The sequence below is a fragment of the Balaenoptera physalus genome (genome assembly GCF_965194825.1).
Source record: "Balaenoptera physalus genome assembly, chromosome: 15".
NCBI classification, from domain to species: domain Eukaryota; kingdom Metazoa; phylum Chordata; class Mammalia; order Artiodactyla; family Balaenopteridae; genus Balaenoptera; species Balaenoptera physalus.
In genome coordinates, this window is record NC_138894.1 from 16746871 (window position 1) to 16817470 (window position 70600).

Consider the following 70600-nt stretch of genomic DNA (forward strand, 5'->3'; position numbering starts at 1 on the left):
GCAGGACAGGGTGCACCTGTGAGGCTGCCAAAAGGGGACTGGGGCCTCCCTCGGGCTTGGCTCTGGTCCAGTCCTGTCATCAAAGCCAAGGGAGGCCGCCCTGACAGATGTCACCAGCACGGAGCTGTCAGTCATCCCAGCAGGTCTGCTCACCACAGCCACCGTCCTGTGAGGGTTGGAGGACAGAGCTCTTCCTGGCTCTCCCCCAGCGCTGATCACTGATCACCCCTCCCGGGTCCTTCCCAGACAGCTTCACCTCTTGGGGCTTCAGCCTCTGCCTTCAGCTTCGAGACTGAGCTGATCAGAGCGCCTCTGGCAGTGCCTGGGGCCGCCATGTGGGTAACGAAATCCTCGCCCATCCAAAACCCCCATTAACCAGCAGTCCCCAAACTGTGTTCCGTGGACCTCCCCACATGGTGTCCAGCGAGAGATTGGGGCATGAAATAAAGAATAAATGCCTTGTATCAACAGATGAATGGGTAAACCAAATGTAGCACACACATACAACGGAACATTATTCAGCCATAAAAAAAGAATGAAGTTCTGATACACGCTTCAACATGGATAGACCTTGAAAATGCTTAGTGAAATAAGCCAGACACAGAAGGACAAATATTGTATGATTCCACTTATATGAGGTACTAAGAATAGGCAAATTCATAGAGACGGAAAGTGGAATTGAGTTTACCAGGGGTGTAGTGGTAGAGGCGGGAAAGGGGGAGTTATTGTTGAATGGGTACAGAGTTTTTGTTGGGGATGATGAAACAATTTGGGGTATAGATAGTGGTGATGGTTACACAACATTGTGACTATATTTAATGCCACAGAATTGTGTACTTAAAATGATTTAAATGATAAATATTATGTTATACATTTTAGTACGATAAAAAAATTTTTTTAAAGAGTAAGTGCTCAAACAACTTTGGGAGACACTGTGTCCTCAAATTTAAATGGAGGGGCAGTACAGGGGTAGGGGATTAAAATTTTTTTTAATAAAAAAATTTTTTAATTCAAAAATTTTTTAAATAAATAATTTTTAATTAAATATATTTTTAAAAAAGGATTGTTATGGGATTATATGAAATCATGTGTGTAAAACTTTTGAAAATTGTAAAGCACTATAGAATTTAAAGAATCTTTCACTCAATAAAAAATAAATTTAAAAAAATTTAAATGGGTTTTCCTTGTGCAGGACTTTTCAGAGCCTTTATGAAGGGGAAATATTAGCTATGGTTCCCAGTGGAGAGGATCACTGAACACTTTGTTCTTAGAAAGCCTATTCATCTTTTTTTTTTTTTAATTTATTTTTGGCCGCGTTGTGTCTTCGTTGCTGCGCGCGGGCTTTCTCTAGTTGCGGCGAGCCGGGGCTACTCTTTGTTGCAGTGCGCGGGCTTCTCATTGTGGTGCCTTCTCTTGTTGCGGAGCACGGGCTCTAGGCGCACGGGCTTCAGTAGTTGCAGCACGTGGGCTCAGTAGTTGTTGCGCACGGGCTTAGTTGCTCCGCAGCATGTGGGATCTTCCCGGACCAGGGATGGAACCCATGTCCCCTGCATTGGTAGATGGATTCTTAACCCCTGTCCCACTAGGGAATTCCCCCTATTAATCTTAGAGCTGTCCCCGAAGTTACAACATTTGACTTCCTAGGCTGCCTCTCACACCTGAAAGAGGCACTAAAATATTCGTCAAACCCTTTGTCCCGATTTTTATTTAGAAAATAAAGCATAGCATAGCTATCCCAAAGCGTACCCGAAGCTTGATTTTTTTGCTCTATTTTCTTCTCCAAAAATAGAAATTTATTTCCTGGGACTTGGAAGGGTTTTGAGTTCTTTATTAAAAAAAAAAAAAGTGTGTGAGTTGCATGCATATGTGTGCCTGCAAGAGGAAAATTCTGTAGAAACTTCTGGTTGTGGGGATGGAAATGAAATCCCGGAGGAGGAACGCATGTTGTCTGTGGGCCAGATGGCTTTGAATGTGGTTTGGGGTATGGGCTTGGCACGGGGCTAAGTTCAGGGCCCTGCTTGCCTCTTGGGGGAGGGGGCACGCTCTGTCCTGTCCCCTCCCCGCCAGGGTATTACCAGTCAGCTGCCCTTGGTTATAGGAGAGCCTGGGGAAAGGAATGTGCATCTCTCCAGGTCATGCATCTCTCCTCCCAGAGACAAGACCCTGGATGCCTGTTCAGCTGAGTGTGGGTGAGAGGCCTGGCCAGCTGTCATGTTTGCTTGTGACCTTTCCACTGGGCATCGTATTTTATAGTCTCCTGTTTTCAGGCTGGGATTTAGTGGTGACCTGGGGTTGGGTAGGGAGATGTTAAATTGAAGAAAAAAGACTGGATTCAAGCCCCAGCTGTGGGACAACTTCGGTGAGTCACAGCCCAGAAATGTAGTGTCAGAGAGTGAAGCCAGAGGGGAAAATATTTATAACTGCCGGAAACATGATGAACCTGTCAAAAATACATGAAATCAGCTAAATAAATTGGGAAGAAAAAGGCAAGGTCTTATTTGGTTTTCTGTGAGTGTAAACATTTTAAAAAATCATCAGGAAGGAGAAAAATAATTCCTCTATACACAACTGCCTTGTGTGAGTGATGTTTTGGGGAAATCAAGGGAAAGTGGCTGTGTTCCCTCTAAAGCGGAGTAAAGAGAAGGGATCAGCCACAGGAGGCGACTGAGAGAGAGATAATTAGATCAAAGCAGAGATAACCATGGGGATGTAAGCCCCTCAAGAATCCTCAGAGACCTGGGGCAATGCTGGCTTCTCAATGAAGATGGGGCGGCAAAGTGATGTTCTGATTAATATATATGAACAGGAAAGACGAGTCCTTAGGATAGGAGGACATGTTACCCAGGCCATTGCTGTTGGGTTAAGCAGGGCCTCTCCGCCTGTCCAGGTTCTGGGATTGAGAAACCTAGATGTCCCCTAGGGAACCAGGGGCCTGGGTGGATGCAATAAAGAGGAAAGTTAGATTAAACAGGAACTGTTTCCATTGCAGTAAACACGAGGGTCCAGAAAGAATCTTGTTTTGTGGGCAGCCGGAGGAAAGGGAACTGAGACATGATTAAGAAAGAGGGGCTATTAACACCTGGGGATGTGATTCAGCCAGCATCCTTAGATGCCCGAACTGGGGGTCACTGAGTCTGGGGAGGCACTGGAGTCACTGGAGGAGGGGATGTGACCCTCCACGACAAGTCCTATAGGTAGCTAAGGAGACTGGACTTTGCCTGGAGGCGATGGGCCCAGGGCAGGAACTTCAGGACACACCTCCATCAGCAGGAGGGAGGGGCAGCAGGGAACAGATCAGACAGCGGGAGGCCAGCCAGGAGGTGGCCGCATAGCCCTATGGGCATAAGGAAGGCGACCTCCTAACATATCCTCAGTCATATCATCCTGATGGTGCCCCAGGAGGCTGGTCTGAGGGTGTCCCCACCTACCACTTACTCCAGGATGGCCCTGAGACCAAGATGGCTGAGAGAGCACATCTCTTCAATGGATTAATAGCGACTGCCTGAAGCACTGCCCTGAACTCAGGCAGCTTCAGGGACCAGGGAGAAAAAGAGCCACCATTGATTAGAGATGTCTGAGGAGGGGCATGAGGATGGGGCAGCGTTCATTCATTCATCCACACACCTTCAATAAATGTTTATTCAGCACCTAGTGCATGCCAGGTGCAGGTGCTATGAAGCTCTCCTCTTTGCTGGAGCACAGTTCTCAAAGGCTCAGCCACAGAAAGAGCAAAAAGCCCCAAGCCTGGGCTCCACTCTGCTCTGGACCTTCTCCCTTTGAGCCTCTTTGAAGCCTTGGCAAAGGCCTGTGTCCGAGTCTCTCAGGGTCTTGAATAAATTAGCTGCTTGGTAGTTATTTGTGGAAGGAAGAAAATACATGCGTGACTTACCATATTTTTCATTTTTATCCATTCATTCAACAAAGAAACCAACATATACATTTTGCCAGGCCTTTTCAAGGATTTGGAGATGTATTTGACCTAATCTTTGCCCTCTAGGAATTCATAGCGCCATCTGGAGATTAGACACATGCCCGCATAGCCGTAAAACAAAGTCGTTATTTATAAATCCAAGTTCCTTGGAGTGCCTGGCTTCAGGGAGGCAGGCATAGCTTGTCTGGGGTCCAGGGGACCAGAGGGGACCCGTGGGAAGGTGAGGACCCTGGGGCAAAGGGCGAAGCCAGCCGCCCCCTCCTCTCCACCCCTCGCCTAGGCAGGGTCTCCTCCATGCCTCCCCGTCCTCCTGGAGCCTGGAAACATAAGGCAGCTGTGCAGGTGGCAGAGAGACAGAGGGAGAATGGCAACACAAATCCGCTGAAGGAAACACTTGGAGATGTCTGAGTCTTGCTTTGAGAAGGCCAGGCTATTTGTCAGCCGGGCTGCTGGCAACAGTCCCTTTTAGCCCAGGAAACAGCGTGGAAGGTGGGAGGCAAGTGCAACCCCTGCTCCAGCCCCCTAGCAAGCCTGCCCTGGCTGCCTTACAGTACGGCTCAGCCTAATTAGCGGTACCCAGGTCTCTGCCCTGTATCTCGGGCACAAAGGAGCCCTGTCTGCACCTCAGCTCCCTACACAGTCCCTGCTCACGGCTCTGCTACCCAGTTCCCAGCCTCTGAGACCTGCCGGCTCCTGCCTCTCACTGGCTTGGAAGGAAGGGGAGATGCGTGGGAGGGATCAGGAAAAGAAATAGGACAGCACAGGACAAGGTGAGGTGGAGGGGGGCGGGGGAAGGAAGAGGTCCAGGACAGCGCGGTGGGCGATGGGGATGGGAGGAAGCACAGTGTGGGGAGACAGAATCCACCGGGGCCCTGGCCACGCTGTGAGACCAAAAAGGGGCCCAGGGACGCGTGGAAGGCCCTGCCCAGAATTTACACCTCTCTTCTGGCATTGTCCGAGGCCAGAACCAGGAAGCAGCGGGCAGCCCGTGTGCATGGAGTTTTTGAAGAGTCTTGGAGGGCTCAGCCTTGAGCTGGGGAGATCTGCGACTCGCAGAGCCATTCTTTGTGGGTTTGTCCTTTGGAGAGCAGGAAGCAAGCATGCTGCAGGAACCAGGCATGCACCAGAGGTGCAGACACGTGTGTACACACGTGGCCTCCAACAGGGACACCCTCCCTCTGTGGCTGGTGGCTGATGAGCCATCCCCGGCATGTGGAGCCAGGACCCAGAGCAAACAACGGAGCAAGAGGGTGTGTGCGCAAACAAATCTGCGGGGCCCTGTGACCACACCCTCGGCTGGACCCGGACAGGCGCTGTCAAGGCCCCATGAGGGTGGCTCTTCATAACTTTTATTTTGGTGAGGGCCTTCTTGCACGGTTGTTTACACAAACTGTTGAGAAGGCTGCCGATGAAATCTGAATCCATGTGAAATGGATTTCCCTTCCCTGGGAATGTACGCAGTGGGTATCTGGGTGTGCATATGCACACAAGAAGGAGTGTGTGTGTGTACATGTGTGCACAAGAACCCAAGCTGCTGTATTAGGAGAGAAGCTGGAAAAGGAAAGAAAAGCATGGACTTTCAATCACTCATATACACACATACCTGTGTGCATACATTCAGCGGTCGTCTGACGGTATCACAATTATTAGCTTGTCTATTTGTATACACACACACACACACACACACACACACACACATATCCCTGTACATTTTTGGCACAGCCTGTATCCCGTATCAGTGATTCTAAATCACTTTTTTGTCAGAGATCTCAGCCCACTTCAACCAGTAGCTCTCAACCTTGCCTGCACATTGGAATCACTTGGGGAGCTTTTAAAAATCCCAAATGCCCAGACCACACTCCAGACCAATATATAAGAATTTCTAGAGATGGAACTTTGGTATTAATACTTTTTGTCAGTATTTTAAAATCTCCTCAGGTGATTCCAATGTCTTTCGAGGGCTGAATACTTCTCTGCGTAGAAAGTCCTTCTTCCTTTCCTCTGCTCAGAAAACTTCTATTCATCCTTCATGACCCAACTCACATAGCTCCTTTCTAGGAAGGCCCTTCATGATACCTCCCCAGGGAGAGTTACCTTTTTCTTTCCCGAAACTCCCAACAACACCTTAGTCATTCAACTGTATCACAGTTATTTGCTTGTCTATCTGTCCGTCCCATCTTCTGTTCAGAACTCTGAGCTCCGTGTAGACACTGCGTGGGATCCATCTCTCTATTCCTGATACCCAGCTTAGAGTCTGCTATGCGGCTGGTGATCAATAGATGCTTCATAATGGAAGGGAAGTACGTAATGAAGGCCATGAGTAGGAGAGGGGTGGGGAGTAGAGACCATTATTGTTTCTGGGTAGAAAGGCCACGGGTCTGCTCCCTTGTCAGCAGGATGGTGGTATCTCCCCCAAACCGTTAGTAACAGGGTCCTTTTATGTCAACAAGTTTGCTGCAGGTTGGTCCACATTTCCTGCTTCCCTAGGAAATGCCACCAGTGTTACTCAGAGGCTCAGAGGGACACCAGAGTGAGTCTGTCATCTGTGCCTAGAAGCCTGGGGTGACAGACCACCTCCCCCTGCCCCACTCCAAGCCCACTCTGCCTGGCCTGTTTCCAGGTCACTGTTGCTCTGAGGAGCTCCATGAGCAGCCTGTGGCCCCTGCTTCTGCCCCAGATCCAGGACCAGCCCGCATAGCTCGGTCCTTGGGCAGAGCCATGTCTGGGAAACACTGGTGCAAGAGGAGGTGCAGACACTGCAGCCCCAGCCCAGGAGCCCGGGAGTAGACAAGAGAGGGCGACTCTGGGCGGAACCATGGGACAGGTGTGTATTCTGCAAGGGCACAGCCTCCTTCCCTCATCACCCCCCCTCTCCTTGGGCAGCCCTGCCCCTCCTACACAGCCCTCTGCCCTGACAGTCCTTTCCTAGTTCTTCTCTTATTAACCCTCCCCCATCCCCACTGAGCCATTATTGCCCCATCTTAGGCCAAGGCCACACAAAGACTTCGGGCAGGAGCTGGCCTATGGGGCTGGAGAGGTGCTAAGCGCACAGGCAGTGGAGTGAGGCCGCCCTGATGTGAGAACTGTTTCTGTCACTGACTGGCCCAGTCTCCTCCCCGCCTCAGGTTCCTCATCTGTACAATGGGATTAAAAATTCAGTCCCCACCTTATAAACTCACAGTATGGAGTAAATGAGGCACGAAGCCGAGAACGCTCCTCACATGTTCCTGACCTGGCCTCCTGGTCACTAGTCCAGGCCGAGGCCATGGCGAGGGCCCCACCCCCTTACACACACACACACACACACACACTGCTCACTTCCTGAAGGGTTCTCAACCTCTCCCTCCCCCCACAACCCTCTCCAGCTGACCGGCCAAAGGCCTGGTCACCCACAGAGTCCATCAACACAAGCAAGTGTTTTCTTTACATGTTGGGGCTTTTACTTCAATTTGAAGCAGATGGTTGAGCACAGATGTGAACAGCTTTGGCCCTGTGAGCACAATGAAGGAACAGGCCTTGACTTTGAACATGCCCGCCTCCCCACATACTGGCCCATTCCCCTGGTCCCTTCCTCCCCTCTGCCCCCCTGCACAACCGTCACAGACCGCCGGCCCCCAGCCAGAGCGCCATCTTGTGTGCCCAGTCAGGAGGGCAGACCCCCGGCAAGGAGTGGCTGGCTGGACCGGCTGGGGGTCACCTTGGGGCAGGTCCCTGGGGTGAGGCATGGGTGGTCAGTATTTGCCCCCACCCTGCCACTCACTTCTCATGATGCTTAGGGCCCAAGAAGGAGCCTGGGCCCAGGGAACATGGGAAAATCAGGGTCAGAGGCCTGGGCAGCCAGCGGGAAGGAGAGGGGGGCCGGGATCTCAGATCTCACTCCCCCACAGGCGCCCCCAGCCTCCCTATCACAGCCCCCAGAAGGCTTATCTGCGTCCAGCCAGCTCGGGGCCCAGCTGTAGAAAGGGAGTTCCGGGTCAGAGGGTCAAGCGCTTCCAACAGTCACCAAACGTCCATCCTTTCCACGAGTTCCTAGTGGAACTGCTGACTCGTTCTTTGGCGTGAGATGGGACCCGGGCAACAGGAGGAGCAAACATCACAGAGCAACAGTGTGGCTTTTCACTATGGGGTCTTCTCACCCCATTTTGTTCAGTGTCTCTGTCGAATCTTTGGCAATGAATTTCTGCAGCCAGACGGTGGGCCTCAGGCCCGGGCAAGGGGAAGGCTTTGCTCTCCCCGTCCCACCAGGCAGAGAGCAAAGTGCAAAGTCACTATGGAGTGGTTGGCGGGGGGAGGGCGAGAGGGGGGCAGGCAAGCTCCTGTCCTGAGAGGTGGTGGTCTGAGCATCCGGTGGCAACTTAGAGAGGATGACAAGGCTGGACTTGGCGAGCTCACCTTCTCCTCAAGCTTGACTGGAAAGAGGGCCCACAGCAGCGTCCTTGGACGAGCCCATGGCCGGTCACTCCTGAAGGAAACAACCAATGGGAGGAGAGGGATAAATTAGGAGGTTGGGATTAACATATACACACTACTATATCTAAAATAGATAATGAACAAGGACCTACTGTAGAGCACCGGGAACTCTACTCAATACTCTGTCATAACCTATATGGGAAAAGAATCTGAAAAAGAATAGATATCTCTATATATCTCTATATAAAACTGAATCACGTTGCTGTACACCTGAAACTAACACAACATTGTAAATCAAATATACTCCAATATAAAAAAATAAACTAAAAAAATAAAGAAACAGCAGCTAAGGCCCGGCACAGCCAAATAAATAAATAAATAAATGTTTTTTAAAAATAAAAATAAAGAAACAAACAAAAAATAAAAAAAAATAGATAAGCTAAAAGGATATATTGTATAGCACAGGGATTATAGCCAATATTTTATAATAACTTTAAATGGAATATAATCTATAAAAATTTTGAATCCCTATATTATATACCTGAAACTAACATAATATTGTAAATCAACGATACCTCAATAAACTAGCAAACAAGCAAAAAGAAGGGCTTCCCCGGTGGCGCACTGGTTACGGATCCGCCTGCCAATGCAGAGGACACGGGTTCGAGCCCTGGTCCCGGAAGATCCCACATGCTGCGGAGCAGCTAAGCCCTTGCGCCACAACTACTGAAGCCCACGAGCCTAGAGCCCACGTGCCACAACTACTGAAGCCCATGTGCCTAGAGCCCGTGCTCCGCAACAAGAGAAGCCACCGCAATGAGAATCCACAACAAGAGAAGCCACCGCAATGAGAAGCCCGCGCACTGCAGCGAAGAGTAGCCCCTGCTCGCCACAACTAGAGAAAGCCCGTGCGCAGCAACAAAGTCCCAACGCAGCCAAAAATAAAAATTAAACAAATAAAAATTTTTAAAAAGCCAAAAAACAAACAAACGAAAAACAGCCAATGGTCAGAAGTAGCCCCTACTGGTCCTGACTCCAGAAGGCCGACCTGTACCAGGTGCCGGCACCCATGGCACCTCCGCTTACTCAATCCTCGCAGCTGCCCGGGGAGGGACTCGGGAGGGACTTGTATGGCCCAGGCAGGGACTGAATCTTGAAAGGTTCAGTAAGGGATGGAGCCAGCATCTGGATCCAGGACTGGCTGCTGCCAGAGCCCACACTGTCCCCTTACTCCCCACCCCTACCTTGCTGCATTTCAGAGCCACTGCTGATTTTGTTGGTTTGTGGGATGGGCGGGGTTGTAGAGGAAGCTCAGGGACCCCTGGTCCTGATACCACAATCCCCCAGGTCACACCTCTGTGGGATATCAGAGTCAGCCCTGTCCCCCACGGGAACGGCATCCTTACCTCCTTCTCCCTACACCAGGGGTCCCCAACCCCCAGGACCCCTGTACCGGTCTGCAGCCTGTTACGAACCGGGCTGCACAGCAGGAGGTGAGCGGCAAGCGAGGGAAGCTTCATCTGCCTCTCCCCATCGCTCACAACACCTCCTGAACCATCCCCTTCCCCATGGTCCGTGGAAAAACTGTCTTCCACGAAACCGGGCCCTGGTGCCAAAAAGGTTGGGGACCGCTGCCCTACACCCTTCAGACAAGACACTACACCAGCAGCCAAGAGGCTGACCCTAGGTGCAGCCCATCCCCCCGCCAGCTGGGCCTCAGTGTTCCCATCTATAAAATGACAGTGTCTTCATCTATAAGAGGTCAGTGTCCTCAGCTGTAGTAGAAATGAAGCCTGACCTGGGAATTCTAACACAGAAAACAGATGACCATGGTTCTAGTCTATTTGGATCGGGAGAGTACAGGGGACACAGAGAGAGGGGAGCCCAGAGTCTACAGTATTCCTTCCAACGTGGAGCCTGGGATGGCTGTGAGAACCCAGGTGCTATGGGGCAAACTGGAAAACCCCTAGGTTAGACCGTCTTTCAGTTCCTTGCAGTCCTGACCTTCGGAAACTTCACTCTGGCAGCCGAACTTGGTGTTGCTCGTGAGCAAACTGACCAGAGGGCGTGATTTGCTACAGGAAGGGACAGGAGATGCGTAAAGGTCCTGGGGCTGCCGGGGCTTTAGCTTTGGGGGAGGTCAGAGCTGGTGGGGAGGCTCTTCAGGGGTTCCCAGTGCACCCAGAACACGCGGGAGAAAAACAGCCATCCGTTACCTGGGCACAGCACACCCCTAATAACGCAGTTCCAAATCCCTCTCTCCTGTTTCCTGCAGCAACCCTGAACAAACAGCTAAGCACTTATTTTTGAAGCAAAACATCTGTCAGGCACCTCTGACATGCCAGGGAGCTCCTCACATCCCCAGCTCAGAGGTAAGTGCTACGAGCTGGCAGCAGCACGACTTGAATTCAGATCGGCAGTGTTTATTCTACCACACAGAGCCCGCTCCTGCTGAAAGGGAGGCTCGGGGAGCCGGCTGGAGCCAAACCACGAGGCTGGAGGGGCTGCGAACCACAGGCCCTGGTGAGCCTCAGGCCTGGGCGGTGCTGGGCAGGCAGCCAAGGTGCGAGGCCGGGGCAAGGCTGGAAGTGGGGTCCAGGGAGGGCGAGGGAGCCCAGCCAGGAGGAGGGAGTGTCCTCCAGCTAATAGAGGCTAAGAAGGGGAAAAGGAAAAGTGAGAGGAGGGAGCATCTTGATGTGGTGAATCCAGGCTCACATTCTCCGAGCCCATGGTGCGTGGCTGGCCCCAGCAGGAATCTGCTTTTTGTTACCGAGTCTGAGGAGGAGGATTAAGAAGCGGAAAGGAAACCCGTGGGGATGGCACTGGGTCTGTGGTCCACGGGGTGATTTACAGCCGCGTCATCCCGGCGCTGGCTGCCTGGGCGGGCCCTGCCGAGGACTGGCCCGGAGTTCCTCCCTTGTTCAGTCTGCCTGCGGTCGGGGAAGGCACGGAAGGCTGGGGCAGCTGAAGCCATCCCACTGGCTGCCCTGTAAAGGCGGCCGCCTGGCCGGGCCCAGCCCCAAGCCCTCAGTCGGCTCTCAGACTCCACTGAAGCCATGGCTACCGCCCAAGAGCAAGGGAGACAGGGGTTTCTCTCGCCAAGGCCTGACCTTCAATTCTCAACCCCACCCTTTCCCTAACGTCTACACGGGACCTGCATTCCCACCACCCACCTTGGTCCAGGAATCCCAGCACATGCATCATCCGTCCAAGGAAGCCTTATGTCAACTGGAGCGTGGTGGGAAGAACACTGGGAGGCCTTAGGTGCCATGACCCTTTTTGCAATTAACCAACTGTGTGACCTTGGGGAACTGACTCTCCCTCTCTGTGCTTTAATTCCTTCACCTGTACGGCAAGTACATGTACATGGATTAGCACCCCCCAAAGGGTGTTCTTCAGAATACTAGCCAGGTGAGGTATATCCCATGAGTTTGGGAGACATCACAGACCTTGGCCCTACCTTGGAAAGTCACTGTGCATATGAACATATTAAAGTCTCTGAAAAGTCTTACAGTAAAGAAATTCATGTGGCTTTACTTACCCAGTGTTTTCCCAACCCATTTGATTGTGTGACTGCAACTGCATTGTGAGGAGTAGAAACTCACTCTACTCTTTCCGTTACTTAAGGCTACACAAGGGCATTTCAGAGCGGCCGGGGGAAAGTCTCAGGAAAGCTTGTGAACCTCAGTAGGGGCAATCTATGGCCCTTCCCTCCAGGTGCCTGCCAACAACATCACTCAGCCACTTCCAGGCTCTGCTTCTTTCATGCCTGTCTGCCCATTGGCCCAATCTCTCAGCCTCCCAACCCCAAACGCCCAGTGAAGGCAGTCAGTTGGTCCAGCCTCAGTCAGATTTCTTCCCCTAGACCAATCTGGTGTGGCTGAGAGACAGGAGACAAGCCTACCTATGCCACCCCTTCAGGAGAGGTGGGGTATGTGTGTGTGTGTGCCCGCGTGCGTGTATGTAGGTGTAGGTGTGGACGTGTGTGTGTGCACGCACACATGCAAGCGTAACTGCAAATACAGGGGAGAGGGCTGGACATACTCCCCGCTGTGACAACCACACCACAGACCCCCTTCTCATGTAACTCCTGGCAACATCCTGCTTGGGTCCATGTGAGAAGCACAGCTTGAAAGGGCCTCTTGCGTCCCCTCTGGCTCTGGCCTTTTGTGGGTGGTGTTCCCACTGCGGCCAAGGCTCTGATTATGGCTGGGTAAGGCTCTCACCGTCCTGAGGAGCCCCCTGCAGCATGGCCCCTCCACACATCTGTGTTAAAAGATGCCCTTTAAACACAGGTCGTGCTGCTCACTAATATAAACTTTGAAAATGACTAGACAAGATGCCTCCCAGGTCCCTTTCAGCAGGTCTGACGTGCTGGGTCCGACTGAAGTGATTTGGTCAGGGTGACAAAGTGTCTGGGTTTATCACATTCAGAAATCATCTTTTTTTTTTTTTTTTTTGGCCACAGCATGGCATTCAGGATCTTAGTTCCCCAACCAGGGATCAAACCGCGCCCTCGGCAGTGAAAGTGCAGAGTCCTAACCACTGGACCGCCAAGGAATTCCCAGAAATCATCTTTTTATCTGCTCACTCATTTGTGGTCAGAATGTCAGGTCCACAATGGCAGGGACATGGTCATTTTGTTCGCTGCTGTAGCCCCAGAGCCTAGAACAGTCTGGACACACAGTAGCATCTCAATAAATATTTGTTATTTATTGGACATGTGAATAAATATTTCCAGTTACCAGGCATTTTATTTACTGTAGCGTTTAAGTGCCACCAGATATGCTTCCTATTTCAAATGTAACACTGAGCATTTTTGTAACTGTGCCTATGCTTTAGGGGAACTTTTGGTAATTGTTGTGAACCCAGGAACAATGTTGTATCTTTCTGCTTTTGTTCACTTCCAGTTTTTAAATTTCTAATTATACCTCCTCTGCTTACTAAGTTTGTCCCTGGCTTTAAGTGGATTGGTTTCCTCTCCTCATCACTTCTGTGTCCTGCAGGGTAATTTTATCACTTTGGGGCATTTAAAAAAACGATTATTTCTGCCTATAAGTTATTTTACCTTTAAAGTTCATTTTCAGTCACTTCACCTATTTAACCATTTTTGACTGTTTTCAAATCATACATCTTTCTGTATTTAAGCAATTTGTATACAGCCTTCTAGGTGCAGAAAAAGATGTCAAATGGGATTGAAATCCTGAGTTTTTTGTTTTTTATGGTTTGTCCTAAAAGGAGAAGTCAGATTGCAATGTTACTTTAAAACTAAAATATGAAAGACAAGCAGGGAGGGCATGGGAGAAGTATTTTTCAAGACCCACACTATCAGGCATTATTTTACCTTTCACTTTTATGTACACCAATATATGGGCTAGAAAGGGTTTGGTTCTAAATGCTGACCACTAGGGTTCATCTTGGCCCCACAGTCAGTGGGACTCTGGGGCCCTGGGCAGGCTGGTTGATCTATCAAAGCGTCAGTTTACTCATCTTTAAAATGAGCACAGGGGAGGGATAAACTGTGAGATCGGGATTGACATGTACACCTATTATATATAAAATAGGTAACTAATAAGGACCTACTGTACAGCACAGGGAACTCTACTCAATCCTCTGTAATGACCTATATGGGAAAAGAATCTGAAAAAAAGTGGATATATGTATATGTATAACTGATTCACTTTTCTGTACACCTGAAACTAACACAACATTGCAAATCAACTATACTCCAGTAAAAATTAAAAAAATAAAATGAGCACAGTAATAGTGTCCACTTTCTAGCTCAGTTGCAAAGAATCAATGGGACAAGAGAGCCACACTCCCAGCAAGGCCTGGTACACAATGTAAGCACCAGCTCCCATTCCTGCAAAGAGCTGGGTCCTTGGTGTGATTCACTGGTGTTTGAAAACATAAAATGGCATCATAGGCTGAAAAGTTTCAAAAGAAGTAACCAGAAATAGTCATATGGAACCAACTGTCATCTTGACCAATCTGCTTTAGACAAATTCTTTCTCAAAAATAAGCACAACTTTTAAATTACTTAAGTCACATCCATGACGAATGAATAACCAAAGTGTGGTATATTCATACAATGGAATATTATTCAGCCATAAAAAGGAATGAAGTACTGACACATGACAGAACTTGGATGAACCTTGAAAACAGTATGCTAGGTGAAAGGAGCCAGACACAAAAGCCCACGTATTACATGATTGCATTCACATGAAATGTCCAGAACAGGGAAATCCATAGATTAGTGGTTGCCTAGGGCTGGGAGGCAGAAGGAGACTGCTAAAGCATATGGGGTTTCTTTGGGGGCTGATGAAAATGCTCTAAAATTGGCTGCGGTGATGGCCACATTTTAGTGAAAAAACTAAAAAATCATTGAATTGTACACTTTAAATGGGTAAACTATAATCTCAATAAAAATGTTAAAGTTTCTGGGACTTCCCTGGTGGCGCAGTGGTTAAGAATCTGCCTGCCAACGCAGGGGACAGGGGTTCAAGCCCTGGTCCGGGAAGATCCCACATGCTGTGGAGCAACTAAGCCCGTGTGCCACAACTACTGAGGCTGTGTGCCACAACTACTGAAGCCCGCGTACCTAGAGCCCGTGCTCCACAACAAGAGAAGCCACCGCCATGAGAAGCCCGCGCTCCGCAACGAAGAGTCGTCCCCACTCGCCGCAACTAGAGAAAGCCCACGTGCAGCAACAAGACCCAACGCAGCCAAAAATAAATAAATAAATAAATTTATAATTTAAAAAACTGTTTAAATTTTTGTAAACGCATAAGTAGTATATGTTAATTATAGAAAAGTTAGAAAACACAGAAGAGTGAACAGAAGAAAACCATTTAAATCACCTCCATCTCCCCACCGAGAGAAACCATGATAGTGCTAGGTGATTGCTGTTCCACATACTTTTTCCTTTTTTCCTTTTTTCCTTTTTTTTCCTTTTTTTCCTTTCTTTTCGATTATAGGTTATTACAAGACATTGAATATAGCTCCCTGTGCTATACAGTAGGTCCTCGCTGTTTATCTCTTTTATATATAGTAGTGAGTATCTGTTAATTCCAAACTCCTAATTTATCCCTTCCCACCCTTTTCCCCTTCGGTGACCATAAGTTTGTTTTCTACGCCTTTGAGTCTGTTTTTGTTGCGTAAATAAATTCGTTTGTATCATTTTTAAGATTCTACCGATAAGTGACAGCATATGGTATTTGTCTTTCTCTGTCTGACTTGCTTCACTTGGTATGATCATCTCTAGGTCCATCCATCCACATGCTTTTCCTATGCGTAGGCAGACCTATGTTGGATTTCATGGGAGTGAAATCAGCTTGTGCAAACTGCACAGCAAGCTGGTGTTTGTGTTTTCTCCAACACTCCAGCCCATACATCTTTGCATCTGGCAGATCTGCTTCTACATCTCCAAGGGCCAGGCTCTGCTGAGGTTATTCTGGGCACAAGCATAGGCCTGGGCTTCTGGCCTCCAAACTTCCCAGGCAACTGGAAGCAGGTATGGACCAGTCCACCCCCAGCGCCTCCCGCCTCGCCTGGCCTGGGCGCCACGGGTGACAGGCAGGAAATTTATGAGCAGTTGGAGCTGGCTGCTCTTTGCTGAGGGCGGGAACATGGTGTGAATCAACGACCACACTGTGTCCAGGCTGGGAGGGCTCTCAAGGTGCCAGGACCTAAGAGTTGCAAAGTTATAGCCAGAGCCCCTTGTGAGCCAGGAGAATCCGCCTGGGGACCATGAACTGGGGGAAAAATTCATTTAGTCATCAAAGATTTATTGAGTTCCTCCTGTCAGCTCTGTGACAGGCATAGGGGTTGGAGGCCCTGCCCTGCAGCAGCTTACAGTCTAACCCCAGGGCAAAGCAGAAACCACCAAAATGCTATCCTGGTAAATGCTGTCGAGTCACCTCTTCCCCCTGCCCCCCGCGTTGTGTCCCTCCAGGCCACTCATCAGAGAAGCGAATAGGATTGCCAGGGGGCTCCCGGCTACAGGGTGCAGATAGCTGCCTGTGATGCTAGGACGACGTCCTGCCCTGCCGGCCCAGGTCAGGAGCAATGGTGGGTCCAGCAGTCTAAACCGCTCACTGACTGAGGCCAACATTTATGTTCAAACCTCAGGGTCAGTCAAGGACATACAGAAGAACTTTCCTAGCGGTAGGAAACAGCCACTGAGTAACCCTGGGGACCCCTCCTGTGCTAAGATGCTGGAGCTGGGACCCAGGCACCCGGGCCAGCACTGAGAGAGCCCCATCCAGCCCCGGGCGCCCCCTCTGTTCCAGTACAGCCTTGCTCGGAGTTCCTTCCGCCCACGGGAACGGAGGCTCCAGGGGCGCAGGGTTCTGCCGGCTGTGTCCCCAGTCCAGGACAACGGGGGCTCCGGTCCAGCTGCCTGCCCCGAGACCCACCTCACTGCAGTCTGGGGAAATGCGTTTCCCCTCTGAAGCCTCCAAGCTCTTCATACCGACTCCTGTATCCCTCTGTGCTCGAGTCATGGTTGGTGCAACTGCCATCGCCCACTTGCTCAGCCCACACAGCTCCACCACGAGCTCCTGAGACAGGGGGCCAGGTCGTCCTCGGCTCCCTGTCCTCCCAGGCCTGGGGACAGAAGTCGGTGAATCGGCTGAGGGCGGCCTCGTCCGGAGCCCAACACACTCCTTTGCATGTGCGATTGTACAGTCCTTGGGAGGTGTTGTTGCCGCTTCCATTTTGCAGATGGGGAAATGGAGGCCCCAGGTCACACGCTGGGATGCAGCAGAGCAAGGCAGACCCCTCAGCCCCTAGAGGATTCAGCTTCTTCACTGGCACTCGGGACTAGAAAGTCCTCAAGCCATCCCCCCAGCTGCCACCTCTCTTGGTTCTAAGAAAACCTCAGCCTTCATCCCCTGGGGCCTAAGGGAAGGTGGGAGGCCCGGCGCTCGCAGAGCCAGGCCAGAGCTCAGAGGGAGAACCCGCGCCTGCAGGGGACAGGCAGGGAGACCCCAGGCGCCGCCGCGCCGACCCTTCTTGGGCTGCAGGCTGACAATCTCTGCTTCTCTCTCCGTGCTCCCACCGCATCTCTCTGTGCCAGCTCTCTCTTGGTCTCCCCTCTGCTTCTCTCTCCACGTCTGTCAGCCTATCTGCCTTTCTGGGTCCCCACCTCACCCCGCCCACAGTACAGGGCACAACAAGGGCCGAGCTGGCCTGGGTGAGGTCTGAGGCCCAGCTGCTGCAGCTTCCCATCTGCTCCCCATCCTGTGAGGTTGTCCAGCCAATTCCACTTCGCTGCACGCTACCCTTCCAGACCCCAGAAGCTCAAGGAGCTCCTGACCTTGTGCCATAGCCAGAGAAGGCACCCAGGCTGGAGGGCAGCAGACAGCTGGGCAGACAGGTGGCCCAGCCAGGTGAGGAAGGCCCTGCTCCCTGGAAGCGTCCCTTGGGCCCCGACTCATGACCCTCACACATGCTCCCCACCCCCGCCAACACTACACGTATACACACACCCCCAACCACAGTGTCGGGGGTCCCTGGGGCCCCCATCATGCTTCTGCATACCTCCGTGCCTCCCCTCTCCCCAATCCTTTTTTTTTTTTAATTTATTTTGGCTGCATCGGGTCTTAGTTGTGGCATGCAGGATCTTCGCTGCGGCATTTGGGATCTTTAGTGCAGCACGCGGGAACTTCAGCTGCAGCATGCGAACTCTTAGTTGTGGCATGTGGCATCTAGTTCCCTGACCAGGGATCGAACCTAGGCCCCCTGCATTGGGAGCGCAGAGCCTTAGCCACTGGACCACCAGGGAAGTCCCTCCCCTCCCCTCCCAATCCTTATAGCAAAGTGACAGCAGGAGTGATGGGGCACCAACCAGACAAGCCAATTCATGCTAAAGTGCTGGCCCACAAGCCTTTGCAAAGCCCGCAGCATGTCTTCAGGAGACCCCCAGTAAGAGTCTAGCTGTGGATATTTCAGGATCAGTGGGGGCAATAATGGGGTGGCTGGGAGAGGCCACGAGGCCCCTGGACAGCCCAAATAACCAAATGATTTCCGAAAAAACAGTGTGCAAACCCCTCCTCTGGCCCCTCCCATTGTCCCTAAGCCCCTCATAGCTAGATTCTGGAGCTCCCATGGGATTCAGGAAAGGGTAGGACATCTCTGATCAGGGCTCTTTACTCACCACCACCCTGACCGTCAGTGACACCACAAAAGTACTGGGAAGAGAAACGGATCTTTCACCCACACACACACTTAAGTGCACGTACATACACTCCCTGACGCACAAGCACCCTCACTGACGCAGTGCAGCGCAGTGGTTAAATGTGCCGGCTATGGCATCAGACAGCCTCTGTTTGAATCCTGACTTCCCCGTTCCACCAGCCGTGTGACTTTGAGCAGTTACTTAACCTCTCTGTGCCTCGGTTTCTCCACCTATAAAATGGTAATAATAGTAGTCTACCGTCTGAGGTTGAAGAGAGGATTAACGATCACAAAGGCTGCGAAGCCAAGCACTCAGGGTTAGGCAGCCACGTGTCAGTACACACACGTGTGTATGTATGTGTGTGTGTCTCCCCCCATTTGCACGTCAGCTCGTCAAGGCAGGAACTGTGTCTCCCCATCAGGTGGCCAGGGCCCCACTGGGGACACGGCAGAGAGGCGTTAGCTGCCCATGAGATAGACAGTGCGGAAGACAGCTAGAAACACCTCACTTGCTCCGGCTTTCACGCTTCCATTCATTCAGCAAACATGTACTGAGTGTTCAGACTGTGCCGGGCTCCATTCGGAGCATGGGGGGCCCCCCGCAGTGAGCAAAACAGACAAGGACCCCGACCCGCCCAGCGCTGCCCCCGCAGGAGAACAAGCCCCTGAGCAGGAGCGAGTTTCCCTAGAGAAAGGAAGCCGTGTGTTTTCTGTGCCCAAACAGCTTGGACAGGTCCCAGTTCCCAATAATTGATGCACTTCCCTGCATTCTCCGTCAGACGCTACTGGATGTACTTCAGCTTCCTCTTGACAACTCAAGGTCAAGCCCGGGAACGTCAGTCTACAGAAGACTCCCCAGGTCCTTGAGGCTTCTGGGGCCCTTTACCCCGACACTAAATGGCTCCAAGCCTCTTGGCTCCTCTGAGCCCCTGGTGTTGCTCTTTTTGTTCTCTGCTCCTTCCCACGCCATCAGGCCACTGGCTGCGATTCTGGGGGCTGTCACTGCACCTGCTCCAGGAGCTGGCCTCCTGGTTGCTTCTGCTCAGCTGCTCCGACCTGAGCCTCCCGGGAGTCAGGCTTGTAAGAACTGTGCGCAGAGCTAAGCACAGTGGGCTCTGAGGAAGGTCCTGCAGGGCTCTCCCGTGAGCTTTCCTGCCTGGCCTTTGTGTCGTTTAGCCTGAGTTCCAAAGGGTGGGGCCTTTGTTTTGTTCTCCAAAGTGACCCAGCACCTAAAACAATGCCTGGCACATAGTAAACACTCAAAACTGTTTATTCTTAAATAAATGTACTGCGTCCTTCAAGCTTAATTCATCTTTTTCTGCTTCTGTTGAATAAATGAAGCACCACTGCGTGGTTACATGGAGGGGGTGGGTGGTCAAAGTGGATCCTGACCCCTGGGGGAGAGGGGAAGTTCTGAAACCCTTGAAGGCCTCCGGGCACCTCCCCAGTGCCAGACACTCAGTCCACCATGTGGGAGGCCCTCCATCTGAACCTGGCAGACGGTGCCTACAGATGCCCCAACAAACCCGTGCACACACACACACACACACACACACACACACACACACACACACAGGGCAGAAGGACAGACTCGGTGTCTGCTGCCTGGCAACAGAGTCAAGCCCACCCAGTCTAAGCCCCTGGGTGGGGAGGGGACACTCAAGGTCCCTCTGCCCACCTTCCAGATGGACAGCATTGCCCTCCAGGAGCCCCAGTGACTGCGTAGTGCACCCAGTTGACATGGCCCTTTCGTGGCCATCATTTCCTTGAACCCTCCTCACCCATGGACATTTCTATCCATGTCTCATGAGGAAAGCGAAGCTTGGAGAAGGCAAGCGCCCGAGCTGACAGAGCTCATGAGTGGCTGGGCTGAGACAGACCCGCGTCACTGCTAGACCCCCTCACCTTGGGAGAACAGAGGGCAGTGATGGTCTAGATTCAGGAGCGCTTGTTTCACGGGGCTGGATGAGCCTAGGTCCTGCCCGGCCCCACCCAGCTGTGTGGCACTGAGTGACTTCACCCCCCTGGGTCCCAGCCTCCTCACCTAGCTCCCATGGTTAGTGATGTGGATCTCAGGAGGTCACTGCGAAACTCAAGAGGACAAGAGGCATGAGAAGGCTCTGCAAACTGAAAAGCACTGTGCAGAGGGACCAGGTCACCAGTGGCCTGGCCTAGTCACCTAGGTCCTCTGAACCTCAGTGCTGTCAACTGAAAACAGGGCTGCTGGCCCTCACTTTGCGGGGCTGGGGGGAGGAGTAGGCAAACTCGCAGAGATGGGGTTCTGACACTGTGGTTGAGGTTATGACATTGGTCAGCCCCGTTGGGAAGAAAACCACTCTGTCAAAAATCAGGGTCAACTTTCCAGGGATGAGCTACGTGGCTGTTTACCCTGCTGTCCTCCCAGATGAGAGGCCCCAATGTCCTCCTCAGTTTCAGGGACAGCACCCCTTCTTTCAGGGCAGGTAGGGGATGTCTGGACAGGACTGACTGAACTGGTGAGGAGAAACGCTCTTCCCGGCGAGGCCCTGCCCTGCCTTGGATGTAGTGTGTGGATGAAGTGCTCAGTGCCGTGGCAGCCACTGTGCAGTCATGAGGTAAAGACCAAGAAAGAAGCCCGAAGCCTTAGCATCACCAGAGCCTTGGAGCCAGGCAACAGTCTCCTCACGTCACCTTTCCTAACTGTAAGAAACAGGGGCCCTGTTAGTTTAAGCTGCTGCTAGAGGGGTTTCTGTGATCTGAAATGCAAAGCTTTCTGCACTGATTCAAGGCAACAAGAGCCCAAACTCCCCAAACAGGAGCCTGGGGGAGCCCAGGGGCACTTCCCTGTCTGTGTCCTAAAGCCCCTAGTTCACTCTTCCCTAGAGTCTTTGCCTTCACTTCAGGAATATTCAGCCCCAGTGTGTGTGGATTTTCGTGGAAGGAATGCTGTGCATTATTTGGCAGCTTCCTCTGTGCCAGGAGCTGGGACACAAAGATGAAAGGGCTGACAGTCTAGCTACAGAGGTGTACTAAACACACATTGTGTGACATAATGTAATGTAGTATAGAGTTTTAATATCACATAATTTATCAGGTAACATATCACCTAAAAATATAATATAATGACATAAAATGAGCTCTAAAATATCACATAATAGAGTATCACATACTATGTCTTTACTTCATACTGTATCATAGGATGCTCTCCTGAATTAGACTCTACACACCCCTATGGTAAGGGCAGGGAAGTGGCCATGCTATGGGGCCCTGAGGTGGAGGCTGGGGTAGGGGTCAGGGAGGGCTTCCAGGAGGAGCTAAGCCTTCCAGAATGAGCAGGACTTAGCCAAACAGACAGGGTAGAAGGGCATTCCAGGCAGAAGGGACAGCATGAGCACAGAGGCCAAAAATAGCCCCTCTGGGCGAGGAGTTCCGCGTTGCTGGAGTGTAAATTGGGACACCGGGAGTGACCGGCTGGAGCCAGGTCACTGAGAGGGAGGCGCAGGTGCCCTGTAAGGGAGTCTGGCCTCTACCCTTGGCCTGTGGAGAGCCCCTGCGGGGTCCTGAGCCGGGGAGTGAGGCAGTCAGACCTGGCTTTCAGCAGAGCTGCTGGGAGCGGCTCAGGTGGGTATGAACTGAGCCAGGGAGCAGCTGGGCAGCAGGGCCAGGCCCCAGATGGCCGTGAAGTCTGGGCAGAGAACTAAGCACCTTGAAGGCAGGTGCCTTCGCCCTCTAGAAACATTTATACTAGGAGGTCAAGAAGGCAGGGATTTATACTTTCCCCTAGAACCAGCCTCCGGTCTGCAGGGGCAGGTAGAAAAAGGATGACCAGGGCCTGCTGGCGCCCCCTGTGCCAGGCGATCCACTGTGCCAGGGGCAGGGGCTCAAGGCTGGGCCGTGGGCAGGACAGGCCTGGTCACTCCAGTGGGAGGGCAGCCCCGCCCTCCCTCCTCCTCCCACTGCTCCTCTGGAAGCCCCAGGGCTGGAAAGCAAGTTCTGGTCACTGGTTGGACCCCACATCATCACCAGGGGCCTGGGGCCAGCGGCCACTCCTCCTTCCCTAGGCCCTCCTCACCTTTGGCTCCACGGGGACCAACTTCCCAGGCAGGAGACACAGGAGGGAGGACAGAGTTCACAAAACAGTTTCACATCCTTTGTGCCACTGACCCCTGGATAGGTGGGCAGTCAGGCTGGCATCTCCCGGATACGACACTTGAGCAAGGCCACCCAGCTACGCAGCCCCCTGGGCAGAGCCTAGACCAGCCTCAGAGTCCAGACTAGGTAGCTGCCCACCAGGCAGGAGACACAGGAGGGAGGACAGAGTTCACAAAACAGTTTCACATCCTTTGTGCCACTGACCCCTGGATAGGTGGGCAGTCAGGCTGGCATCTCCCGGATACGACACTTGAGCAAGGCCACCCAGCTACGCAGCCCCCTGGGCAGAGCCTAGACCAGCCTCAGAGTCCAGACTAGGTAGCTGCCCACCAAGGCCTTAGCAGGGAGGGGGGATCTCGGCCCATGCCCAGCCCTTCAGACGGGGAGATTAATAGCCCTGAAATTGTGATAAACTTATATATATTTTGTCCTGCCAGAGCTGCCACCTCTCCAACCGAAACTGGGAAGAGAGGAGAAAGGAGTGAAGTACGGGGCCTGAGTAGAGCGCAGATGAAACGCCCTCCAAAGCCCGAGCCTCAGCTTGTGAGGACCGGCCACCCGTAGCGATGTGGACGACAGGCTTTTTCCACTACTGGGGTGAGGGGCAGCCGAGCTTCTGGGTCTCATGGGACAGTGTTGGGGCAGGCAGTGAAAAAGGGGTGCCGGAACTGAGAAAGGAAAGGGGAAGCCCCCAGTCCCCTGCCCCTGCCCCATGACCCCCCCCCATGAGGTCGCGTCCATCTGACACTTGGGAGGTGTCCCTCTCCCCACCTCCACCTGGCAGCCCTGGGCCTGACTCTCAGCTCCCCCTCAGAGGTCCAGGGGGGTGGCCTGGACCTTGCCCTCCCTTCCCCACCCCTGCCAATGCTGGCCTCCCAGCTGCCAGCCCTGCCCCAGCACACCCCAAGGGCCCCACTCAGGCCACCCGGTGACTTCTCCCAGGAGGTGCCCAGATTCCAGGCAGACATCTCCCAGAAGTTTCTGGCGGTGGCGGCGGTTCTTAAAAAAGGCTTCCTGTCATACTGCAATCAGCTGAGGCGCCAAGCGCTGAGCGTTTCATTAATGCCACTGCTCTTCCAGAGCGGCTCCGTGCTGCCTTCTGATGAGTTGATGGCGGTCTCTGCACTCTCTCTGCCCCCGACCCTTCCCCGGGTTGACGACTTTCTGCTACCCTGCCCACACTGTGCCCTCCCGGGCAACTTCTTTCTGCCCTGTCTCCTCCAGCCCGGGTTTTATGAAAACAGTCACTTCTAACCATCTCCCATTTTAAGAGCTTTGCGAAGAAAAAAACAGTTCGGCAGCGTCCAGGATACCTAATTAGGTGGCCTTCAGGCACCTTAGAGGAGGAAGAAAAGTCACAACTGGTGCAAGAAGGGGAAGAAACACCATTAAAAGAAAACAAGGGGAAACCAAATAAAGAGCAGAGATAAAGAGTCGAGAGAAAACAGCGGCGCCTGAGAAACACGGATTCCAGCCGCCAACTTTTACGGCGTCCAGCCCTGTTATTCATAAGCGAGTTTCCTCTCTCACAAAGGACCTTTTGCACGGTTTTCCCTGCTGCCTCCAAACCAGCTGCTTGTGCTGTTGTATCCTGAGTGATGATGAGGCTCTGAAAGGGTTTTTTGGGAACAGATGGCCAGGGGAGAGCTGGGGAATGTGCCAGCAGAGCGCTGGGCGGGCTGCCAGGGCCTGCGGTGACTGAGTGCTTGGGCTTCCAGCTCGCGTGCTTTCCCTGCCCTCTGCCCTCCGTGGCGCCAGCAGGCCTTCCCAGCGAGCGCTCGGAACATCTGGAGTCTGGGGCTGCCAGGAGGGGGGGCCGCGGCGGCCGGGCGGGGGACCCTCTGTTCCAGCGGAGCTCCCAGGGCCTCGCCACCAGGCCCGCCTTGTGGAACAGCTAATCAAAACCACAGCGCCCGAATGGGAACCAGGCGCGCTCCCAGCTGCAGCCAGAGGCCGCCAGGGCGACTTAACCCGGTGTCAGGCCTCGCTGGCGGCGGCACTGGGGGCGGGGGGCTGCTGACACCCCCCCACACACCGGCCCGGCCCACCCCTTGCCACCCCCAGCGGGCTGTTGGCTCCCCGCGGCTAAATGGAGCCTGCAAGTGCCGCAGCCCGGCTGCTTACATAAGAGCTCCTGCTCCTGACAAGGCCCTGCACCCGCATTTGCTGGGGGTCCCCCGGCGCAGGCCACCCTGCTGGGCGGTATGTGAGCTTCAGGGCCCGGGCGCAGCTGAAGAGCTCAGAGTTTAGAACCAAAGAGACACGTGCTCAAAGCAGCTCCACCACTTCCTCGCTGCATGGCCTTGGGCAAGTTACTGCCCTTCTCTTGGCCTCAGTTTCCCCTCTGTGCAATGGGGAAGTGGTGCTAACTTGTGGGGTTAGCATAAAGGGTAGAGATAAAGTATGGGAGGTGCTCGGCACGCAATGGGCACTCCCCACTCGGTCAGCACAATTGTTGGTGAGAGTCTGTTTATTAGCATTATTACCATGTACAACCACACGTTATGCATGTTCTTTGGTATGGATCCGTGAACTTTGAAAGCCCAGGGATTTCTGGGCTGGCTAGGTGCTCGCCCCCCTTTAAGGATGCAGGGCCAGGGGGTTTGCCCTGAATGCTGGACAAACAGGAGTCCCCCAATCAGAACTATCTGCCCTTATCTGCCTATTGTCTGGTAATTCATCCATTCCAGGCACTGCCCTTTCCTGAGATGATCCTTCCTGGGATTCCATATGAAGTTGTCACCTCGTGGCTGTAAATTCATGAGATTTCCCTTCTGGCACTGAGAAAAGGCCAGCCCTTTCTCATACTGGATCTCCTTTAATCCTTCCAGCAAGGTGGCAAGGAAGGTTTACAAGCTCACACTTTACACACGAGAGAACGGGGGATCAGAGAAGTTAGGTAACACACCCAAGGTCATATGGGTAGGAAGTACCAGTGCCATGATTCAAACCCAGGTCTCCAGCGCCAAAGCCTACACTTCCCCTACCTCATGGTCTTGCCAAGGGTCTCCCTGTTGTATGTGCCTTAAAGTTAAATGACAGCACCAGAGAGAATTGAAAGGAATTGTAGGGTTCTCTCAACTCAACACCCACCTATAGCATCCTGGACCACCGAGCCTCTGAAGGGGTTTCCAGCGGGACACCCTGGCTCAAAGAGGTGCCCTGGAGGTTAGAGCATCAGAGGGGACTTTTCACGTCTCTGACTTTCTGAGCATGAGAGGTTGGTTCTTTCTCACTGTCTGAGACCCCAAGTTTTCATTCATACACAGCGTGGTGGGGAGAAGGGTGGGGTCTGGGAGTGCGTGTCAGGAGGGGAGAGGAGGAGGAGGTGAAGACAGTGTGAAAGGAGAGGGGAAAGCAGCGCCCCAGTATCTCCCCCACCTCGGGACCACCCGGGGAACAGCAGAGGGCCAAGTTCTGCGTTCCAAGGAAGCCAGCTCCAAGCTAACCTGGGGGGCTCCCCAGCCCACGACCCCTCCATCCCAGTCCCTGCCAGCCGTGTGGACTAACGGTGTCAACTGTGAGAGGAGAAACCACAGCTGAGAGAACACTCTGTGTTAGAACAAACAGCTGGCGACAAACGTCTATGTAATTGGAATGCCAGAAAAAATAAATTGCATCCATTTTTATGACGAGAAGGGAATTTGATGGTGGTTTCCCACCCACCCCCCCTTCTTTCCCAGCATAGACGGACTCCATGGGCTTTGAAAGCACATGGTATTTAACTCAGTAACATGGCTTGGAGGATGTGGAAACAGGACCTCCTCTCACCACCCTATTTCCATGCGGGGGGCGGGACAGGGAAGTGGTAGGAGCCCCGGGCACCTCTCCTATTGGCCAGTTCCTCGGGCCTCTGAGCCTCAGATTCATGGTTCCCGGGACAACGTCAGGATCCACCTTGAAGGGGTGGCGGGAGGAGTCAACGGGGTGATGTGTCAGAAGTACTAAGCACCCAGCACCACGCCTGGCGTGGGATCCGGGCTCTAAGAACGTCAGGTAGTATCAGTATTCTCCGGGTGCACTGCACTGGGGTCCCAACAGTCTCTGTGAGCAACTTTCAGATCTGTGTGAAATGCCCGTGATGGGCAGAGGGGAAGGGAGAGTAAACGCCTTTTGTCATTTAGACAGAAAAAGGAGCTGAGGTGACCTCAGTTCGGAAAGTCTGACCAGAAGGGGCCTTAGAAGTCACTTCTGGGGTCAACTCACCTTACAGAAGTGGGAGACCAAAGCCCCAATGGGGGTGACTGTGTACATGGCAGGTGGGGACAGAGACAGGACAGTGTCCCTCAATGGGGACTCTGGGGATGCAGGAGACCCTGCCCACGAGGGGCTGGATCCAGCCAGAGCAGGTGCTGGAGACTCTGCCTCACATCCTCTGGGGCTCCGGAACAGACCACAGAAAGAGCAGGTGCCACCAGGTCCTGTCTGAGGCCTGGTTTCAGCCACCCAGACAGAACCCTCTCGGCTCCCACTGACCCCCCCAACCCAAAACCAATGTGCCACCTCAGCTGGCCCCCAGCACCAAAAATACAGAAGTCTGCACCCAAGATGTTCTTCCCAACAGGAGTCCGGCTACCCTCGAACCTGCCATCACCACGAAAAGCCTCCCCTATCCAGAAAGCAGCAGGAAGAGAGAAGACGCGGTCGAGCTACGCCAGCCTCAGTGCCTCCTCTGGCACTGGACCACCCACAGGGTGAGGAACAGCCTCTGGCCTTGCAGAGCCAGCCTTCCCTGCCCAGCTGGCACACATGGCTACAGTCACAGCCCCGGGGTCACCAATCGGTGCCCAGGCGTCTGGTAGGGCCCTTAGCTCAGCGCACCATAATGGACTTATCCCTCCCCGCCGGGCAACCCGCGGCCTGTGAGAAACCTGGGGGCAGGAACTTGCTGGCCATTTATCACCAGGGCTTAAGCTATGCCATCAGTGTTAGTAGCCGCTGCTGCCGTTATTATTATTATTATTATTATTCACTGGAAGGCAGTGCCCTAGATTGTGGGAAATCGGTCCTCTCCTATCCCACAGGTCCGGCAATGCCCACCCTGCCCAGGTGTGGAACAGTTCTGCTGCTTTTCCTTCTCCTCCTCAGAAGCTCCCCGGAGTTGCTGCTTTAAAAACAGGAGCTGCGGAAACATGGCCCAGAGCCAGGTGCTTAATGTGCATTATCTCCGGCTGCAGCCGGAGCTCGAGCTGAGATCTGCAGAGCCCTTCCACTCCTCCCACCTGTCTCTCTGCTTGGCAGCCTCCGACGGGCCTCTCTGCACGACCAGGGCTTCCAAACGGACCCTGGACCCTCAAAGTCACTTCCTGTGAGGCCCAGATATAGAGCACTCACCCGTCAAGGGACATGGGTCCCCACCCCCAGCAAGGAAGGGCTGAGATGGGCAAAAGGATGTGCCTGGGGCCTAGAGGGTAAGTAAAGATCACTTTAAATCGCATTCTTAACACAGGTCTGGAGGGACAAGGCAGCTCATCAGGGGACACTGAGTACAATCTGTCAAGGAGGCGTTCTGGAAAAGGGTCGCCCAGCCTCTGGGGCACATGAACTGTGAGAGAGCCACGCTCTCTGGGACAGCTCAGATCGCCCTCAGTGGCATTGGTGGTGATCATTTATGGAGGACTTCCTTTCAGCTGGTCACTTACATCAGCATATTTTCTAGTTTCTTCCTTTCTTTATCCTTCATGAGAATGTAAGCCTGACTCACTCCCATCCCCAAACCATCAGGCTGCCCTGAATGGCTGCAGGGGAGGGGCAACAGGGGCTTGATTTGAGCCTCACATCCACCTGCCCTGTCTACAGGGACTAGGGAGGGTCAAGCCCGCCCCACCGCAAATACCCATCACAGTGCCCATGTGCTCAGGATGGGATTGCCCAACACGGAACTCACTGCCAGTGCTCGATAAACACTGAATGAATGAATGTATGAACAAATGAAGGAATGCGTCTCCAGGGACACCAGCTCCCTTGGTTCTGGTTAACAAAATGGTGGCCTATCCCAGGCACTCAGGGCCACTGGGCGGGTCACTGAAGACCATCCCTCAGGGCACCCTGAAACTCACCTACCTGCATGGGGACAGATACAGGAAGGCACACACACCAGGAGTGGGGGGGTGCTGTGATCTGCCAATCATCTACCAGGGCAGTTACAGGGCCCAAAAGGCCTCAGATGTCCCAGCAGCTCCAAGACCCTGTCCCATCCCTCCCTCTAAGTCCTCTGGGCAATGGTGGTTGTCCAGGCATGGTCCTCGGGAGATGGCAGCCTCAGGACAGCCCACTCGGCAGGAGGGGCTACAGGATGCAAGGGGCCCCTTGCCCTTCAGAGGTGAGGCAGGACCTCTGCTTGTAGAGTCAGACTAGAAAGGGCCTTGGAAATCTCTGATGTTTCCACCATCCCCGTTTATTGAGGAGAAAACTGAGGCAAGAAGAGGTTAAGAAATGGGTCCAAAATGATACAGCTAGTAGGTGGTGAGCCAGGCCTTGAACTCAGGGCTGTTTGATGCTCTTACCCACAATCTAACACCTCAGTCTCCCAATCTGGACAATGGGGAGGCTGGACCAGATGGTCTCTAAGGTGTCTTAGATTTGATGTGATTTCAGGGGAAGCCAAAAGCTCGTCTATGCTGAGCTTCGTCACCCCACCACCCCCCTTCTTCCCTCACCTCCCAAGCATCTAGTTTCCTCCCCAGCCCAGGGCACTTGCTCCAATCAAAGAACAGGGAAGGAGGGGGGCCCAGCACTCTGGCCTTTGGTGGCTGATGGGAGGACTTGGGGAGGGGGGGATGAGGGGCAGAGATGGGGGAAATGGCGCCTGCCCACCCTGCCCATCCACACCTCCGACCGACCACCACCGAATGCCAGGGGAAGTTCACCGAGAGTTTACAACCCTCCTTTGTCACAGAGCGCTGCATGGAGCCATCAATCACGCCCTTAATTTACCCGTGTCACTTTCCAGAGGAAAGCCGCCCTGCGAGCAGCCAGTAGCGCTTCCTCTCTCACCCACTTGATGAAGATTTCATCTAATTGGTCCACATTAAATCGTTCCCAGGATCCCAACGTGCCATCACCGCAGCAGCGGCAGTGGCTGGCGGTGGGGACATGCCGGGGCCCTCCCTGCTGTGGGCAGGAGAGACCACAGAGGGCCTCCCTGGCTGGAAGCCTCTTGAAGGGGCCCCTGGGAAACCTGGAGAACCCAGAGAGGGGCCTCCTTGAAAGGGGGGGCTGGGGGAGGAATGTCAGGGATGCGGGGAGGGGCCGGCCAGGAAGGAAGGAGGAGGTGGTAGGAAGGAACGAATGGAGGATGCCAGAGTCGCTTGGCTCCCCCCCGCTCCCCATCCCCGGATGCCCAGGGGAGTCAGGCATCTCTAACCACCTCTACCCTCTTCATGGATGCAGACTGGGCCCCACCCTCTGTCTCTCTCCCTCTAGCCTCGTGGGCACAGAGATCCAGAGGGTTGCCATACGCCTTGCTCTGCACTGCCTGGCAATGACCCCCAACTGGAAATGCTGGAAGCCTAGGCCATCTGGGAAGCGTAGCTGTGCCCGACACCTTTCCTCCTGCCCGTATTTCTCCAGACACATCGGGCTTTGTACAGGCTGTTCCCTCTGCCTCAGATATTGTTCCTGCTTCATCTGCCCGGTGACCTCCTGGTTGTCCTGCTGATGCCAGCTCAAACACCACTTACACAAAGATGACCCTTCAAACTCCCTTGGGCAGGAGAGGTAACCTGTCCCTTCTCCGCCTGGCCTTCCCCTGCCCCAGCACAGGCCTCCGGGGCCTCCTTTCCTACACTCTTCTGCCCTTATCCACAGGCAAGAGGGTCTCTGAGCATCCTGTGAGCTGCAGGGGTGCTGCGACCACATGTTTATCATTTTCATACCCCTGCCCGGCAAGCGTGGCACATGGCTGGGGCTCAGTAAATCTCTTCAGAATGAACGAATGAATGAATGAATACCACGTGCCTTAATGCGTGGCCTCAGGCAACCCACAGGCCAAGTCACATTACCAAAACACACCGAAGGGCTCTAAGTCACATTACCAAAACACACCGAAGGGCCCCCTTGGGCTGTTACCAGTTCAGGAGATCTCACCCTGATATGACATCAATCAGGGGTCGCGTGGGGGATTCATCCTAAGAGCGTGTAAGGCCAGGAAGAGCTTCAGAGATAAGCTGTCCTCCTCATTTGAGTGATGAACAAACGCAGGCCCAGGGTGACTGTCCCAGGTACCCAGCAGCCCCATTACCAGGAGTAGAGTCACACACAATCCCAGGGGCCTGAGGAGCCCTGAACCTGGCACGAACCCCAGCAAAGCTCCTAAAGGCCGAGCTCACCGGACCCTTTGGAAGCCTGGGGGAGTGAGGGGCTCCCCAAGTTCCTGTCCCCACCTCTCTGTCTTCCCAGGAGGCTGCTGCCTGCGTGGCTGGCACGTACCTTGCGTTTCTTGGCACGGCCCTCGGCCTGCAGGGTGCGGGTGCAGCGTTGCACACACTCGGAGAAGCTGAGGTTGCTATGGTCGGCACTGTAGTCGAGGTCGGCCAGCCGCGCCAGGGACAGGATGTAGTTACAGGCGATCCTCAGGATGGCCAGCTTGGACAGCTTCTGCCCATATGAGTAACATGGCACCTAGAGGGTGAGAAGGCGTCAGGAGGGGCTGCCAGGGTCTCTGCTGAGAACGGCCCGGGGGCACCTCAGCCAGGCAGGTGTAGGGCCCCTCACACTGACATCTGCACCGCCGGACAGGGGACTGCAGGGCGGCAGAGGTGGCCCATCTAATCCCTCAACCCGGATTTTATTCCCTGTTCTAAGCACCCGCTGTTTCCACACTCACAACCTTGGGAGGCATCCACATTCCCACGTCACAGGCGAAGAAATCGAGACTCAGCTCTTGCCCGAATGTCAGTGAGCACGAAGCACACCGAGTTCCCCCAGGACAGAGCTCCACCCCCCTCCCTCCCTGAGAAGGAATCTCTCAGAGAGAACAGATGTTTTTTAGCTCTGAGGGTCTATTTACTCATTCAGTGGCACTTGTCTTGCTGGGCACTTGGGGTCCGACAGCAAATAATAACTCGGGTCTGCCATCAGAGAACTTACACTCAAGAGTGACGTTATAACGTCAGAGCAGAGTTAGGTGCCCGGGACTCTGGGAACAGACCAGAAGCAAAGTACCAGTGCTCAGCTGGGGAGCCCACACATGATTGGCTTTCTTTTGCTTTTCTCTTTTTCTTTCTGCCCTCTGGACCTGGGGTGCTGCTGGGCATTGCAACAGGACAGCCCCAACCAGACTTGACAGCCTTGACATTCATCACCAACTAGGCACTCACTAATGGCACAAGGGTTTGTATGGGTGAAGCGATGGAGTCTCTAACATTGTCCACCAATGCTCCTGCTGCTTGAGCAAAAAGCTACAAAGACTGCAGCAGAGTTCTGTGTCGTAACACGGAGACATCACCACAAAGTCCACCTGACAGGTGCTAACCAACAGAGCTGCTCTGATGCGTCGTTCACCTAAATGGCCCAAACGTGCACTGCAACCCAGGCTGCGGCATCCTCCTCTCTATGGCTCTCCAGGATCTACACGCAGCATCCGTCCCCACCACGGATACCTGGTACTAACCCTCAGCCCACAGAGAGTGGGGCGCCTTGCAGGGACCACTCAACAAGTATGTGGGCACTGTTCTGGACCAGTGGTTCTCAACCCGGGACAATGTTGTCCCTAAGGGGCAGCTGGCAATGTCTGCAGACATTCTTGATCGTCACCACCGGGGAGCAGGCGGGGAGGGGCTACCGGCCTGTAGTGGGCAGAGGCCAGAAATGCTGCTAAACATCCTACAATGCTCAGGATCCTACGATGCCTCCACAACAAAGAATGACCCAGCCCAAAACGTCAGCAGCGCTGTGCTCGAGAAAGCATAATCAAGAGAGCCGCTTCAGATGAGGACCCTAAACGCGTCAACATCTTGATCTCACGTTAAAGCTCACTTCGTCCAGGAGCTTTCCCTGACCTCCCACCCAACCCTACCCCGGGGACTAGGGCTGCCTCCCATTGACGGTGCTCTAATAGCCCGCCATCTGTCCTTAACTCCTGATTACTGTGACTCATTTAATGGTCAGTCTCCATGTGAGCTGTCAGGGGAAGGCCTCTGTATGCAGAGCCTAGCCCAGGTCCTGCCCATCACCGGCCTCCAAAGGGTTTGTTGACTGAGGGAATGAATGAACAAATGAATGCTCTCCCTCCATATCTATCAGGTGACTCCAGAAGGTTTAGAACTGGGTTCAAAAACTGTTCTCTCTCTCTCTCTCTCTTTTTTTTTTTGGCCATGCCGCTCAGCTTGTAGGATCTTAGTTCCCGGACCTGAGATTGAACCCGCGCCCCCTACAGTGGAAGCATAGAGTCCTAACCACTGGACCGCCAGGGAATTCCCAAAATTCTCTGAGGATAAAGATTTAGTTATTTGGTGCAGAGGTGAAGCTCATACACCTTTTGGTCACCTGGGCTAACTCCTGGCTCTAGCTACAAACCCTAGGCAAGAGACATAACCGGTTCTGAGCCTTGGCGTCCTTGTCATATTGCTAACAGGACTGACCACACAGCGTGGTAAGGACTAAAGGAGATGGCATATGCGCTGCACAGAGTAAGGCCTGATACAAGTCAGTGACATTATTACGGTGGGTGTTGCAGAGGGTCTCCAAAGAGGGGCTCCAGAGAGGGTGAGAAGCAGGAGATCTGGAGCCAGGACATAGTGCCTGCTCATTCCCCCACCCCCTGGGGGTCCTGAGACCGCAGGCCCGAGGTGAGGTTTGCTGTCACCTTTCAAAATCCTCTAGCAGCCAAGGAGTTGCCCTTCACCAGGCCAGGAAACGCAGGGAGGGGCAGGGAGGTGACACAGGGACCACCAACTCCTGTGCATTCCCCTTCCCCCTCCCAGCCCTGGCCACAGCTCCAAACTCATCTAAGAAAAGCCTGCAGAACAATGCACTTTGCCTGTTCTCATCCAGAGTCCAGAGAATCCTGCTTTATCAGCCTGAACAAATAAACAAGGTCTGTGGGACAGAAAGGTTCCCTGGGGCAGGGGCAGGGGTCTCAGGGACCAGCCTAGCACCTCTGCCTCCCCTGCACCCAGGGAGGGAGTGCCCTCCTGGTGGAGGCTCTGGACACCGGGCACGGCTCTGTGACACAGGCTCTAGTGTGCTGTTACCCAGAGGCCATGCTGGGAGTTACCCAGCTCTTTGAGCCCTGGGCCCTGAGCAGCTGGGCTTCCCTGCCAGCAGGGAGCAGGGATCTTGGAAGGGATCTGCACATGGGGATCCAGGGTCATTGCGGGACCACAGAGCAACAGATGAGGTCAAGGCCGACCTAGGGGCTCCCGTGCCAAGTTCTGAGCCAGTTTTGCCCCAGATTTGTCACTCTGTCCCACTGCTTGTGTCAAAGTCCAGGTCTAACAAGAAAACCATCTATTGAGGGGGCTTCCCTGGTGGCGCAGTGGTTAAGAATCCGCCTGCCAATGCAGGAGACATGGGTTCGAGCCCTGGTCCAGGAAGATCCCACATGCCGCAGAGCAATTAAGCCCATGCGCCACAACTACTGAACCCCGCGCGCCTGGAGCCCATGTTCCGCAGCGGGAGAAGCCGCCGCAATGAGAGGCCCGTGCACCGCAGCGAAGAGTGGTCCCCGCTCGCCGCAACTAGAGAAAGCCCTACGTCACGCTGCAACGGAGACCAAACGCAGCCAAAAATAAATTAATTAATTAAATAAATTAAGAAGCAACTGTGGAGTTTAAAGAAAAAGACCCATCTATTGAGCTCTGGTTGTTTACCTGGTACTGTGGTCACTATTTACAGGTAGTTTTAGCCCATTGAAACTTTCCCCCAAATAAAGATTGTTACCCCATCTGCACATGAGGAAACAGAGAGGTGACATATTGGGCCCCAGGTCACTCAGCTAAGACCCGGTTGGAGTCAGAAGCTCGTGTGTTTATCGCCCAAGGAAGGCGGGCTCTCCAAGCTCCCACCAGGAGCTTGGCCACCGGGCTCTCCAAACTCCCACCACCAGCAGTGGCCATATATGGGACACCAAGGGCGTCTTCTGCCAGCTCACTCTACCTCCTCCCGCTCCCCAGGGTGTGCTCCTCAGCTCACCTGGCTAATTCCAGATGATCCTGGTGCCCACGGCCCAGGATGCAGCAGCTGGGCCCCCGAAAGCCCAGCTCAGAGGCAACCTGGTCTATGAGGATCTGATTCTAGGAGGTCAAGGTAAGGCAGAAAGAGCTGGTCTGAATCCCAAACAGCGGGGTGACTTTGGACAGGTAGCTTCACCTCTCTGAGCCTCAGTTTTCTTATCTGGAGAGTGGGAATAATGCCTGGGTACCCTGGATGACTGCTGGAACCAGGCCATCCCCTTGCTGTTTCTTGTGATCTACTAAGGCCAGGCAGAGGGCTGGGTGTTGTGAATATAATTCATCTTTAAACAGCGCCATGAGGTAGAAATGACGACTTCCACTTTACAGAGAAGCATTTGATGCCCAGGGAGTGTAAGAACTTCCTGTATCCCTCAGCTGATGAAAGATGAGCTGGGTTTTGAACTCACACCTTAGCTGGGCTCTTTCCAATCAGCCAGAAGCAACGGCTTCGGGGGATGGATGAGCATCTATAGCCTATGGTGGGGAGGTGGGCAGCCCAAGCTTCTGAGCAGGGGATGGAGAGTTCTGGACTCCATGGGACCCCAGCCTTGGTGCACTACCTCTCTGAGCATCCACAGCGAGGCCCAGAGCCCAGCCATCCCACCACCTGCCAGGGACCACACAGCAGTCATCTGCTCAGCCTGGGCAGAGGACAGAAGCCAAAGGAGGCAGCAGGGCCACTCGGCTCCAGCTACTGACAGGCAGCAAAACTTCCTGTAAAGTAAAAGGACCTGCCTCATGCTCACCCCACAAGAATTGTTACGCTTCAGAGAAGCAGGTGCAGTATGGGGATTTTTCACCAGGTCCCATGTGCCCCTAAAAGATTCCATCCCACCTACCCCAAGCTGGACCCTCTCCTGGCTCCAGCAAACGGGAAAAAGCAGGAAGGGCACTGGCCCGGGATTCTGAAGACCTAGCTCTACTCTGGGCCATCCACGTGATCTTAGGTCCACAACCTTAGGGGACCTCAGTTTCCTCACCAATAAAATGGGCATCAGAATACCTGCTACCTCAGAATGGAATCGCCATGGGCAGATGTAGGGAGGCGCTATAGAGAAGCAAAGCCAGGAGCCAACCAGCCAATGTAGAGGAGGCCTGGAAGCCCTCCACCCACTTGCCTCTGTGCCAACTCCTACCCACCCTTCAGACCCAGCCCAAGACGCCCACCGAGATTCCTGGACCCACAGAGCTCCAACATCACTGCATCCCCGGCACACAGCCGAGCACTTGATTCCATTTGAAATTTTTCTCTAATCGGCTCCTGTCATTGAGTGCTGGCTCCCTGGGGTGAAGCCGCTCTACACAGAGCTGTTCAAGGTCCTTGTAAAGTTCTATTTAAACAAAATCCCAACCTGCTACACAGCAAAGAGGCTGGACCCTGAGAACCTGGGTCTGAGTAGTTAAGAGCCATGGCCCAGGGCCAGACGGGACAAATCCTGGTCACTCACTCCACCTCTGTAAGCATCCCCATCTGTGAAATGGGAAGGCAGCATGACAACAGGGCCAGGTAAGGCACTTCGCCCCGTGCAATGAGGCTCAACAAGCTGCTGTCCTGGTGACTGTGGATGCGAGGGGGCAGGAGAGAGGCTTCTGTCACCCCTCTCCCATCTGGATGCAAGCAGGTCCGTCCCCCATTCCCTGAGGAGGGGGGTACAGGTTGCAGTGGGGCCATGGGCCCCTGCCATCCTATGGGGTCTGAGATTGAGGGAGGTGCTGGGCTGGGGGTGCCATCCTCATGTCCCCTCCTGGGCCATCCTGAGTTCACTTGCTGAGGATTCCCTGGGACACTCCAGGGGCAGCAGAGGAGGGCGCCACTGGTTTGGCACTTCAGCAGGTCCTGAGGGCTCCTCCTTGCTGCCCCAGGCCTCTGCCTAGCTAGGCTGCCATTCCTCCATCAATGCTGAGGGGCTTCATGCTTCTTGGGGAGAGAGGAAATCTGCACAAATCGGCACACGCACCAGATGCCCCGAGGGTGAGCACAGCCTGTGAACCAGAAGGTTCTGCGGGGGAGGCCGAGGCCCACAGTTCTGGCCCCTCCCCTCACCCGCCCAGCAAGGCCAGGCTTTCCCTTGGACCCTCTCCCACCCGGCCCGGAGCAGCCCTGCACATGGGCCAGGCCCAGCTATGCACACATGGCCTTCACGTGAGACGGCGGGGAGGGCCCCGAGCAGCTGGGCTGGTGGCATGTGCTGCGGCCTGACCATCTGCCCCGCATACGCACCCCCTGGCCCCGCTGCCCGGGGGCCTCCCTCTCCCCCACCTGCACTTCTCATGGCCAAGCAGCCCCCCACCCCATTCCCTTCCTGCTTGAGAGCATGATGGGTTGGACAACACAGAAGGCTGTCTGGCTTCCCCCATGCTGGGGGTGGACAACTCCGGGGTGGTCACCAGGCTGAAGAGCGGGGCCGTTAGGAGCCTGGGCCCTGGAGCGACTCGCTGACTCCGATTCAATCCAGGCTCTGCAATGACAGCGGCACACAGCCACGCAGGCTGTGACTGCACCACGCCCGGGAGGGCGCCGGCACCCTGAAGCCTGGTGAATGGCAGGCCGGGGAGGCATGCAGTGCAAAACCCAGGAGGCCTCATACGGTGGCCAAAGGCTGCGAGACCTCCACCAACTTACAGAAGTTCCCTGAACCTCGGCCTCACCATCCGTGAAACAGGGGTGGGAATGAGGGCGGGGGGATGGGGGGGTGGGAACAATACCTACTTCATTAAATGAACTAATACGCATAACACGCTTAGCACACGACCCAGTACAAAGGAAGCATCTGATAAATGGCAGTTTCTATGATTATTATTAAAATGATTACAGAATTCTTATTTCTACATCGGTCAAGGCCTTTGCCCAGCACTGAGGACGTTGCAGATGTTCGAGAAATGTTCATTCCCCCTACAGCCCCCATTCCTTTCTTCATTCGCTCTCTGCAGAGAAGCGGTGTATGAGGTAAGCATTATCACCATTTTCCAACTTTAGCAACTGAGGCTCAGAGAGGGAAAGTGACTTGTCCACGGTCACACAGAAAGCATACAGCAGAGGTATAACTCAAACTCCGGCCTCCGGACTCCCCGCCCAGTGCTCTTTTCACCGTACCAGGAATCTGCTCAGAGAAATGAAGCCCCAGACCAGAGCCACAGTCCCAGAACTGACCTCGGTGCTGCAACGGCCATGGCCTCATTTCAGGAAAAACCGTCCTTCTTCCTCACCCTCCTTTCCCAGGGTCCATTTCAGACAGTCAAGCCTAAGCCTAGATCCAGAGTCACAGCCTGCCTGGATAGGGGCACACACACACATACGCACACGAGTGTGTGTGTGTATTCACGTGCGCACTTTCTACAGGTGGGATACTGAGGTCCAGAGGAGGAAGGAGCGCCTCTGAGACGCAGGACTTTCCCCATCGGATGGGGGCTGTGATGTGGACATGGTGAGTGTGCCCTAGTGACATTTCTTTCCCTCCCAGACAATAGACCGGTGCCCACCAGCAGCCTTTTTGGGGAAAGGACAGATGGACTGGGCAAGGGGGGGAACAAACCGGGGCAGGCGCTTCTGATCACGCGTTTGTGTGTGATCTTGGGCACGTGTACTGATCGTGTGTATAGGTACAGCTGTGTGTACCTGTGTATGTGTGTGCACACTTTCTCCCTGAATTTGTCCCTTTTATATAGAACTTCCGCACAAGAAGGACAGAAGTGAAAGGAAACCACGATTAACAATCTCATCTCAGAGAGTCAGCCATGTGTACACCCACCTTCCGACTTAACAACACTGTGAGTGCAGGGCCCACAGCGCTGATACAGCTGACATTGTGAGAAGCATTTGGCCAGGCGGGCATTCCAGAAACTTCTGTCATCTTCCCTAACCCACTAGGTGATCTTGGAAGCGTTTCCTTCCTTCTTTCTCCAGGCTCCAGTTTTCCATTCCATTAAATGGAAAGCTAATTCAACCGACGGGGATGTTAAGATCAAATAAGATGGAATTTATTACTGAAAGAAGTTCAAGCCACTGGACAAATGAGATGTAGTTGAACACACAGAGACCGTGAATACTTTCTCGGAACTGAAAGAGGCAGCTGGAGGAGTAAAAAGGACGCTGAACTGTCAGTTAAAGGACCTAGGTGCCAGCCCTGCCCTTCCTCTCACCAGCTGTGATGCTCTGGGCACGTGGCCTCCCCAATCTGAGACGGGTTGCCCTAGCTGCAAGGTGAGCAGGTGGACAGTCATCTCTCTGCCATCTCATCCTTCCATCCTGGGCGGTAGGTAGCAGGATGCCCTCCAGGCTGCCACCCTCTGACACAGAGCCACTGCCTGAGGGTGAAACTGAATTCTCCACTGGGCCCACTGCCCAAGGTCCCAACTGTCTATGACAGTTATCTGACTCCTCCACTCCACTCTACCTCACTGACCAATCATCTTACTCAAGCCCAAATGTGACACTTTGGCTCAAAAGTCATAGAAACTCTTTTCCCCAGGAGTTTAATTCCCTTCCCATGGATGGACACAGGCACCTTCCCTGCCCCACCCACAGGAGGAAGAGGAGAGAGTGTGATCCAAAAAGAAGATCATGTTTTCTGAAATCCTTTGTTGTTGGCTAAAGCCCAGAGAGGGTGAGTAACTTTCCTGAAGTCACACAGGAAATCAGCTGCAGAACAAGCAAAAATCCTGACCATTCAAACCAGTCACATCCACACACCCCCAACCCTTCCCCATGCCCTGTGCGGGGTGGGGGCAGGGGGCACTTACCACACTCTTCTTAGATCTCCGCTCTGTGAAAATGAGCAGCCTAGAATCCCAGGGCAGTCTCAATCTTGTCTAAGTGGAATTGTAAAACTGCCACTCCCCACTATGGGTAATTCTTGGACAAATATTCTTTCCCATCGGCCCCAGAAGACAGTGTCTGGTGAGGACAGCCCCCACCTTCCCCAAACTAAGAAGCCCCTAACCCACCCCAGAACTAGTTTGTGAAGATTCCCCGACCAATCAGTCCCCTCAGCAGACCTGCCTGCTTCAGCATGCGGCGGGCGGCGAAGGGCAGCAGTGGAGAGGATCTCCTGGGAAGGCTCTCCCCAGCCAATTCCTGAGGCCGCCCCTGCAGAGGGGGCTCAGGCTTGTACCCCGGGTCCTTAAGGACACCAGGAGCGAGGGGTGCAGAGCGCAGAAGTAACGTGAGTTCAGGGGCATCCCTGCTGGGAGGTGGGGGCTGAGGAGGGACTGACAGGTTCCCGTGGAATGAGGGACCCTTATGTTCTGGCAAAACCAGGACCACCCCTCCGCAGCATTCCGGGCCTCCAAGACCACGCCAAATTGCCGGAAGGGTAAGGGTCTTCCCCCTTTCCCCGCCGGAGACTGATTCCCACATTGCCCCTCTCCACTCCCCACCGCGCCCGAGGGACTCCGGGAGACAAATATTCGCTGCCATAAAAGTGAACTATGAGGGGTGAAGTCAGACGCGCAGACAGGGTCACCCCAGGGGGGATGGGGGTGGCTGTAACCAGGGCGTGCCCGAGCCAGAGATCTCGAACCTTCACCCCCACTTTGCAAACTAAGAGCCGTACCAACGCTGTGGCAAAGGTCACTGCCCCAGGAGGACCCAAACCTGTCTGGGCCCTGGGGCCGACCGGGCGGGGACAACTTGCCGCTTACCCACGCCCTCATCCTCCCTAAAGTCCCCCCGCCACTTACCCACCCACTCCCGCAGTCATACCCGGGCGCAGTGAGGGTGTGTGGCTGGGAGCCGGTACCTGCTTCCTGAGCGCCTCGAAGGCTGCGCTGATGGTGTGCACCCTCGTCCGCTCCCTGGCGTTCGCCAGGAGCCTCCGGGTCTGCTGCAGGGCTTTGATCTCGGAGGAGGCGGCTGTAGCTTCGCCGGGCCGTTTCCTAGGCGACGCGGAGGAATCCGGGTGGTTATTGTAAATTACGTGTGAAATTGACGAGTAAGAACTTTCCCCAGGGCGCGTGGGGGGGGCCGGGCGCACTGAGGGCTCCGGGGGAGCAGGGGCCGCCGACGGCGTGGGGCGTGCTGGCGGTGCGCACAGCAAGATGCGGGGACGTAGGCCGGGCTCCCGGAAAGGCTGTGCCTCGGCACCCCCAGGTACCTGGCCCTGGGGCGCTGGAGGCGGCGGCGGTGGCGGCGGCGTGGGGAGTCCCGGCCCCACTGCGCCCAGGGCGAAGCCGCGTTTCCGCGCGTCCAAGACCTCCGGAGCCCGGGCGCCCCCGCGCTCCCCGGCCGTGTCCGCGCCCCCACCTGAGGGAACGGCCGGCGCCACCCGGGCTGGCACCGGGGCCGGGACCGGCTGCAGCCGCTGGGTCCTGTCCCGCAGCCCGTTGGTGGCGGCGGCGCCGTGCTCGGGCGCTTCCAAGTCCAATCGGAAAGTTTTATAGCCGTTCGCGCGCCGCGCCGGCTCCTTGCCTTTCCTCTTGAGCTTCTTGAGGCCGTTCAGCTCCTTCACGCACACGGTCTTCCACGGCCCGTCCTCGAGGACCGGGATGTGCTTCATGGCGCGGGCAGCGCGCAAGGCAGGGGCGTGGGGCTGCCCGGGAAGCGCGCCCGCCGCGCTCGCTCTACACGCTGCGCGCCGGCTCTGCCCGGGCGGCCGCGGCGCTCAGCGCCTCGGAGTCTCCAGCTCTCCCCCTGCTCGCTCCCTCCCTCCCTCCCTCCCTTTCTCCCCCTCGTCCGGGGCAGCTGCGCCGCCGGCTCCGCGAAGCCGCCGGGCTGTCCGTTCCCGGAGCGCTCAGAGTGTCATCTGAAGTCGCTGCCGCCGTGCCAGCATTTCTGGAGAACGCCCGCTGCGCTCCATCTGTGTTTGTTTAGCCTCAGTTTACACAGAAGCCCAATTCGCTAGATCAGTCAGCGCCGCCGCCCGGAGAGGAGGCAGCTCCCGCCGCCGCCTCCCCAGCCCCGGCCGCCCGATCAGCGAGCGCCTTTAAAGAAACAGGAAGCATTTTTCAAAACAGCTGGGCTGCCGGCCGCCTCCTTTGTCCGCGTCCTCTCCACCTCCCCCCACCCCCATCCCTTCTGCCCAGAACCTGTGTCCTCTGACTCTCCCTCCCCGCCCCCTCCTCAAGTCCGGGGCGCTTCTCTTTCCCCAGAGGACAGTCCGCTCCCGAGCACGTGCCTTCTGGGCCCTTCGGCCCTTCCCCAGATCAGAGCCGGGCCTTGTCTCCCTGGCCTTGCTGACCTCTTGGTGACGCAGCGTCGCCTTCCGCACCCAGCACCTCCACGTCCAGCCCTCCACCCCAGCTTGCCAATCGAGAAAGAAACAGAATGGCGACTTCTCCTGGGGGGCGGGGGTGGGGGTAGGTCGACGAGGGAAGGGAAAGGCTCTGGGGTTGCCCGAGACCCTCACTCCCCCTGCACCGCAGCCCCATCCGCTCGGGTCACTTGCTGGAGCAGAGAGAAGGCCTAAGCGCCAGTCAAACTGAGGCTCTGAAAAGGAGTGGGCTTTCCCACGGTCACGCAGCGAGTTAAAGAGGCCGAGCAGCGTGGAAGCTTTGGGTTTAGACGCAGCATCTGGGAGAATCTCAAGTCACCTCACCCCAGGTTGCCCGCTACGTTCCTGTGGGGAATTCAGCCCCAGGCACATAGGGGGTACCAGTCAAATGGAAGCTTTGGTTATTATTATTATTAATAACAGAAGCAGAATAGCTTCTAGAGGCAGATTTCCTGGGTTCAAATGCCAGCTCTGCCACTTACAAACTGAGTGTTGTTGGGCAAGTCACTGAACCTCTCTGTGCCTCCCTTTCCTCGTCTGTAGAATGGAAGTAACAATTGTACCTTCTTCCTGAGGTGTTGTGAAGGTTAATTGAGCATATGTGTGCAAAGCGTTCAGAGCTGCCTGGCACAAAGTGAGAGCTTTGCAGGTGCCCACTGTTATTGGCAGGGGACAGAGGTCGACTGCCCAGACCCTCGGTCCTCAGTGCCATCCCACTGGAGATTCTGGGGGGGTAAAAAAGGGCAAACTAGTGGGCCCTCACCGGAGCCCACCTCCCGGAGGCTGCCCTGAGGACCAGCACACGGTCCTTCCCTCCTCGCAGGTCCTTCCTCTGTGGTAGTAAGTTCCTCCTTGGTGGTGGTTGCTTTAAGCAGTTTGAGAGAAGATAGACCCTTGACCCTGGCCTTGGGCTCTGACCTCTGCAGCCACTGGAATCTTTGTCTTTCTGATTTCAGTCATTCACTCCCATCCCCAGACTCACCAAACCCTGTGGGGTTTTTCTTGTGAAAATACAGGGTTCATCAGAGTGCCTTCTCTCCTCTAGGGGAGAAAGCCCTGGGGGTGGGAGGGGGCAGATGACATGGTGACCTGTGCCATACAGTGTCCTGTGAGGTAGGATGGGGGTCCAGGCAGAAGGTTCAGGGGCAAGAGCATAGATTGTACTTGGCTTTTCAACTATCAAGCTCCATGACCCTGAGCAAGACAGTTCATCCCACTGGGGTTCTGAATCTGTCCTTGAGGATGATATTTCTGTCCAGCCAACCTCTCAAGATAGTTGGGGAAGTAAAAAGAGATCACAGATGTAAAAGGACTTTGACATAAGACTTCAAACATCCCTTCACACGTCCACATTCACACAGGGACACACACAGAGGCATGCAGTTTTCTGACTATGGTAAATGCAAAACCTCATTTTTTCCACCGGGATGGGTCCCGGCATCATAAAATGTGTGCTTCCTGAGGCACCCCCTTCCCTGGGCACCCAGCGTCTTCCCATACCTTATCTCTCTCCTGAAGACCCAGGGTAAGCCCCAGAGAGGAGTCCCCATTCTCCTTCTGTTTCCCCCACCAGCCCGGGACCCTCTGAAGAGAACAGTCTTCTCACTCTTTGATGACTGGCCCCAGTCTCCCCTCCTCCTGTAAACCTTGGCTGGTCAGCACAGCCCCCTGTCACTCTTGCTGGCCTCTGCATGTGGTCACTCACAAGAATTGCTGCAACTCGTCCTCCACTGAGGTCCTGCCTGAACCCCTGGGTTTGTGAGCTCCTGAAAAGCCACTGTTTCTTCCCTGTCTTCCAGGAAACTTTTGCTGAAGGCTTCATGCCCTTTACATTCTCCAGATCCCAAGCAGAAGCTGAGACCCCAGCCGACCCACTCCTCATGCACCCAGCCAGTCGGTGGCAGAGTTGGGGGGAAAGCCAAGACCACCTCTCCAGAGCTGCTGAGGTCCTCTCTGAGCCTCAGTTTCCCCCTCTGTAAAATGGAGATCGTAATATTGTCTCATAGGGCTGGCATGAGGATTAAGTGAGGCTGCAAGTACAGCACTGAGCCTGGTACGTAAGTGGAATGACGGTGGCTTTACGCATCCTGGGTTAGCACAGCTGCCCAGGCTCCTTGCATCCCAGCTTTTCCCCCCAGGCTCGGGGTGCACTTGCAGGCTGGTGTGTCCATGGCTAGTTAGGGCGTGCAGAAGTCTCATGGCAGGACTGAAAATTGTCCCTGAAGAGGCCAGGCTGTGCTCCAGGAAAATCACGTGTCTTGGTTGAATAGCGAAGGCTCCACTCATGCTGATCCTGAGCCTGTCACCAACTCTTCCAAAACAGAGGAGAAGGTCACTGAGATCCCAAGGGGTGGGAGGAAGAGAAGGGAGTGGATAGGAGTGGTCATCTGCGCTGGGTGGAGGTAGAACGGGACTCAGACCCAGCCGGTCTCCCAGGACATGCTCCTTCCCCCTCGCCATGCTGCCTCTCCCGCTGGTCAAATCGCGGGGCCCAGGGGTTGGCATCAGGCTAGCCTAGTGCTTTGCCACTCACCAGCTGTGTGGCCTCGAGCAGCCCCTTCACCTCTCTGAGCCGCAGTTTGTTATCTGGGCGTTATCTCCTTAGTCATAAGATGGAATGCCATGTACCGGAACAGGAGGGCCCAAGTGATGTGAAGGGTCCCTGTTATTGTGATTCTCAGCCCACCAGGTGGCAGACCTTCGAAGTCCAGGCTAACTGCCCAAGGTCCCCCAGCCTAAGGGCAAACCGGCCACCCAGGGCTCCCTTCCCTCAGCCTCCCGGAGAAGTGGAGGGAGACCAGCCTGCCAGCACCCCCTGGTGGTATGACACTGTCCGGACTATACACAACATAGCCGTTTCCCCACAAGGATTTAGAGCCAGGAGTGGTAGCCCTGCAATGACAGCAATTTGGATTGTGTGAATTCATAGAATTTCCAGGATAAAAAGGCTCTCCAGGCTCCAGGTGGTCTCACCCCCTGTTTGGAATGGGACAACACGGACATCCAAAGAAAACCTATGCCCTACATTAAAAACATCCCCCACTGAATCAAGTGTTTGAGGTTACTCTGGGCTAGCATGACCGTGCCACTGGGAGGTTCCACATCCCCTGTATGGCTGGTCCAGGGAATAGGAATGAAACTAGAAATGGAAGTGAAGGCAAGAGTTTAGGGCTTAGACCACTGGGAACAGATGTTAGAAAGCCAGGCAGCAAAACTCACCACCACACAGGGAGTGACTACAGGCTCTATTTCACTAAATCCTTATAACAACCCAGGGAAGTAAACCCATTCTACAGATAAGGAAACTGAGGCTCCTAGACCAAAAAACAAAACAAAACAAAAACTTGCCAATGGAAAGGAAATAACAGAAGTGGGATTTGAACCCAGGCCAACGGACCCAAAAACTTAAGCTTTGAACCATTGTGTTTTGCTGCCTCCCGAGACCTCAGTGAGTAGCATCTGGGGAGGTGAGTCACTGGGCCACCTACAGGGCTGGCCTCTCTGGAAGCCTGGCTGTCCCTGCATGTGCCACCAGCCTGGGGCGAGCTTCTTGCTGTCCTCTTCTCAAGGGAAACCACTGTCCTCCCTTGGACCAGCTCGATGACCCTCCAGCTCCTTCCAGGTCAGGGTCAGATGGCAGGGGCGCTGCCTCTGGACATTTGATGTTCTCGGGCATATGGATCCCAGGTCTTATCCAGGTACTGGTGCCCTCCTAGCATTGCTGGTTGGAACCTGCCCAACAATTCCTTAGTGCATACGCACCACCCGTGGGTGAGGACAGGATAGCTCTGCAGGGTGACATCCCAAGACTGCCATCTTCTTGGCCAAATGGGATGGAACCTTGGATACTTGCTACATGGAACACTACATTCCTGAATCCGGAGTCCCTATTTCCGGCTGTCTAGATTGATCCAAAGTGGGTGTGTCATCCATTCGAGAAAGGGAGGAAGAACAGAAACTAGACTGCCAGAAGGCAACAGAACGCATGTGATCAGTGCCTTCCAGAGTTGTGCTCATAGCCACCCTGGATAGGACCACCCAAGGCAGTGAGCAGAAAGTAGAATGTAGTCAGCCTGGTGGCCTCCAAGGGTCCTCCCTACCTTTCAGTCGCAGTGTCTGCTCTGCCACCATTAACCAGCAGGACCCTGGATCCAGAGGACAGAAATGAGACATCCAGGCGGAAAGCTGTTCCAGACTCACTCTCCAGTCTTCCTCCTACCTCTCTCTATCCAAGTGACCATCCCCGCTGTGGAAAATTCAGAGAGTCTCTGGGGCTGGGAAAGGGGCTGGATAAGGGCACGGCAGGAGGGAGCGAGGAAGGCCTTCAGCAGCTTCTCTCTGGGGCTCGCTCTCTGGGATGGGCTAGGGTGCACCTTCTCAGCCTTGAGCACATGCTCTGTGGTTAATGGAGCAGTTTCCCCCGCAACAGGCAGAACCCGTGGGGTGCACTTAGTCCTGGCTCCTGTGGTCAGGGAGGAAACGGGAGGACTGGCTCAGGAGGGAAGGGGTTCAACAAGCACCAGGAGGAGCCTGGCACAACAGGCTGGCAGGTGCCAGGTTCCCACACAGTTGGTCAGATGTCCTTTGAAACCTAGGACACATCGTGTCATTCCTCTGCTCAAAACCTCTCTGTGACTTCCTATTTTTCTCAGATGTGTTAGGAGCTGCCAGCAATCCTCTCCCCCTGCAAGCTTGGAGACAGGGGTCTGTTCCTCCACCCCGGGAACCCGGACTGCCGTGGCTAACGGAGACCCGAGGGAGTGGAAGTGACACCGTGCTTTTAAGGGCACTGGCTGTTTCAGCTTCCTGCCAGTGGGAGCCCTGAGTCACCGTGTGAGCAGTCCAGGTTACTCTGCTGGAGAGAGAGGCCTCGTGGGGAGCACCGTGGTGCCTGGCCTGTGAGTGAGGAAGGCACCTGGACACCTGGCCCAGGGGAGCCTTCAGACGCCTCCAGCCCCAACCTCTATCTGGCTACAGTCACATGGGAAAACCTAAGCGAGAACTGCCCAGCTGAGCCCGGTCAACCCCCAGAACCATGGGAATGAATCCTGAATTGTTGTGTTAAGCCACTACATTTTGGGGTGGTTTGTTATGCAAGCAATAGAGAACTGGAACATTCGAGCAGGAGCCAAGGTTGGCATCTGGTCCTCCCTTTCCTCTCTGACTTCATTCCCTCAGTCCTCCCCCACCACCCGCCCCATCCCTCTGCTCCCACCGCACTGGGCTTCTTGCTACTCCTTGAACTTACCCAGCAAGCTCCCTCCCGCCTCAGGGCCTTTGCACTGGCTGTTCTTCTGGCCTGGAATGCCAGGTAGCCCAGGTAGACTCGTGGCTTACTCCCTCACCCCCCTCTGGTGTTTCTATGTCACCTTCTCAGTGAGGTTGTCCCTGGGCACCCCATATATCCTCTTCTTCAATATCTCTACCTCTTCCCTGCTTTAATTTTTCAAGTACTTACCATTATCTGACATATTATGTCTGTAGGTGTATAACTGGGTTTTTTGTTTATTTGTCTCCCCCACTAGAATGTCAGCTCCATGAGGGCAGGGATTTTTACCTGCCTTGTTCACTGCTATATCCCAGGATCTAGAACAATCCTGGTATCAGTAGGCACTCAGTAAATATTTACTGAATGAACAAAGGCTCACTGCTCAGTTTGGACCAGGTCTTACTCAGCTAGTCAACCAGCTGCTTTAACAGAAGAAACCAGTGGATCCAGAGTTGATCGTGTCCCAGGGACAGCTGCTCTGACCACCGGGAACTGGTGGTTGGTCGAATTCACTTTCTTTTCTCTGGTTTCGTGTCTCCTGGCCTGATAAACAAAGTGGGGGACAATGGGTGCAAATCAACAGTCATTCATTCACTTGACAAACCTTGGGCCGAGCCAGGCCTCACGATGGAACTGGGTCAGAGAGATGAGGTGTGTGCCATCAGGAGCTCAAGTGATTCCCATCTCCAACTTGGTCCACTTGTGACAATTCAACACACATTTGTAGACACCTACTGAGGCTGTCTACACCTACAACACAAAGACAGCTACTGGGGGATACAGCAGTGAACAGAGCAAAAACCCCTGCCTCACGAGCTAACATCTGGTGAGAGGGCACGAGGTATCCACCTCAAGGCATTCCAGGTCCAGGAGAGAAATAATACAAATCTGTTAAGAGCCGTAAACACATCACGAAGTGATACACTCTGTAGGGAAAGCTGTGGGAATTCCGAGCGCGGCAGAACTGCTCTGGGAGACTTCCCGAAAGAAGAGGCATTTGAACCAGGCTGGAAGGTCCATGAGATCTGGCCAGGCAGACCACTTCCCTGACAAATGCCCATGGCTCACTCCCTTACCTCCACCCAGCCTACTGTTATGTCATCTCCTCGTTAAGGCCTCCCCTCACTACCCACTTACAACTGGAACGACCACCAGCCCTTTTCTCCTTGTCACACACTTATGCATCACGTTTATGGGCTGCGTTGCCACCCAAAGGAGATAGAAAGTGGCGCCTGCTCCCTTACGAAGCCTAGAGAAGGTTCGTCCCAGTGGCTGGTAAGATGGCAGAGGAGAGAGGGGATGGTCACGTGGCACCGCCCTGACTGTCGGGGATTCGCTAAGAAGTGAGGGGATATCTGAGCCTCAAGGAGACTTCCTCAAGAAAGCAACACAGCAAGCCAGGCTGTGCCGGGCAAGCACACCCCCAAGAGGACACGAGGGCTGCCCGAAGCAGCTGAGTGTCCAGGCTCTCTGCTTCCTCTGACCAGCATCTGACCTGGCCCTGCCCTCTCTGGTCCTCTTCCCTCCCCCTGACACCTCGCTGTCCCCCAGATTCCTTCATTCCCATGGCCTCTGATGGGGAAAGTCCAGAGTCTTCTGTGGCTTCTCCTCTGCTCCTCCTCTATGCTCTATGGGCTCTGTTTCAGCAAAACGACATTATCCATCATAACTCCATGTTGTTAATGTGAATTTTATCACCTTTGTAGTTTTGTTTATTAATTTATTAACTTATTTCCATTTATAGTTACATAAGAATTAAAAGCATAAATCATAAGTGTATAATTATGTCTTAGGGCTCTGTGACAGTGTGTCACCTTTCGAGACAGGAGCACACATTACCCAGGTTCAAGAAATTCTGGGCAGGACATTATCAGAGTTGTCCTGCAGCTTTGACTTTCTGGTCTGGGAGTCGAAAGATACATTCTCTTCCCAGGACCAGCTATGTACCCTTCCCTTGGGCACCTGCTTCCCCTGTCCCCTGCCCCCTGCAAGCTTCACTTTCTTTTCTTTTCTTTTCATTTTTGGCCACGCCACATGGCATGTGGGATCCTAGTTCCTGACCGGGGATCGAAACTGCGCCCCCTGCACTGGAAGCGTGGAGTCTTAACCACTGGACCACCAGGGAAGTCCCAAGCCTCAGTTTCTTCAGCTATAAAATGGGAAGAGTGAGAAGGCGATGGCACCTACCTACCCCGAGATCTTCCCATCCCCAGCATCTTAGCATTTGTCTTAAGCCTCTTCAAAACCCAGAGCACAATGGGAGAAAATGAAACAGTCACTCGCTAGAGAGAAAACTCTCCTGCAAGCCTAACCCCTATTGCAGGCAAGAGAAGCTCTGTCACGAAGCCATCAATCCCACTGGAACACCGAAGCTGGATCAGCCAGGGGGCGGGCGGGGAGCGAGCCAGAGGCCCATTAGTGCTTTCCTCATCAGGACCTAGTTGTCAACAGCCTAACAAGACCTGGCTTAAGCCAGTGATCCCCCGGGAGCTGTTACCAATCCTCACAGGCGTGCTCTGTGGCTAGATGTGAAACCAGTGTGTGATAAGTTCTTCTTCTTCTTCTTCTTTTTTTTTTTAGGAAAACAACATTAAATTCCCCAAGGAGCACATTCCTTCATTGTGAAGTATTCCCTACCCATGTCCCCCATTCCCTCAGAAAAGAAAGGAAACAAAAAAGGCTTGGCTACTTCTTCTGTACAGGCTCTTTAAAAACTATTTTTGCAGCTCTCTAGAAAAGTCCCCTCTGATGGCGGCAGCCGGAACACATGAGGGGGCAGGACGGAGCTGACGCAATGCACATTTATTAGCAATGTGGAAAATTAAAAAGGTACTGGCTCTTCCACGGCCCAGCTCAAGGGCAGCCCCGCAGACCTGGGAAGCCCCAGTGACAGCTGTTGATCTGATGGTCTCCAGGCTGAGTCCTCAGACGCCTAATCAGTTGCAATCCTAGATTGGCACAGCTGGAGGGAGGCTTGGAGACCATCTAGTGCCCGGAGGACAAATACTTTTTTTTTCTCTCTCTTTTTTTTTTTTTGAATTTTATTTTCTTTTTATACAGCAGGTTCTTATTAGTTATCTATTTTATACATATTAGTATATATATGTCAATCCCAATCTCCCAAAGGACAAATGCTTTTTATCATGCATGCCAAATCTAATTGATTGGTAGGGGCTGCTTGAAACCCTGTGTTGAAAAGGATTCTGAGGCTGGATCTGGGTCCCATGGGAATGAGTGCTGTAATTGATTAGCAATGTCTGCCATGGATGAAAGAGGAAGAGGGCAGTATTCATGCCATGTGTTGGCCACTTCTGGTCTAGTCCAGCCTTCCCATTTTATTGATGGGGGAGACTGAGTCCCAAAGCCCATTGTTTGTAGGGTCTTCCCCAGCCTTCTTGGGGGCTGGCTGTTGTTGGTAAGTGGCAGGGAGCCTAAATATCTCTGAGGTCCAAAGATGTCAGATCCAAAGACTGTCTCTGAAAAACCAAAACAATGATTGGGTTTGGTTAATACAGTCAATTACCTGTTCCCTGGAAATAACTGGTAAAATCAGTCATCTCACGGGATCAAGTCAGTTCAACCAATGAAGATGATCTGGCAGCCCCAGGTGACCCCCACGCCAGTGTTTACCTAACACTAGTGGTTACATGGTCAAAAAGAATCAATGGGTGAGACTCACCAACTATTTGGCCTCAGGACAATAAAATCCCCAAATGGTCAATGGAGTCGCTCTAATCAAATGGACAACTATCTGTCTGGTCTCTACCCGACGAGCTTGGGTCTAACTATCCTGTCCATCACTCCACTCCCTCGCCCCCATCTTCTTCTCCTCCCTGCCAAGCCTGGCTTATTTCCTTCTCCTCTCCTGAGTCTGAGAGAGACCCTGCAATAGACTCTGCTTTCTCTGACCAAGAATCCTTCTGAGGTGGGTCAGACACCCGCCCTCCCACCAAATACCTGTATATCAACTCTGCGTCTTAGATTCTCTCCCCCCATCTATGACAGCTCGGGGAACATACAGACCACTCCTCAGGGGACAGACTTGCTTGACATCACTGAGAAGTACTGGTACCACTGGGTCCCCCGACTCCAGCTCTCGGGTCATGCTCGTTGCCCTGGATAAAACCATTCTGTCTGGTCCACCTGGGTTTCATGCACTACTCAGAGTAGCAGACAACTTCTGAAGACCCCTGAAGGGGGCAGTCCCACGGTGAACATTTGGGGTAGGAAAGAACTTGGCATGTGACGGGGGTATGCTGAGGAGTGCGGGAGGGGACACGGGTCGTTGATAAGGTGAGCCAGGCTGTTGGAAAGACCTGGCTTGCTAGGCACCGTGGCAGGACTGCCAGCCGTCACCTCCTGGGAATGGTGAGGCAAAGCAAGTTCCTCTCGGATCTCCCAGCACTTGTCACACTGCCCTCTGGGAAGTCTACCTTGGCATCTTAGATCCCCAACTCAAATTGAACAGTTCTTTTTCCAGGGACAAAAAAATAAAGAAACAAAAACAGGTCCTTACTCAGACAACTTGGCTAAGTGGGAAAAGACCCTCAGCGGTGGGGAGAAGCCATGCTTTCATGTGGGACAGCTCTGAGCTGAACCCGGCTGACCACGTACAAGCTGGGGGCTTGGCCAGGTTCCCTAATCGCTCTGGGCCTCAGTTTCCTCCTTTGCAATGTCGGATAGAAAGATCCTTGACCCTCATGGGTTGTTGGAAGGATAAGCGATCATCATTGTAAAGGGCTCGGCACAGGCTTGGCCCGTGGTAGCTACTAACAGTCTCCTGAACACCTCTCCTTTCCTTTCAACGCAACACATACGGTCCCTGACTTTCAATGGTTCAACTTAAGATTTTTCGATTTTATGACGGGGCGAAAGTGGCACACATTCAGTAGAAACTGTTTTTGGAATTTTGAATTTTGTTCTTTTCCTGTACATGCGGTACATACTCTCTTGAGATGCTGGGCAGCGGCAGCCGCAGCTCCCAGCCAGCTCCGTGATCACACCAACGCACAACCATTCTGTACCCAGACAACTTCTGTTTTTCACTTTCAGTCCAGTATTCCACACGTTACATAAGGTAGTCAATACTCTATTATAAAGTAGGTTTGGTGTTTGCCAAAATAGGTTTGTGTAGGCTAATGGAGTGTTCTCAGCATGTTTAAGGTAGGCTAAGCTAGGCTGTGATGTTTAGTAGGTTGGCTGTATTAAATGCATTTTCGACTTAACAGCACTTTCAACTTCTGATGGGTTTATTAGGACGTAACCCCATTGTAAGCAGAGGAAGAGCTGTACTTCGTGCTTCAGGGCTGGGACCCTACCACACCTCCTCCAGGAAGCCTACCCTGAACACCCTCAGCCATTCATGCAGCCTGCTCGGGGGAACTGCCAGGCTGGCCTGACTGTGTCCTGTACTGGGAGCCTTGTTTCTCCAAAGAGCCTATGGGTCACCGGGGGCCAGGGTGGTCTGCACCTCCCCTTGCTCCCGAGAGCCCCCAGCTTTAGGCAGAGAACACAATGGGTGCTGGATAAAGTAGCTACACAGATCCTGGCATCCTCTTCCCACCCCCACCCACCTAATCTCGCTGGTTCCCCTGACTTTCCAAACCCCTGTCTAGTTTCTTCCTAATGCTTCTGTCTCCACGTCTCCAGGGTTCTGTTTGCATGAGGGAAAGAAGTCTACACACACACACAGAGCTCAGAAAGCATTCAGTTGCTCCCGGGCAGGCTGCCAGCGATTGAGTGACCTGCAGCTTCCCCCCCAAATCACATTCCACTGGCACGGATCTTGCCCCGCCTGACGCCAGCCTCCGAACTCGCCCCCAGAGCAAACATTTCCAGTTGGCAGCCCGGCCTTGTTTTTCTGAGGCCTTGATTCAGGCTCCCTTGTAGAAAACAGAAAACAAAATGCAAGGGACCAAAAAGGAATTCAAATCAAATGTGAACGGAGGGGGGGTGAGGCGGGGAGGCATTTGCTCCAAGGCACAGGGAAAAATAGGAGCTTGGGGATGTGCAAAGATTTTCTAAGAAGCAAATACACATGCTCACAAGCCCTCCTTCCCTGCTGGCTTGGAGGCTGGGATCAATTCATTCAGGCCACTGCCTCCTGCTAAAAGACTTACTCTGTTCTCATTCACAGCTGCGCGGGGAGGACAGGGGGTGGGGGGCGGGAGGCTGCGGATCTGAAAGGAGAGGGTGGTCTGTGTTACAGGACTGGTGTTTGTTCTAAAGGGGAAATTAAAGGAAGAAAAATAAACACGGCCAGCCGGATTTTCACGCCAGCGCGTGTGGCGTCAGGGCGAGGAGGGGTGCGTGTGTGCATGTGCTGGCGTGTTTGCCTTCTCCAAATAAGAGCCGCTCAGTGGAAAGATGTCATAACCCAGGCTCGGGTGCTGGGGGACAGGCCAGCCAGGGAGGGCTGAGGCTGGCGCCCAAGTTTACCCATGGGGTCAGGCAAAGGCCAGGTGTCAGGACAGGGGCGCTCAGCCAGGACCCATTAGCCAGGGCTGGGCTTGTGGGGACCAGACTTGGAAGGTCAGCCCCAAATTGGGCGCTCGGTCCCTGGGGAGGAGGTGGGCTGAGGAGCGTTACTAGGGAAGGATGGACTCGGGCCTGGAATCCGGATGCTCATCTCAGTGGGAGAGGGCCACGAAGCAGGGAGGGAGGGATGGGAGAGGCCCAAGGGACAGGAAGGGGCTAGGTGAGGTGGTAGGGTAGGAAAGGGGATGGCGAGGAGGCTTAGCGGACTCCAGAGTGAGCGTAGACTGGCCACAGTCTGGCTCAGGCACACAGCCGGTCAGCAGGGCTGCAAACAACCCCCTGCCCAGGGACAAGGGTCCCGTGAGGGCACCACGGAGGAAAGAGGAATCCCGGGCCTGAGGGCACCTCAGGGCCTGGGCTGGGATATAGGGTCCCGGGTCCGGCAGAGCCCGAGAAGCGTTGTCAAGAGTGAGGGGCCCTGAGTGAGCGGGCTGTCACATAGGAAGCTGTGAGAGGGGGTGAGGGCTGGCAGCTCAGAGCTCACACTGGGACCCATGTGGCTGTGTCCCTTCTCCATAGTGCCAGCTTTCCCACACAAGGAAGGGCCTGGCATCTTAAAGGCTTCACCTGGCAGTAACGAAGAGGTCCCAGGGTGAGGGGCCCCGTGAAGTTTGCAGAGGCTGTAAGTGCTCAGCTGTGACAGTCCAGTGCTGCCAGAGCAGGAAGTCACACAGCCAGTAGGAGAGATTCAGGAAATGTGGTCCAGTGTCCCCCAGAAAATGTAGCAGGACAACCATGTTTGAATCACCTGGAGTGTATAATAAAATGTGCATCTCTGGCATTCTCTCCACCTGCTGGACCAGACCTCATCTGATTGGGCTACCGAGGAGCTGCACTTTGGAAGGCCAGCCCAGGAGGTTCTCCTGCCCTCCACGATGTTTCCAAGATCTTTCCCCTCCAGCCCTTCTTCTCTGGCTGTACCCCTACCTGTTCAGACTCCAGGAACCATAGGACTCACCAGTTTTCCTCTATCACGATCTGTGAAGAAAGTAGTTAACAAACCTTTCCCAAGGTTACTCTGACTCCGATTCAGGACATTTCTAACCTCAAAGAAATGAGTCTCTAATGGTGGAAATTCAGGCCTGGAAAAAGCCAGAGGCAGGTTTGGGGAGTACATGGGAAGCCTTCCAACTAACCCTTAACTTCACTATATCATTGGGATGCCCCACAGGTAGCTTTTTGGAAACTTTTTTCCCTTTATTTATCACTTCTCGGAATAGTGAGTTAGTTTTCTCTAAGCAGCCTCCAAATGTCTTTTTATTATTATCATATTTTAATTCATGGACTTTAAAAAATATTTGACGTGTTTCAATTCATTGCAGGGTTTTTGTTTGTTCAGTTTTGTATCTGATGCTCAAATGATCCCATTTTATCCAGGAGGAGCTCCTTCAGTCTGGCATCTGAGTCCTTTTGACACGACCTCAGTGGTGTTTGACAACTTTCTTACCTTCTAATAAAAGATGCTCTGGGCTTATCTTATATAATTGTTGCTCTGGACCTGGAAACAGCCAGTTCTCCAAGAAGCCTTGGTTCCTTTCAGTGAGAAAAGATGCTTAGAGACCACAATTTGGTCACTATATGTGCTCAATCAAAAACAGCTTATTTTCTTTCAATCTCTCAATTTTCTCCAAGTAGGACTTGAGTCTGGGCCCAAGGGCATCTGAAGGATACCACACCCTGCCCCATTAAGTATGTCTTTCCTCCTTGGAGGTAAGCTCTCTACCCACCTGAGGCAGCTTCTCCCTCCCCTTATCTTCTCCTCAGAGATTAACCTTGGTCCCCCAGGCTGACCCATCAGCCCCAAAGTCCTCCTCACCATCTTTCTTGGATGTATACTATAATGCGATGAGCATAGATACGAAAATCAGGCCTCAAAGGAGTTGCCATAGATTCTATGCCATAGTTTCTTCATCTGCAAAGTGAGGTCAAAAAGTATTTTAAATGAGATAATTCAGGCAAAGTTCTTAGCACAGTGCTTGGCAAATAATAAGAACTAGAAAACTTCATAGATATGGCATTCCCTGCCAGGGGAGCCTACGAAGTCTTCATGTGCAAATAGAGTTTCTCCGAAGCCCTCTCTGACATTCCCGAGGCAGGAGGGCCTGTAGATCCCCACCTTGCTATAAAACAGAGACACAAAGATGGTTTGTACTGGTTTTAGGCTTTCTTTCTTTGGCTGCACCTCGCTGCTTGTAGGATTTTAGTTCCCTGACCAGGGATCGAACCCGGGCCCTCGGCAATGAGAGTGTGGAGTCCTAACCACTGGACCGCCAGGGAGTTCCCAACTTTTTGCTTTTGAGGAAGGGAGTCCCCAAGTGCAAGAGGTGCATTCAAAGGAAATAAGAAGTCCCAGGAGGGAGGTCTTAATTTGCAAGAAACAAATAAATGTATGTGTGGAAGATGATGGGCATTGCAAGGCACGTGTGGGACAAAAAGGGCGACGGGGATGTTGTGTGAATACAATCCACAGTATGGCAGGGCCTCGTGAAATCTGGACCTGTGGGACCTGAGGCTGCTCTAGAGACCAGCTCCCCTCTCTGTGGACATCAATAAGGCTGGTCACAGATACTCAAGTTTTTCCTCTTTCCATGCATACAGTAGCCTCACACGACTCTTCTACCTTTAAAATTAGGCACAGTCATGAGATTTGCTTTAGCCAATGAATTGTAAGCAGAAGGGGCATGTGTCACCTCTGGACAGAAGCCGTAAGAGCTGACATGTAATTGGCTGAATTTCCTTCCCCCACCTCTGCAATCGTGGAAACCCGGGTCAAAGTGGAGCCTCTGTTGGCCTGAGTTCTCACACAACCACAGTGCGCAGAGCCTTCCCTGCTCACCGGTGATGGACAAGTCGTGTATGGTCAGGAATAAACTCTTGTTGGGTTAAGCCACTGAGATTTGGGGGATGTTTGTTCCCACGGCAGAATCTAGCCTATCTTGACTAACTGTTCTCCATCTCTTTCTCCGTAGCTCGCTCCCTCTCTCAGGGAGTCGGTTACTCTTTCCGCGGACTCTAGGATAGTTCTTCTCTCCTTGTAGTCTCACCTGCTCCTCATTTCTGCTCCCTGCATAACTTCTGCTAGCTTAACATTCTCCTGTGGCCCCGTCTCTGCTCCGTGGCCCTGCCTGGAACCGCTCCCTTCTTCAGGATATCTCAGTTCAGAGAGACAAAGAAAGACTCTGATTGCCCCAGCTCGCCTCTTCGTGCCAGGCCACACGGGTTGTTGCCCAGTGTCTACACTGGCTCTGTGGGCTAGATACCAATTCCTGGTCCAAATAACTGTGGAGGAAGGAGACAAGTGGGGTAGGCGGTACCACGTGATACAAATCATAGCACCTACCTGAGGATTCGGGTGGGACATGACTATCTGGAAGTGACTAGAAGTAGGCAGGCACCAGATGGGGGGCAGGGGAGGGAGGAGAAAGGAGGAGTATTTGCTTTTAAGCATTAAATCATGTTAACCCTCCATCTACAAGATATTCAACATCTGGCTGAAACAAGAACATTCGACGGAACATCTGGATACTTACTCTACACAGTGTGAAACAGCTGGATCCTTGGCAGCATCTGTGTGAGTAACCGATGTGGGGTCTCCTCTGTGTGTTTAACATCACATTTGGGCTTTCCTTTGCCTGTAACAGAAAACCAGACTCAAACTGGTTTAAATGTTTTAAAGGGAAATTCTTAGCTCAGTGGGCTGAAAAGTTCTGAGAGGAGGCTGGCTTTAGGTAGGTGTTAATCCAGCAGCTGAACAATATTACCAAGGACCCAGTTTCTTGTATCCTGCTAACAGCTTTATCCCCAAACTGACTCCCCTCAGAGGTCCCAAAAAAGCTACCAGAAGTCCCATGGTTACATTTACCTTGTTCAGTCACAAGAGTGGAATCATATCTGACCCAGCATCCCTAGCAAAAGGCTTGACATCTACTCTGATTGGACAGGAGGGGGGTCACATGCTACAACCGATCCTGTCACCGTGACCTAAGGGTACTGGAATGTGCTGACAGGCTTAGTCACATGCTCCACCCTTGGACCCTGAGAAGGAACCAGCTTCTTCAGAGCCCCAAGGACACCCAAGTACAAGCTGGAGAATGTTGGGAAGGGGAAAGGGGCATGGAGGTTTACATACTGCTAGACACAAGGTTGGGACTAAGGTGAGGCCAGTGAGGAAGCCAGGGCACAAAGTCTAAGGAGGCACTCATTTTCAGGGTTGGGTTCCTCCCTTGCTTTGCCCTAGTCCCAGCTCTGGCTGCACGAAGAATTACCCCAAAACTTGGTGGCTTCAAACAATAAACATTTACTATCTCATGGTTTCTGTGAGAAAGTCAGGAGTTTGAGAGTGGCTTAGCTGGAGGGTTCTGGTTTGGGGTTTCTCAAACCCCAAAGTTTGAGAAGATGTTGGCCGGGACTGCAGTCATCTGAAGACTCGACTGGGACTGGAAGATCACTTCCAGCATGGCTCCCTCACATGGCTGTTGGTAGAAGGTCTCAGTTCCTCCCCGCATGGACTTCTTTGTAGGGCTGCTGGAGTGCTCTCATGGCCTGGTGGCTGGCCTCCCCAGGACAAGTGATCCAAGAGAGAACAAAGCAAAACCTCCACTGCCTTTTATATCTAGTCTCGCAATTCACACACCATCACTTTTGCCGTTTTCTGTTCCTTAGAACTGAGTCACCAGGTCCAGCCCCCGCTCAAGGGGAGGGGAATATGCTGCCACTTTTTGAAGGAAAGATTGTCAAAGAATTTGTAGACATATTTAAAGACACCATGTGAGGCAGTTAGATGACTGGGTCACTAAAGATACCTTGAGTTATTGCTCCCTTACTTCGCATTATCTAAGGCTGAGATGACACGTGCTTTATCTCCTGTGCCAACTTTGATTGACAATGACTGTCAGAGAAAGAGAGCTATAAGTGATTAGTAATGTCTGCCCTAAGCCTAACCAAGAGCCATGGCTCCCTACAACATGGTGCCCTATTTCTTTGATAACAGAACTTGTCTGTTGAGAATCCAGATGCAGTGTACTCAGAGAAGGTGGGCCCCAGATGGTGAATCATGATTGGCCTAAACCAACCATCCCATGGGAAGGGGTAATCCCATTCCCCCTTGCCAGTATTTGATTGGGGGATAGAGATGTAACCCAGTCTGGCCAAAAGAAGGGGAATTCTGATGGAGAGGTTCTGGGAAATGTTATCCTTTCAGATAAAATGACACTGGTGAGGAAAATACTTCCTTTGAAAGCAATTTTAGGAGGACATCATGCTTGGAAGTCCAGCTGCCATCTTACAACCAAACAGAAAAGCTATGAGAATTTCTGGGAAATGGACTCAGAGCCCAGACGTCACAGAGCTATTGAATTAACCGATCCTGGAACTGCCCTCCTCTGGACTTCTTGTTTTGGGAGATAATAACTGCTCTTATTGAACATTTTGGCTGGGTTTACTGTTACTTGTGATCCAGAGCAACCTAGTTGATAATGTGAGATGGTCCCGTGTTTTATGTACCTTCACGTACCTTGAGGAAAACTGGACAAGTTCCTTCCTTACATCCTGAAAGAGTTTAAAACTGGACAAGCTCCTTCCTTACATCCTGAAAGAGTTTGACTCAGTGTGACTTATCACATCCTTCCTCACGACTGCCAGGTACACTCTAGAGCCTCTTCTTGGCTAAGTGGGAAAGCAAAACCCTGCACTTCATTTTCTTTCCTTTTATTAGATGCAGACCTTCCCCAGAGACCTCACTGAAGTAGCCACAGCCCACTTCAGGTCTGGGCCCCAAAAGCAGGTTAATCAGTCTTTGAGAAGGGGAAGGGCTCCTAGCCCCCAGGGAACTTGCCTATGACAAACCCCTAGACCTGGTCACCCTGGGGTGGAGCCAGGTGTGCTGGGAGGTCAGGTTTAGCCACGAGTACAAGCTGTTCCAAAGGGTTTTACCCTCCTTCCCTTCCTGTCCCCGCCCCTCCTCCTTCCAAGAGCTTCCCTTCCTCTTTATTTTCCTGCCCCTATATCCAGTTTCCTCCTTTCTCATTCCTTCTACTCTGGATACATCGATGCTCAGAACAAAGACTACGATTCCCGGCTTCTCTTTCAGCTAGATGTAGCTCTGGTGACTACACTCTGGCCAGTGAGCTGTCAGGGGAAGCGATGTGTGCAATGCCCAGTTGGGTCCCTAAAGCGAGGGGTGTGCCCTTCCCCCACCCCTTCCTCCACACTGCAGCTTGGAATTGTTAGGAATGGTGGAAAAAGAACGCAAGCCTTGGTTTTCACTCTAGCCCTGGACTACCTACCTACAGCTGTATGTAAGAAAAACTGCCATCTCATTTAAGCTTCTGTTACCTGTAGCCCTTCCTCGCCCCTCTCTCTCCTCTCTCATATCTTTCTCTTCCTTCTCCCTTTCCCTCCTGATCTTCAGATCCCCTCACCTTCCCTTCCTCTCTTCTCTCCAAGCCACTGGCCCCTTCCAAACAGCAGGCGGCAGGAGCAGGTGGCCAAGGGCCCAGATGGCTCTCTTGTTCCCCAGTCCCTGCGAACCCCGTCCTGTCCTGAGGGTCCTGACCATCTGGGGGTTTGTTCCAACCCCGAGGTGTCTCCCACTGTGTCCGGCTCTGTGCTCAGCCTGGCCTGCTCCCGGGGAGGGGCAGAGCCAACCAGGGCACCAACCGCAGGCAGCCCATCCTGTGGCCCAATGCCCAGTGCCCAGTTCCAGTCTCATGATTCTGCGGTGACCGCTGTGATGCGTAGGACTGGACGCTTGCCTGGGCTGTAGACCATCTGGCTGTGCCCTCTGGCTTCCCCAGAAGGGAAGGCTCTTGATGTTGGGGAAGCCAAAGCCAGTCTGAGCTGGGGGCTGATCACTTCTAACTCTCTTCTTCTTCAGCCCCAGGTCCGAGCTCCGCACAAGTGGGTGATGGTGGCAGAAGAAGAGGGGGTAACAAGGGCACCCTCAAACCACCATGACCTCCGCCTCCCAGCCCTGCCTTCTGAGCGCCAGTGCCAGCCTCCTGTCCCCGCTCAGCCCTCGCAGGCAACAGATGGTGCCTTGAAGACAAGCCCTGGGTCCGGGCCGGGCGCGGATGTCAGCTGTGGCAGGGCTCCCCTTTCACCCTCCGGCAGGCGGCTGGGGCAGCCCCCGCTCTTCACCTGGCTCAGCCCGGCTTAGCAGAGCTAGCAGGGCTGAGGCCAAAGAAGCCACATGCAGAGTGTTAGTGGCCCTTTGGGAGTGGAGGCCTGGCCTGCGGGAGGAGAGGTGGCCGAGGCCCCAGGTGGGTAGGAGAGCAGCCAAAATGAGCCTCGCCCACGGCCGGGGATGTGAGTGCGGGGCCTCCGCTGGGCTCAAGTCACAGGAAGCGGAGGAAGGGCATCTGTTTGCCTCTGGGCTGCTCCTGGCGATGGTCTGGACACCCAGAAGGCCCCTCCCTGTGCCACCCCTTGGTTCCAGATCCCCACCCGCCAAGCCAAGCTCCTTGATCTGAGCCAGCCCTGGACAAGGGGCAAGGTTGGCAGTGACTTCACCTGGCCACTCCCAGATCGGTTACCGTCAGCGCAATGTCCTGACAGTGTGATGTCATGTCAGAATTCTCGAAACACTTTCCATCTGGAGTCAACACCATCCTTGCAGCTGCTCTGAGGGCCGCACCCCACTGCCAGCCACGGGATGGGATCAAGTGTCCTGGTGGAAGCCAAGATTGGGGCAGGCTTAGGAAGAACAAAGTCAAGGCGGGAGCTGCTGAGGGAACAGGGAAGCCCTTGTGGGGCTCAAGTGCAGAAGCTCTGAGCCCACAGGGGAGCAGGGAGAGGCCCATAGAGGTCACAGCTGGGCCCAGAGCCCTGAGGCAGGGGCTCAAGGGGGAAATCAGGGACCAAAGAAAGTCAAGTGAACATAAATGGAGCCTCTTTCTCTGTCTCTGTCTCTCTGTCTCTCACAGACACACATGCACTTTCACACCCATACCATCCTCTCTGTGCTTCACACGCCCAAGCCTCTGAGCTTTGTTCACGTTGTTCTCTTGCCAAGAGTGCCCTCCCTCCACCTGGCGAATTTCTTTCATCCTTCAGAGGGCAGCTCAAACGTCACCTCCTCAGTGACACATCTCCCCACACTGACCCCCTCTGCCCCTCACCCACTGGCAGGTTCGCGAGCCCCCCTCTGAGCTCCTCAGGCACACTGAGCTCACCCGGCAGGGCTGGCAGACGGGTTCACAGCCTACCTGCCCACTTCCTCCTCTGACGAGGGGCACCCCGAGGGCAGGTCGAGGCAGCCTGGTGGAGCTCAGGCGTGACTTGGTCCTCCGTAGACAGGTGGCCACCAGGGCCTGCCCTTGGAGGGTTTATGGACAGGCATGAGGACACGCTGGTGGGTCACTCGATTGCCCCACGCTGAGCACACAGTTGGAGCTCAAACAAAGACTTACTGACTGAATGCATTTACATAGGCCTTTGTCATACACCCAACACACAGCTCACGGGTCTCTCCCTTTCCCTTCGGTGTCTTGGAGTTATTTGGGGATTGGCCTTCAGTGTGGGGAAAAGATGCCGCAAGAGCAGTCCAGTTTTGTTGGAACAAACAAACGAAGTCAAAGCTGCCCAGGTGTTTCCCACACCACAGAAGCCCCAGGAAGAAGAAGGAGGCCTGGGGGCCGAACTCCAGAGAACCTCGTGGAAGGCCTGTTCGCCACTCACTAGCCACATGGGGCTAAGTCTCAGTCAGAGCCTCAGTTTCTTCCTTGGTCCAATGAGAATATCTATGGTAGTAATATTCCCAATGTTGTTAAAAGAAACAAATGAGGGAACATGTGACCAAAAAAATGTAACACATTAATGTCATAAATTTTCATTCAGCCCCAGCTCCCACTTTTTTATTTATTTATTTATTTAATTTTTTTTTTTTTTTTTTTTTTTTTGGCTGCCTACAGGATCTTAGTTCCCTAACCAGGGATTGAACCCATGCCGCCTGCAGTGGAAGCGCAGAGTCTTAACCACTGGACTCCCAGGGAAGTTCCCATCTCCCACTTCTTTAATTTCTAGTTCTAGAAAACCGGTGGAGTGGGAATCCATTAATGCCCCAGAGAAGACAACACAGGGAATTTCCTGGCAGTTTAGTGGTTAGGACTCCGTGCTTTCACTGCAGAGGGCCCGGGTTCAACCCCTAGTCAGGCAACTAAGATCCTACAAGCTGCATGGCCAAAAAAAAAAAAAAGATAGAGAGAGACTATATAAATGTAGAAAGACTGATTCATATTAATTATTAAATATTACTAAATATTTATTGATGAGATTATATTTTAGAACGATGTCTAACTCCAAAAGTTTAAAATTTTAAATGTATTAAGGGTGACCCTTATTTAACCAGAATGGGTTGGTCAACTGAACTCCAGCCCCTGGGCTGGTCCAAGCTCTTCTGCCATCCCTGGGGATGAAGGACTGTGGCTGCCATTGTAAACGAAGGGTGGTAGGAGAGGCTGGGTCTCTTCCCAGCTAGCTTTGCTGAGTCCTGGAGCCCACTGACCTTGACAACGGACCCTATAACCACCTCCCAACTACCCTCCTCCACCCTCCCTCACCAGCTTCCTGAGCCCCGGTTAGGTCTGCTTCAACTGTCCCAACTCACACCCTGACGCAGGACTTAAGAGATGCAAACTTCATGATTTCTAGAACACTTGACATTCTCATCGCATCTAATATTTTTCAACCTGGGACCCCTTACCCTTCTAGACCAGCATTCTCAGCCTCTTTCTCTGCTTCTACTCACGGGAAAGATGACTCCTACAGACGGACACACTCCCTTGGGTTACCTCTGAGCTAAATCCCTAAGGTATAATCCCACCCCTCTTTCTCCCACTTTGTGCTGACACCACATCTCACAGGTATATGTATTATTGCAGTTTACACAGTGTACCTTGGTTATTTATTTCTGTGACAGTGTCCCCTGGGGGTAAGACCTGTTTGATGGGGTGTTTTTAAAATCCCAGCGCCCAGCCCAGCATCACGCATGCTGTCTGCAGGAAGTGTGTGTGTCCCTGAAGCCTTCTCCTCACCGGCCAAGATAGAACCTGTTTGAGGAAGATGGAAAAAGTGCTCTGTGAGCAGGATTGTGAAATGATAGGGATGACGTGAGGGGCTTTCGAAACCCTGGGAAGGAGTACCCACGTGAACTACAGCCCCTGGCTATTCTTGGCCACTGGCAGTTCAGGTTTTGAGTCAGGACAGCTGCCCAGAGCCTGCAGTCAACCGGGGACATGGCCGTCCTGGCCAGCACAGGCCTCTGCTGCCCCCTGGTGGCCCCCAGGGCCTCAGCTGAGCAGGGTCTCCAAGGCCTCCAGCTTCTGCTCTCTGGGAAACTTCTCAACTCCGATGGAGAAGACAGAGATTTTTCACGGGACCCCCCACTTCACAGCTGTCTGGGAAATGCCTCTTTGCAACATGGTGCCAGGCACAGCTAAGAATAGGGCCTTAGGTGTTTTTTAACTCAGAGCTTTGCAGTTTAACTCATGGTGTGATCTTCAGTGGCCTCCTTCACCTATCGTAGGCTGTTTTCTCATCTGTAAAATGGGAATGATAATACAGATCCTACCTTATGTGGGTTTTGTGCAGAGTAAAGAAAATAATCCATGAAAATCGTTTAGCACAGTACCTGGCACACAGTAAAGACCCAAGGCAGTAACTATTGCTATTATTATAACAGAGAATCTTGGTGACTCTCTTGCCTCATTCCTCTACTCTCTCTGTCATCCCCTTTCTCCATGAGACCCTCTCTCCAGTAGTCTGTCTCCCCCAGCCCACCTCCTGCCTGCTACCACCTCCCAGTGCTGGCAAAGAATCCGCACCCAAGGAAATAATTAGGATGCCCATGGTGGCCCAGACATCTGCAAGACCAAAATATGATACAAGTGAAATGCACCAGGCCTGGCTCAGGGACTCCTGGCGTGGCTGGAGAAACTGAACAGAACTGCCACACTCCCCCCAGCCCACCCAGGTCCGCCTACTCAGGGAAATAGGGCCAGGTGCCAGTGTTTTGTGCCTTGGATGGTCTGGAAGCCCCAAACCTGGCCAAGCTGGGGAGGTGGGGGTGAGGTGTTCGGTGGAAGGAGAATGAAGTCAATTTAGGAAAAGATGAATTTTTCTGCACCACCTCCTCCACTGTTTTCCCTTTTCTTTATACTTTTCCTCATTAAAAAATTTTAACTTACTGGGCTTCCCTGGTGGCGCAGTGGTTAAGAATCCGCCTGCCAGTGCAGGGGACACGGGTTCGAGCCCTGGTCCAGGAAATCCCACATGCCGCGGAGCAACTAAGCCCGTGCACCACAACTACTGAGCCCGTGAGCCACAACTACTGAAGCCCGCACACCTAGAGCCCGTGCTCCTCAACAAGAGAAGCCACCGCAATGAGAAGCCCGCGCACCGCAACGAAGAGTAGCCCCCGCTTGCCGCAACTAGAGAAAGCCCGCATGCAGCAACAAAGACCCAACACAGCCAAAGATAAATACATAAAATAAATAAATTTATTTTTAAAAATTTTAATGTACTGCGATGATGCAATTAAACATGTTATTGTAGAAATTTTGGAATATACAGGAAAGTATTGAGAAGAAAATCAAAACCACCTATAATACCTTCACATATTCGGCAGATATTTGTGAGGAGCGACAAGATCCTGGGAATGGAAAGGTGAATAAGAGACCGCATCTCAACCCTCCCAGAAATCACGCTTAGGTAAGGCAATCCCATCATCCTGAGACAACCAACTACAGTAAGTCCCCTACATATGAACGAGTTCCGTTCCAAGAGCACATTCATAAGTCCAACAAAGTTAGCCTAGGTACCCAACTAACACAATCAGCTATATAGTACTGTACTGTGATAGGTTTATAATATTTTTCACACAAATAATACATTTTTTAAAACCCACAAAAAATAAAGAAAACATTTAAAATCTTACAGTACCTTGAAAAGTACAGTAGTACAGTACAACAGCTGGCATACCGGGGCTGGCATCGAGTGAACAGGCAAGAAGAGTTACTGACCGGAGGAGGGAGAGGAGGTGGGAGATGGCAGAGCTGAAGGATCGTCAGCAATAGGAGACGGAGGGCAAGCTGCAATTTCACTCACGCCTAACGTGATTGGACAGGCGAACACACGTTCGCATCTTCGAAAGTTCACAACTTGAAGGTTCGTGTGTAGGGAACTTACTGTGCTGATAATAGTCTGATGTGCTTCCTCAAGTCTTTTTCCTAAATATATCTAAGTATATATCTAGTTATTTTAAACAACACAGAGACCATACTGTTTATATCTATACATGCTATCTATCAAAAAATTCTGGCATGAATTAATAGCTGAGTAGTCCAACGTATAAGTGTAATATAATCTAACCAATCTCAATTTGTCAGTTATTAGCTCCTTTCCAATTTTTTTTTTTGGCAATTCTAAATAACACTGTGAAAAATTGTCTTAGATAATTCTTCTGATCTGCTCTATTTCTCTAGGGTATTTTCGTAGGAAAGGAATCATTGGATCAAATGGAATAAACATTAGAAACAAAACAAAACAAAGAAACACGGAATTTTGGTTATAAAGTAATACGTGCATTTTGAAAAATAATTGACTAAATACAGAAAAATACAAAGAGGAAGATAACGCTCACCTGTAATTCCATACCTGCAGGTAACCTCTGCTAATATTCTTGAGACGTATTTTTCCAGATTTGTAACTGTATATAAAGGTTTTTAAATCCAGTCTGACAGAATTCATCTGGCAGCTAGAGTAGTACATTTTTCTGTGCACATATACATAATATTTTTTCCGTAATAGAATTTTACTGTAAATATTTTGATTCTGTACTGTAATCTTTTGGTGATATATTATGAGTTACTTTCCATTTGCATAAATACATTTCTACCACATCATTTTTAACGGCTGGTTGTAGAGTATGATTTATTATAGTTGTATACTATGATTTATTAAATTAGTCCTCTATTTTTAGACATCTAGGTTATATAAATTTTCTGCTATTAGAAACCATGTGATAAATACTCTTACATGTGCATTTTCATGTGTTTCTAAGATTTTAAAAGACTACTTGTCCCTAAAGTTCTCTAGTTATCTGTTTCAAGGGGAAAGAACATACATACTGACTATTCCATGTGGATATTATATTTCTTGAAGTTTTCCTCTATTTCCTGCATTGACTTTATTTCCCTTTGTAGGCCTGTTCTGCTTTAGTTTGCCTTGGTTTTTCTTTCTTATTCATACAGAGCATTTCCTCAATCACTAGCTGATCTTTGGCTGTTCATGTATAAACGGGTGATATTAGAAAGCTGATTGGAAGCTTCCAGGTTAAGAGACCAGGTTAAGCACACACACGCACTGTTTCTCCCTCCTGAACCCCACCAACATTATAGTAAAGAGATTAAAGGGGGTGGGAGAGAGAGACATCAAAACGCATAGAAAACAGGAGAGGGGACCACGGCAGCCAAACTTTGGAAGTTGGAAACCAGATGGGTAAGGTGGGATTGATCGGACAGAGCACAGGAGGAGCTGATGCCAGAGGTGGGGAAAACTAAGAACCACTGCATCTCGGCTACGAGATTTTCAAGAGATCAGGAGATGGCAGCCCACAGAAACTCTTGGATGGAGGGCTCAGGGGCCTGAACTGAGGAGGATGAGGGGGAAGCTGTGTGAGAGGCAGCTGCTCCTTCCTCCCCTCCCCTGCAACACTGGGCAGCTCCTTCCCCTACCCGTTCAAGCCCGAAAGTGTCTTCTCTGGAAAGGGGGATACTGAGGGTCTCAGGCCAGACAGAGGTCACTGGCACAGGCGAGGGTGTGAGCTGCAGGAGAGAAAAAAGTGGGTTTGCTGTGTGCTGAAAGCTGAGGCCCCCTGGCTCTCCTTCCCCACCGGCCCCGAGAACAACCCAGCTAGACCTGTACCTCCAGGCGGGAGATTTGAGAAGACTTCTCCAGGGAATCTGAGATCCCACAAGGAAAGACCTAAAGCCCTTCACACACACACACACACACACACACACACACACACACACACACACCAGTAAACAGCCCAGGAACAGACAATATGTGTGTGTGTCAAGAGAGGACTATTACTAATGTTAATATAGTAACATCTTCGGAGAGTTGAGAAAAGCTACTGTATCCATCGAATATTCTATCAATAGGAACAGGATCCTTTTTTTTTCAAAGTGCATTAAGAGAATTTTTTAAAGCTTTTAAAGGTGAAAATTGATAGCAGCATTGAAAAACTCAACAGAAAGAAAAAAGCTGAGGAAATTTCCCAGAAGTAGAGCAAAAAGAGAAAATTGGAGAACCCAGAATAGGAAGTCCAACATCCAAATCACTCTGAGTTCCAGAAGGAGAGATCAGGAAAAAACAAAAGGAAGGAACCAATAAAGAAACAAATTAAGAAAATCACTCAGAACTAAAGGATGTACATTTCCAGATTGAAAGGGCTGGTATATACCCAGACAAACAGATTAAAATGGACCTACACCAAGGTATACTGTTGTGACATTTGAGAGCACGGGGGAATGAGGGGAGATCTGACAAGCTTCAGAGAGAAAAAACAGAACATGTGAAAAAGGATCAGAACAAGAATGGCTTCTGACTGCTTCATAGCTACCTTAAAGGCAAGAATACATTGAAGCAATTTTACAAGGAAAATTATTTCCAATCTAGATGTTTAAACCTAGAAAAATCTCAGTCAAGTAGGGAGAGGAAAAAAGACATTTTCAGACATGGAAAGTCCCAAAAAATTTACCTAGAATACAGCCTTTCTCCAAAAGCTTCTGGAGGATATGCTGGACCACAGCAAGAAAGTCCAGAAGGAAGGAGGCAGGAAACCAGGAAACAAGTGTTCAAGGCAGGAGGAGGAAGGCACCCAGGATGACTCAAAGGGAGAGCGGGGAGGGAGCTGGGCACTTGATGTGGAGGGTGATGGGCACCAACGGGAGACGGGCACAGTGAAGGCTGCCATCCCCAAGATGCCCACTTCCTTACACCATCTGAGGACAGAAGGATGCCCAGGGAGTCTGGCCTAGGCTCAGCTGCTCATCTGGACTTGGCTGATGAAGTAAGTTCCTGTTCTCCACTCCAGGAGGGAGGTTCAGCTTCACCCCACAGGTGTTCTGCTCTGACCTGCTCCTGAGAGCGGGGGATGTGAGCAACTGTCCTCTGACCGCATCTCTGCTGGAGATCCACCCTGGCCCACACGAAGGCCCAGCCAAATCCCCCGCTCTGTGGTGGCCCTGATCTTTCAAGGTTCACTCGTGACCTCACCCAATGACTTCTGCAAAGGGTCTCTGGGAAACTCCCAGGGAGGCTAAAGACAGACTTTGTTCAGCTTCTCCTCTCCTAGGAGCTTGCGTCCAATGGTGCAAACTGCCCTTTCCTCACACAGCGAGCTTTGAGCTTGTCACTCCGCGACTCATAACTAAACAATATGTTGCTTAGATAGGAAGAGATTTACTGGGGGTAAAACTATAGAGAAACGCAAGAGGATGATCAAGACAAAGGTCCAGATAGTGTTAGGGGGTGAGGGGATGGGATGCCACACCAAGGGGACCAGGGGTCTCGCAGGTACCGGCTAATGTTCTATCCTTCTACCTGCTGCTGGGTCCCTGGTAGACTGGTGGTGCATCTTATTGTCACTCTTTTTTTTTTTTTTGGCCGAGCGGCTTGCAGGATCTCAGTTCCCCGACCAGAGATTGAACCCAGGCCATGGCAGTGAAAGCCTGGAATCCTAACCACAAGGCCACCAGGGAACTCTTGTCACTCTTGAAACTGTACCTATACATTTTATGCTCTCCTCTGTATATATGACATGTGACAATTTTAACAATTTAAAGCCAGCTGGAAGCTCTGTGTAGGGCAGCAGAGCTTGTCGACTCCACACTTCATTCCAGGGTTATTCAGCGGGACTCAGCCATTTCCTTCATTAATTTAATCATCCCGTTTTCAAGTTCTTGCCTCGCCCCTGCTTCTGCTGTGCCCGGTGTCCTCAAGTCCAGTATCCCTTGGCTCAGTTTCTCCAGAGAAGAAATGCCTTGCCTTCTGCTGGCATCAGTACAGGGGTCTGCAGGATCAAATACAGACTTTTAGCCAATCCACTTGTATTCAGCCCTACCCCTGCCCCAACCCTACTTTTCACATTTAGAAAACCCAGGGCCTCTGATCCCTGAACTAGTCAGCAGCTCTATGGAGTCAATCCGCTTGCTTTTTTTTTAATTGAAGTATAATTGACATATAATATTGTGTAAGTTTAAGATGCCCAACTTTACGGTGATACACATATATTGCAGTATGGTTACCTCCTGCGGTGTTAGCTAACACCTCTAACACCTTACAAAAGTATTATTTCTTTTTTGTGGTGGGAACAACTATGATCTAGTGTCTTAGCAACTTTGAAGTTTATAATACAGTATTGTTGACTATAATCACTATTCTGGGCAATAGAATTCATCTGTTCTTCCTCTGAAGGCAGTTGGGTTTTTGCATTCCCCCATCACTGAGTTTTGTTTCATCCATCAACACCCCATCTTCTGAATTTGCTGACATCTCTCACCTATGTTGTCTTTGCCTGTCTTCTCTTTGGCCAGCCGCTCATCCTCCCCCAACCTCATGGCGACAGAGTTCCCGGGCTCATCCCCGCACCCTCTTATTTGTCTATAGCTGTTCCTGAGGTAAGCCCATCTCTCCCAAGGTATTAATCTGTCCCCATGGGCACCTGATATAAGCTGAGTCCATCAGATTCTCCTTC

General features: G+C 52.6%; 1 protein-coding gene and 1 long non-coding RNA gene across 3 annotated transcripts; both read right to left on the reverse strand.

Moving 5' to 3' along the window:
* Positions 1–7348: 7348 nt before the first annotated feature.
* ATOH8 (atonal bHLH transcription factor 8) lies at positions 7349–42016 on the reverse strand. 2 transcript variants are annotated; one of them, XM_082426874.1, is made up of 3 exons: positions 40566–41831; positions 31082–31273; positions 7349–8393 (listed from the first exon to the last, which is right to left on the reverse strand). In XM_082426874.1, the coding sequence occupies exons 1-3, from the start codon at positions 41319–41321 to the stop codon at positions 8388–8390; spliced, it is 954 nt and encodes a 317-aa protein (XP_082283000.1). In that variant the 5' UTR covers positions 41322–41831; the 3' UTR covers positions 7349–8387. The 2 variants fall into 2 exon arrangements, with proteins under 2 accessions (XP_082283000.1, XP_082283001.1); XM_082426875.1 differs by lacking the exon at positions 7349–8393 and having other exon boundaries at positions 31087–31273; positions 40529–42016.
* A 209-nt stretch (positions 42017–42225) lies between these two features.
* On the reverse strand, positions 42226–57688 carry LOC309643836. Its single transcript, XR_014254087.1, has 3 exons — positions 57372–57688; positions 55289–55374; positions 42226–50780 (listed from the first exon to the last, which is right to left on the reverse strand). It is a non-coding gene; the product is annotated as an uncharacterized lncRNA (long non-coding RNA).
* Positions 57689–70600: the final 12912 nt, after the last annotated feature.

Bases quoted from the DNA above. Each gene is read 5' to 3' on its own strand.
- ATOH8 (XM_082426874.1), bottom strand. From the start codon at position 41,321: ATGAAGCACATCCCGGTCCTCGAGGACGGGCCGTGGAAGACCGTGTGC. The intron at 31,274-40,565 runs GTACCGGCTCCC...CTCACCCTCTAG, and splicing joins TCGAGGCGCTCAGGAAGCAG to GTGCCATGTTACTCATATGG.